Below are 72,089 nucleotides of genomic sequence, written 5' to 3' on the forward strand. Positions count from 1 at the left end.
TGCCATTGGCTGAGCTTGGCCAACATTAACCACATTCTTAAGAGGACACTCCGCTGATGAGGTCCATTACAATTAAAACAGTGTATGGGTCCCCTTCTCATAGTTGAGTTTATGTCTTTTTCTTTCCATTGTATTGTGGTTTGAAACACTAGTACTAGCGTGCTGTTCTATAAGACATAAAACTTTGGTGTGATCTCCGTGGGCTCCTCGTAGTAGTTGTTATTGACTTCTACCTTGCACATGATTTCTCCCTCATCCAAGGGCTCCTCGATCAACACTTGGTTGATTCTGGCATGTGGTGGTAAAACAAGTGGCAGCAAAGGTGACGTCCTGCGTTCGAAACATCCCTCTTGGTAGATAATTATTTTACTGCCATGTAGTCACATTGGTTTGCACGGGTGGTGCTGGTAAGGTTAGTGGCACTCTAGGTGCTGACAGTTGTGCTAAGGGCTAGACTCTCAGATATCTGCACATGGCAGTGTCATGGTTCCCCAATCTTTAATAGTGAGCACAATAGAGTAATTCTCTTGGTCTTAAGTGAGGGCAATCGGTGCTCGTGTGATTTTGCCTACAAATTGAGCACCAAATCAATTCTCTCCCAAGGTAGGGATGAGCATTCCTTGATGCTTCTATCCCATCCCTGACTTTTAATTTCTCCAACTTGCTTGCTCTTGGTTCCTGTATCCTAATGATTGGAGACTCGCGATGTTGCCACTAATGAAGCTGCCTTGGAATCTTCTGGTTGTGACAACTCAAGCATATTCTCCTCATATTCAATTGCTAGCTTATAGCAAGTATCTAGAGTAGCCAGTCGGGCTAACATCATGCATCTTATGATCTTGGGCTCCGGAAGCAAGGCAATAACTGATCATCGGTTAGCCTTTCCCTCAACTTGCATCTTGATTGAGTTGAAGAAACATAATCTCGCATGGACTCAAGTGCTTGAGTTGAGAAACATAATCTCGCATGGACTCATTTTCCTTTTTCTTGATATTGTGGAGCTGAGCCCCACAGGGCTCCATTTGTCACCACTTTGAGGAGCGAAGCTTGGTATGAACACATTTTTAAGCCGAGTAAAGTTAACTTTATTCTCCGGCTTTAAGGTTTGATGCCATTGGTGAGCCTTCCCTTCTAGGGTCAAAGAAAAAGCATGTATTATGGTTACATCGCTCACACTGGCCCACAAGTTTCACAGGTAGACTCAAAGAACTCTACATGTTGGATTGGGTCCCCATCTCTTGAGAATTTTTGCACAAGATTTGAACTGATATGTGGCTTCATCTAGGATGGTGTGGATTCCGAGGTAGTGCCTAGTTCCCTAACCATACCTTGGCCCATTTTCACGGCCGTATTCAGCAGATCTGCCCTTGTGACTGTGTTGGGATCTACAATTGGCCTCCGAGGAGGTACCCCCCTACCTAGACCATGTCCTCTTCCTAGATAGGTTCTCCTATTCAATTCACGTCTATGGCTGGGTCCGAGTAATTCCTCATTGCTTTTGGCTCATTGTTAGCAGCCTCAGCTTGCCTTTGTTGGATCAGGAGCTCCATGCTCTACAAGAACATGGCATCATTAATCATTTCTTGTATGTCCTCTCTTGTATAGAGTCGATCCTCACCTCCTATTTACAGGTGCCCTAGGTAGATTGTCCTCCTCTTCTTGTGTTTCAAGGCTTTCGTCAACCCTTGGTTTCTCTTTGTTGATGGGTTCTAGAGTTGGTATCCCTCCTTCCGTTATTCCCATCCACATGCTATCAGTGGCATTTCTAGATGTTTCTGGTTCTTTGCCATGTGGTCGAATTGGATTCAAATCCTCCATTTCCCTTTGTTCTGCCCTCGTTCTTCGTGTATCGAGCTCTTATTTCCTTAAGGTCAATAGCTGCAATTGTCGCTCTGCCTCTGCCCTCTTCAAGTCTGTTTCCATTTCCTCCAATGTGGGGAAAAAGACTTGACCTATCTTGGCGGTGCTTTTCTTATCCCTTCTAACCCTGGGGGTCATCCCACTAATCCTCACTATGTTAGCATTCCTATGGCCAGAAGGTTGGGTTGGTAAATACGGTCTTAGACTGTGTCCCACACTTGTTGATGGGCCTGTGCCCACAGATTGCGCTTCATCTTCCATCCTGTGTTGAAGACCGAAAAATCCCCTGGCCATATCAAAGATTCTACTGGATCTCACAAGAGAAGAGGGTTTTTCTTCCTCTCCAAGGCTAGAGAATCTTAGCCCTTCTTCCATGGATTCCTCACTACTTGTTTCTATAGTGGTCAGATTCCTCCAAGAAGCTGAAACACTCAGTTGAGTGCTCGTCGAGCGGCTTGAGCCAACTTTTTTGGTAGGAAGAACACTGGTGATTTACTGCATTGTCGTCGGGGGTAAGGTCGTCTCCAATGAGTTTCCCAGACCTCAATTGCATGAGAATGTGTTTCAATAGGAGAAATCATTACTCCAACCATTTCACCTGGTTTTCTGCCAAACTGTCTTTTCTGGTCATGAAATAGTAGATCTCGTGAAATAGAGTAGATAATGGTTCACGTCATGAAGTAGTAGACTAATGTTTACGTTGTAAGCTGTGTTTCACACTGCGGTAACTTGTGTTTCATGTTTTGAATTTTCAGCTCAGAATTACCTTAATCCGAGTCAAATAAACTCCAATGGTGCAATTAGGGTACTCTCTTACCGCCGCTGGTTTTACAACCCTTAATGCATGAACTAGCAGTCCGTGTGAAAGGTTATTTTATCAACTGCTAACATGTGAAGTGTTAGTATGTGAAGTGTTAAATTGTGAGATGTCAACCCGTGAAGTAGTTTTGTTGTGTTAGATGAATAAGGATAAGACACCCTAATTTTAGTAAGGTAATCTCGAGATTCTCGGCGCTGATTGTGGAAAGTGTTTCACGCCGTGAAGTGGTTCACATCGTGAACTGTTTCTTGCACTTGCACTTGCACGTGTTTGTTTATAGCCGTGTCAACAGAATGTTGGTTAGAGGGTGATTTTCCTATCCAAATGATCCAGAAAGGTTGTGCCAAGAATTAGGAATGCAATGCAAGTCCTAATCACAACCAATGGCTCCTTGTTTTTATAGTTTTCATAATTTTTAGAAAAAACAATAAAATGCATGTCACCAACTGCTAGCTCACGTTGTAGGAATTTGTGACAAAAAAATAACAAAATTGAAAGTAAGACTCAGTGTAGCTTTCCTCTAGGTACTACCGAGTACTCACCCACACTTCCAATACACGATTTTCCACAACTACTGTAATTCCTTTTTTACCACTCAAACCTTACCAAGCTCGCTTTTGGAACCTCCACTCCTCCAATCTCCACCTCCACGCTGTCACCGTAGAGTCGCTCTCACCACAATGCAAGGAAATCTACCTCTCACTCTCCCACACACATGTATAGAAGAGGAACATGCACTAGAGGACACTCTCTCTCTCTCTCTCTCTCTCTCTCTCTCTCTCTCTCTCTCTCTCTCTCTCTCTCAAAGACAAAGAAAGAGCTCTCATAACACAAAGGGGGATTGTGTTCTGTCATATGAGAAATTACCTTTTATACATCTGGCCCTTATTCACACTTAGGCACCTAAAACTTACTAACTAAGGCCTTGGGTGGCTAGTATCTCAAAATGTATAACTTTTATAGTGCCTTTACATAACACTTCTTAATGTCCTCAAAAGCCAAAAGCACAAACAAGATCTTATGTTCAATCCTGACCAAGGTGGTAGAGACTTTAAGAAGTGATTGGGAGCACTCTATGGGCCCACCAAACACCACACCTTTCTTATTTAACATTTGGGATTGATGCAATCATGATAACTGAACACTTGGTTTTAAGCTTCCGAATTGTAGCTAGAAATAAGCTTTAAGGAAATCCCCTCATAAAAGACTCATTGATTTAGTGCAATTGAATGAGCAAAGACTGCATACTACTTTCTTTGATGGTTCTGCTTTTTAGACACACTAGGCACCACATTAAGTGCTCTAGACGATGTTGAGTGGACTATTCCACTTTCTTGTAGTTCTATTTATGGATTGATGGTTGAAAATTTATGGTGTAAGTAGTGGTTTGACCACCACCTAAAGGATAAAAACATGAAAGGAGTCATAGTAAAAAATAGCAAACAAAACTTAAGTACATAGGCCTAATTCCATTTAGAGTCACAAAGATTACTTCTCACATCAAGGAGCAATTAGAATAGAGACCCTAGATTAGATTAGAGATGGAAGCATTTCAATGGTAGAGTAAACTCAAGTGCTACTATGGAGCTATCACCTAGGACATTATCTATCAAATCCACATGAAATAGAGAACACAAAGCTCACCTTGAGGCGATCACTCGACAAAGAGGTCCCAAAGAGGTTGAATAATTGATGTACATAAATTCGACCTTCAATAATGTGATGGTAGAAACATAACCAATGGTGAATCATGCTCTCATTCTTGAGCTAAAGCTTTCACAAAAAAAACTGTGACATCGGGGCTAATATCTTGGGAGACATGGACCTCCCATCCACCCTTGTTAGTAGGTTGTTTTGATATGGACCTCCCATCCACCCCTTGTTAGTAGGTTGTTTTGATATAGAGTTCATCCTTAGTAGCTACCATCACCATAGTTAACAATTATCAAACCTTGACAGTAGGTCATTTTGATATAGAGTTCATTGTTCGAAATAAGATACCTTTTAAAAGTTTTATGTAACCCCTACAGGCATCTAGAAAATTTGTTAAAAATTTTGTTAAAGCGTTATTCCATCAAAAGCAAAACTTCTTAATTGCAAGAATCTACCCTAGCACCCTTCCTAAGCATGAAGCATGGATTCTTGACTGGTTGGATATCACGGGAGTGAGATTTTTTAGATATTTTACTATCAAATTTTTGTAAAAGAAAGCTTGTAGAGCAAGAAAAGGATAAAATAGCCTTGTAACCTATTTTTGTAAGTGTAATAAAAACTATAAATACTCAAGTGGGGATGCTTTTAACACATGCTTGGGACCCAATCAGGTGTTTTTCTCTCACGCTTATATTTTATGTTCCGCACGCTTCTTGAGGATCCGTAAAATTGCTTTCATCATATTCTGATGGAGAGATATGAGTTGACCTCTTCCTGTATTGACTTTCCTTTTCCCTTTTGTTGCATCATTTTTTGGCACTTTTTCCCCTTCATCATCATCATCCTCTTCATCATCATCATCCTCTTTATCTTCATCATCCCCTTCATCTTTCATAAGACCTTACGGAGAAGAAGAAGAAAAAGAGGGATAAGAAGAAAGAAAAAGAGGGAGAAGAAAAAGAAGAAGAAGAGGAGAGAGAAGGAGGAGGAGGAGAAGAAGAGGCGCGAGAAGAAGAAGAAGAGGAGAGAGAAGGAGGAGGAGGAGGAGAAGAAGAAGAAGAAGAAGAAGAAGAAGAGGAGGAGGAGGAGGAGGAGGAGGAGGAGAGACAAGGAGAAGAAGTTCTTGAAGAAGAAGAGGAAAAGAGGGAGAAGAAGAAAGAACAAGAAGAACAAGAAGAGAGAGAGAGAGAGAGAGAGAGAGAGAGAGAGAGAGAGAGAGAGAGAGCAATTATTACTATATGAGATCAAAAGAGAATATTATTATACAGTCATGACAAAATTATTGGATTTAATGGTTTTAGATATATCCTCATCTTTATAGGAACTTGTGACTTAGGTAAATTTTTCAGTTATGCACCTCACTCGGGCTGACATTATTCTAGGCCTTATGGTTATTTCACTTAACTAGTTTATAGACTTGAGTTTGTTCATAAGGGTAGGCATGTTGTTATGTGTGGTGTAAGCATGATGTGCAGATTATTCTAATGATTTCTATCGTGGAGCCACGTCGAGCTTCCGACAATTATTAGCTCGACTTACGCATGCTAAGTCCTTATCTTTACCGAATGATTATATTTATAAATTATTTTAAATACTCTATTTTCCTTAACCTTTTTTCATTTTGTAGCCAACAATGCATCAAGGTAAGACTTTCTTAATTTTTCATTCTATTTTACATCATCAAGTTTTATTTAATATTTGTTATTTAAGATTATTTTTGTAGCAACTTTTAAATAGTTTCAAATGCACATGTTATCTATTTTTCATTACCTAGTTTTACATTAAGATAACAAATAATATATAGATTTATGCATGTTTTTCTACTCTTAAATTATTTTGCCAGAACCTTGGGAAAACAAAATTTATATTCCAAATTTGTAATTCATGATGGATTTGAACTAACTTCTTAACATCTTGATCTTAGTGTTGCAATTTATTTTGTAGAAACAAAGTGAATCTCGGATTTATTCAATTGGATTTGGGTGATTACTCATTGAACTCTGAGTCTATCTTAGGTATTCCATGTCTATGAGAACCTTTAAACCATGCCTAATCAGCCTTTGAGCCATGTTCGGACCTTTATGTTACGAATAATAAATTGACTATTTATCTTGGGTGACCCAAGTGTGATATAAGAATCAAGAGTGAGTCCGATTAATTCTTTAGAGGGTGACCCAAGTTGGTTGTGAGTGAATCCAAGTTGGTTGTGAGTGAATCCAACCAGCTGGCATGTATGAAACGTGCATATTAATTGATAAATTGATTGTGGGTGAATCCGATCAACTCTAAGACACGTGTGACGCATGTATAATTGAGTTTTTTTGTGAGTGAATCTGATCTACTCTAACACACATGTGACGTGTGTAAAGATTGTGTGAGTTTGATTGTGAGTGAATCCGATCAACTCTAACACACGTGTGACGCATGTAAAGATTGTGTGAGTTTGATTGTGAGTAAATCATATCAACTCCAAGGCACGTGTGATGCATGTAAAGACATTGTGAGTGAATCCAATGTGGGAGTGGATCTGATTAATTATGTATGATGCCATATGTAAAGTATGTAGATCATACAAGAGGGTATGTTAGTCATAACCTCTATGGTCAAATAGGGACGCCTATGCGATCATTGCTTACACATGGGAATGATGAATGTGTTTAATCGCCCATGTGTGCTCATATTTACAATTGAGAGGACGGTTGTCTTCTCAACTAGGAGGACTAAGGTGGGAGTCAAAATTTTCAAATATTTTATCATCCAATTTTTGTAAAAGAAATCTTGTAGAGAAATCAAGGGCTAAAATAGCCTTATAACCTATTTTTGTAAGTAATAAAAACTATAAATACTCAAGTGGGGATGCTTTTGGCACACACTTGAGGGGGCAATTGTACCCAATCTCGTGTTTTTCTCTTGTGCCTATAGTTTCTGTTCCATATGCTTCCCAAGGGTCCACAGTTTTTTCATTTCATTGGATGCTAGAGCTGGATTGCACTTTTGGACATCACCTTATTCATCAACAACTTCTGTAGACATATTCCAAGCGTGAGGCAAGTATAGTTCCACTATTTTCCAACCTCTTTTCATATGAGGTGCCTCTAGGTTTCAAACCATCTTAACTTATTAAAATGAGCACATGCAAGCTTGTGTTTGCCTACTTTTTTATTTATTTTCATACATTCCCTTGCACATATCTTTCCCTTCTACAAGTTATGAATGCTAACTTAAAGCTCCTCACATATATAATTGATTTGGCTTAACTCATGGTTTTAAAACTGGGTTTGGAAGTTGTTATAGGATCGTTTTTTTCTTTGCAAGTTTAGCCTCATAAAAACCTAATATTTTTTAAGTGAGAACCCCTCTCACACTATTTCAGAGCTTTCTTAACACGTCTTTATTCATCTCAAAGCTGTGCTAACCAGCATCTCTTTGTGTGTTTGATCCATCCTACATGTAAATGATTTTTTAAGCAGGCCTTCATAGGTTTTATTTGAACTCACAACTAATTTTTCTCTCAGTTTCACATTGTGCAACCCAGATTCACTGTGTTAAAGTCAATTTTCTTCTCATCTTTCTGCACAATTTTTCCACATAGTATTCTCTACATCGAGTTAGTCCTCCTTGTTTGAGTTTATGTATTGCTTGTGTAAGCCCTCTTCTCTACACATTGCACCACATAAAAAACACTTGTGCACCTACCAAAACTAAGGGATTAATCCTTATACAAGGAATTATATTTACCAACAAAGACATGAAAGAGTTAGGATTAAGACCTTGAGAAAGCGGGTTAGAGATCTCACGAAGAGGATAGTAAAGGAGGATGGTTGCCCCTTGGATAAAAGGCGCTTCACTAACTCCACGGAGCCATCATCTCAACATAAGGCAAGATGGATAATAACCATCTATATAAAGTTGTAAAGTCACTTATTCAACTCAAGATTTCCTTGATGTACTTAGCACCCAAACTTCCGTAGTTTTGAACCATTTGTGATCCTGTGGCTAGCATAAACACTAATAGAGCTCTCATGTACTCGTGTACACTTAAGGCTACCTCTTGTATTGAAATCCATTATTTGGCCACTATGAGAGGGTGTACATAATTAGACCAAGAAGATCCATTATCTTGTTGTTATCCACAAACTAGCACCACTCCTCACGTACTATGCCAAAGAATTGAGTGTCCCAAACAAGAAATCTAGAACCTTTAGGAGATTCTACGTGGGAATACACATTAGCGTTCCACACCACTAGAGCACCCCACATAAAGCCAACTTTAAGCCAAAGCATTGTGTGTCCCAAACAAGAAATCTATAAACTTTAGGAGATTCTTCATGGGAATACCCCTTAGTGTCCTATACCACTAGGGCACACCCCATATAAAACCAATTTTAAGCCATGATCAAAGGTGAAATGGCTAACTGAATTCCCCTCTAAACACCAAGCTCAAAACTGAGAGGGTAAGCCTAATTCTAGCAGAATCAAGGATGAAAGAAACCATCATTCTTACACCCAATTGCTATTTTGATCAAAACTAATCACAGAATGACTATATGGTGTTGGTTCCATCTAGAACCTTGACTTCCATGTAGTTAATCTCAACTAGCTATCTACAAACCATTTGGAAACCTTGGCATCCTTAATTATGACTATTACCACCACGAGACTACTTGATGTAGCAACTTGGGTTATATAAATCCTGACAAGATCACCTACCAACTAGTGGTGGCTATCCCTCTATAACACTATGGGTCCTTGATTAATCTCGGTATTCTCTCCCTGCCCCTTAGAAAGACCCTTTCATTCATGGAGAAAGGGTAATAGTATGTACAAAAGATTATATCACTATTGGCAATCACAAAGAGACCTTGAAAATAAAATTTCACTAATAGGGGGTTTTGGGCTTGTTTCATTCACTCTTTCTCCATGGGGTTAGGGTATTGTTTAAGTTTCTTTGGAAGGTTTTCATAGTTAATGGGTTTCTTCTCTCTAGGAAGAGCTAGTTTGAGGGGAGATCACTCGTTGTCTCTTCCCTAGTTTGAGAATGGGAGATCACTCATTGTCTGTGCGTGAGGGAGGTAGCTTCGGAGCTATCATGTTCACCACTTTCAATGGTCATCACAACATCGTTGTCCTTGGCAATTGATTGTTGATCATGTGTTGCATTTTTAGGTGCTCTTCAAGGTCTTTTTCTTCTGGGCCTCTAGTTCTAGTTCATTAGCCTTTTTAAGGGTTGTTTGTAACCTTTGGGGATTTTGGGCCTTGCTCCTTTTGCTTTGAGGACAAAGCTTGAGCTTTCTACTTCTTTGTTGCCTCAAATGTTTCCTTGCCCTCAAATGTTTCCTTGCCCTCAACTTGGTCTTAGAGCCTTGTGATGGCATTTAGGGGGATTGTATAAATAAGTCCTCCTTGTATACTAAGGCTCGACAAAGTTCTTGATGCTTCTGCCACAATGGGGTGATTGTCACTCTATTGGGATAATCCTTGAAGGCATGTTTGAATCCACACTTGTAACATGTGTCTCTATATGAAATGGCACTGAGGTTTAGCATTGGATTTCGAGGATAGAGTTGGGGCACTAGGTCCAATGGCGGCTCTATGAGGACACTCAACAACACCGTGTGGGCCAAAAAATTACTAATTTTTATATAAAAAGATAAAAAAATTATAATTTATAAACCTTTAAATATTGTATCTTGTAAAATTAAGCTCTAGGGTACTCTCTAAATAAAATAATTGGCCTCTCCCTCTTCAAAACCCCATGAATTTCTTCTGTAGTTCTCAAGGTTGTACAAACTCTAAATCTCCACCCCCTACACCTCAATTGACTACTTTACCCTTGATAATGTAGCCTAGGAGTAATCTAGCAAGTATTGCATTGAAATCTAAGCAAAATGTACTCTCTAGCTTGATGGAAAAAACTCATGGATTTTTCATTTTTTTTGGGGGGGGGTTGAGGGTCTTTTTATAATTGAAAATGATGGTTGCATGCCTTTGATGCACCATTAATCATCTCAAGTTGGTAGTAGCCCACCATATATTTAGATAACTCCACTTTAATCTTCATGCATCCATTAATTTTCTCATGCACTCAACCGCATCCACTCATACCTCTAGTTAACTAACACATCCATGCACGACTAGAGTCTTTTATTAGTTCAACTAGGCTTATCTCCACATTAATTACTATTTTCCTTCCAAAAAATAACCCTAAGGTATTTACATTCACCTTTAATCTTAGACTTTAATCTTTTACCCATTTACCCTTGAATTTAATTAAATGTGCACATTATTTATATCCTTTGCCAAGGCTAATGTACATTTATATTTTTATGGATAATTCTCTTAATTAATTTCTTTAAAAATATATATTTTTTATTTTTTATAATTGTTTTCTATATTACTTTTATCATTTTCTTCTTTCATTTTTAACCTCAATGTGTAGGGGGGTGCACATGTGCACATAGAAATCCCCAACTTAATTTTTGCACATGGTAGCTTGACAATGTGCACACGTGTATATAGAAATCCCCAAATTTTTTTAACACATGGTAGGTTGATTATTTTAATTAAATTTTTATTTCTATATTACTTTTATTATTTTCTTCTTTTATTTTTAACCTCTATGTAGGGGGGTGCACATGTGAACATAGAAATCCCCAACTTAATTTTTACACATAGAAGCTTGACTATGTGCACATGTATATATAGAAATCCCCAACTTAATTTTTACACATGGAAGCTTGACTATGTGCACATGTATATATAGAAATCCCCAAATTAATTTTCACACATGGTAGCTTGACTATTTTTATCAAATTTTTATTTTCTAATTTCTCAACACTTTTCATCTTAAAAGATGAAAAGTATAATACTAAGTATGATGCTTTTTATCTTTTAAGATTAAAATCATGATACCTCTAATCTTAAAAGATTAAAGGTATCATGAATGAAAAGTATGATGCTTTTAAATCGTGGATGAAAAGTATGATGCTTTTAAATCGTGGATGAAAAGTATGATACCTCTAATAGTTTAAGATTATTTCTCCCTTACATATATCCTATTGTGATAAATTGGCATTCATGTGTAAGTGCATAAATACCTCTAATCTTTTAAGATTATTTCTCCCTTACATATATATCCTATTGTGATAAATTGGCATTCCTTTGTAAGTGCATAAAATTAGAGAGATTTGGTTAATATATTCACCACCAAATTGATGTGCGTTGGACTTATTCCTGTGCAAGTGCAGAGAATTAGAGAGATTTGGTGTGGTTAATATATTCACCACCAAATTGATATGCGCTGGACTTATTCATTCATAAGCTTGCATTACAACCGTTTTAAATATCGAAAAAGTACTCATATGTCTCCATATGTATCCTTATGGTGGATTATTATAATATGAATGCTAATAGTGATATGTGGTTTTTGAGCTTTGGAATGCTCTTACAAGAACCCACTAAACATTAACTCTTAGTGGTATTAATGCAATTGCCAAAAGAAAAATGGGCCCACGTACTATGTGGACCACCTATATATACAATGAAAAAAGGCAAAACTCATGAGGTATCCTCCTCCTCGTGAGTGGGTATAGTGAGTGGGTATAAAGTCGTAATGGCCACCATATGTGGTTGTACCTCTCTATGGCTTTAGAGTATGTCTTGGATTGTTGAGGGTTTGGATCTTTGGGGGCGGCAATGTCTTGCTAACTAGAGAGACTTGCACACGGGGCCAAAGGGTCTTGGGCTCGGGCTTAGGTGTATTGTCCATGGCATATATGCTCCTTTTGATCCTATTGAGCTTTTGGATGGTAGGAGTCATGGTCATTTGGTGGGGCCTAAAAAGTCAATAACGAAGGTCAAGGTTGGTGTCATACTGATCGTGCGTGCCGCCTCCTTAGGGCCTCCTAAAGACAATGAAGCTTGAGCAAGTACAAGCCCATGCATCTCTGATATACATATCATATTGCATCACTTATGAAAGGAGACCAAAACCATCATGGAAGAGCCAATGGAATCCCTCGCGTATCTATAGTATAGTAAGTCCTAGTCATGCAGAACTTGCATACTAGTGCCTCTTGTGGAATGCCCTTAGCTCTCCAAGCCTCAATCCAAGGATAATGTGGTGACCTTCATGGCATGCAGCATGTGTGTGTGTGTGTGTGTGGAGGTATCATGGCATCTCAATGAAACCATGTTTTGAAACCCTTCAAGAAATGCTCTTTGTAGAACTAGAATTTGGTGGGTAGGGTCACACTGTACACATATGAAGCTAGAGAGAGAGAGAGAGAGATGTATTAACGTCGGCAACACGAGGGCATATACGACCAACGGGTGGGACTTGAACTCGGGTGGATCGAGAGAGAGAGAGAGAGAGAATGTAGGTGGTACTATGAGGTAGACGCCTACTTCTTTTTGAAAGGTTCTAAATAAATATTTCCAAGCATCGCAAGGAGACGTGCAACGCTTCTCTGCCCCGCACTGCCGTGCATTCCACTCATTGAGTTGCTACCATTTCCAGAGAAATAAGTAATGCTGGTAGCTGTTACAAAGAACACACACACACTCTCGCAGAGTTATGCAATCGATTCAACGCCCACTTTAGTGTACCACTCAAGACGATTAATTCCCATTTTTTGGCGTGCAGATCACAGAATACTGCATCAATTCGTCATACATTGAGGTAATTTGAGTGATTTATGGCTCTGCTTGCCCATTCAAGGCTTGAGACAGTTAAACCGTAGTTGAAGTGGGTTCAGTAGGCCGTTAAACGCCATTACTGAAGCAATGAAACCCTAATTGAAGTGGGTTAAAGAGGCCATCAAGCCACCTTAATCGTTTGAAGTGCAGATCAGAGCATAAGGCAAGATCATACATTCACTTGCAGAAGAAGAAAGTTGGGAGATATGGAGAGAATGGATGCAGTGAAACGGGCAGCATCGAGGGGCTCATCATCATCATCATTAAGATCATCGTCGTCAGTATCATCAATAGCAATGTCCAAGTCCAGCCCTACCCCATCCTGGCCCCTGCTTCGGAAGGTGTGGAGGGTGGGCTCCATGTTCTTCAAGTCTGAAAGCAAGCGCCGAGCTCGCCTCCTCCTTGCCTTCGTCTTCTTCCTCTGCGCACTCTGTGCAGGTACTGCCTCTACTCTTGTACATATAAGTCTTTATTTGGGTTTCATCTGGGATTTTCATTTCCATGATCCACAGCCAATTTGAGTACCTGAAAGATATATGTGATGGGTTAAAATGGCTTCTTGAGAAGGGTTTGAACACGGAGTATTCAGGCTGAGATAGTGTGGTGATGTTAATGTGGCTTCTCTGGTCTGCTTACCGAAAACCACTCTAGTGGTCATTGTCAGATGGTTTGCTGTTGATATCGCTCCTTGTCTGCTTATGAAAACCACTCAAGAAGTCCTTGTGATGTCGATGCTGCTCCTTTTGTCTGTTTACATAAATTATGGGAAAGCTTGGTGATGTTGATTTGCTCTTATGGTTTGCTTACCAAAACCAGTGTAGTCGTCCTTGTGAGATAGTTTGGTGATGGCTTTAGTTTGCCTATGAAAAGCCATTAGGGTACTCATTTTTCTGATACATTGGGGATGCCATTAAGTTTTTGAACCCAAAAATGGCTTTAAAACATTTCCCCATGACCAAAATAGCTGTTTTTTTCAATGTGGTTTTTCTTTTGCTTTTCTGCTTTTACTGCATTTGACTCCTCTAATCACACACCAACCTTTTGAATCACCTTCAATGATCTTCTTCTGAGACTCTTTGTAAGGTATTGCCATAACCCTGAAAAGAATCCTAAACGAGTCTTTAAGGGTGCTTAACAAAGGTCTCCCATTGTTATTACTTAGCTCCAAGGTGGCCATACAACACTCTTGGGTACTGGCAGCTTCGAGGGGCAGTAGTGGCTGTCTTCTTATAGGTGAAGTAACCTCAAATGGTGGTTGCTAGGTGGCTCCATTTCACAACCTGTGCTTGCGCCTTCTCAGGCGAGATCTCGGGGCGGTAAAGGTGCTTGTATGTGCCCTTCTCAGTGAGAAAGGTGAGGTGAAAGTAGATGAATAGATGAAGCCCCTTCCGTTTCGAGAGGAGACGCAGAAGCTCCATCCTAGCCATAGGCCAGGCTGCCTCCATGGTGTCGGTAACATGACACAGCATCTGAGAGTGGTATCTCGTTAGCTCACAGAGAGACTCCAGCTCAGATCCTCAAGATTTGAATGCTCACCCCATGACCGACACAGCTATGTATGTCATTGATAATGATATACTTTCCTTTCCTAGCCCTTTTCATTTCCTTCTTCAACACATACACTAGTGCATGCATTAGCACTCTCTTTTGCATTTTTTGTCTGAAGGTATTCATAAAGCATGTAAGAGGCCTTCATAAGGGCTGTGGCACAGGTACTTAGCTTATCTTCAAGAAAACAACTTCACACATAAAACCTTGAGAAAATCTAAAAATATACAAAAGAGAGGGAGTAGAGAGAGAAGACACCATACTAGGGGTCAAAATAGCCTTGGGCTGACCCCCACCCTCCCTCCCCTTTCAAGTTATATGAGATAAAACCCCTTGGAGAGGTCTTGAGTACAAGTTCTTAGAGCTAGAGAGCTCTCTTGCCTTTTTACATGTCTCAACAATGAGAGAATAGTGAAATTTATAGTTCTTGCCCAAAAGCACTTGAGGAAAGCGCTTTAAAACTCACTTATAGCCCAAAAAGCATCTTTTTTAACAATAAAAGCTCCTCTTTTTAGTATTTAAAAAAGCTTTTAATCTTTTGTTTTGCAAAAGCTAGGCACATCATTCCAAGCCTATAAGGTGGCCTTGTGTTGCTGTCTTGCCACGTGTTATTGCTAGATCACCATCGCCACGTTATTAGTACCATGTCACTTTTTTTTTTCCAAAAACTTGTGTTTTTTTGTTTTGGCTTGCACATTGCGTTTTTGCATATCAGCAACCTATATTTTGATGCTTCAATGACATTCCCCCAACTTATTAAACAGTCGTCGTCGACTAAGAGGTCTTGCTTTTCTCAACCTTTTTTTTGCTCCCTTCACATAAAGTGACCTTGGGTTTGACCTATTCGAAGATCTGGATGTATGGATGTCGGTGTGGATGTATGAATGAGAATGTGGAATTGGATGTGTGAATGTGAATGTGCAGATACTCCCATCCCTTGCACCTCAAGAGCTGCCCTCAGGCAAGAGTTTCCCAGCATGATTCTCTTCTTGTCAAGATCAACATGCACCCGTTATATATCAGAAGACACAAACATGTGCGCACATGCTCGTCCTTGGGTTTAACCGGGCGTCCTTGACCCTTGGTACACATACACAAATATGCTCACAAGCATAAATTAAATGAACAAATGAATGCACAAATAGTTCCTTGGTTTTGACACAAATTTCTTGGTTTTTACACCAATTCTGACTTAAACAGTACCTCCATGAGATGGCTGGTCCTATTACTCTTGTACAAAAGATTTAGTGTTGTTCAATCTCAGAGTTGCTCCTTTTGGATACAACTTGGACAAAAATGCTTGAGCTCTAGAATACTCAATTCCTTGTAGTGGAATATAAACCTTGATCATTCTCCTTTGTTCGACATTCCCCTTGGCTTCTAAGTACATATCCTTTTGAAGTGTGAATGGAATCCGTCTCATTAATGATACCTTCATATTTGCTGTACTAATTCTTTCTATTTGCTACTTCCCTTAGTGCTAGGCTTCATTATGGCTGAGTAGGTTTGACAGAAACTAAGTACGAAGGGCTTTGTGTGAATATACGCTCTTATGTGTGTGTGTGTGGAGTGTGTGTGTGAGAGCATATCTTGTTATAGAGTTCTACACCCACTATTGGGCACTGATGACGTTAGTGGGGATGTCATAGTATCTAGTCCATACTATGCATAATGGAGTTGATAGTTATATAGTCTTGTGGGTTGACTACCATGAGTATATTGTCAAAATACGCAGCGGAGATGATAACCAAATCTGAGACCACAAGAGCAAGTAGAGTGCAGAAAATAGACAGCACAAGAGAAGGAGAGAGATATGCGTGTACTCTGCTCTATATACACAAGATTCTGAAGTGATACAAGATGATATGACAAGGGGCTGTGGGGGTCCATTATATATGGACCCCAGGCAGCAGTCGGCCTGCTCTAGAGGCAGCCGACAGGTACAACATCTCCACGACCTGCCACATAGACCAGTCGGCCAGCAAACATGAGTCGGCCAGCTTTGTATTGCAGTCGGGTACAGTCAGCTAGAAGATGTATGCACCTGCGAGCTCAGGACTGCCCCCCCAAGCCACAGAAAAATGGGAAAAATGGGAAAAAATACGGGGAGTGAGGAAAAATGAGAAAACACCTACAAAGGGCGGGCACACCCACAACAGAGGCCCTGGTGTCTGGTGTGTCTGGTAAAGACAAGAGATGACTTCTAACACCCCCTCTCAGCTCCTAGCTGTGAAACCAACCCTAGGGAGCTGGAGTGCCGCCTGAGCATAGCCTGAAGTAGAGACTTCATGAAGAGGTCCGCCGCATTGTCCTCCGTCGAACAATAAAGTAGCAAGATGTCACCAGCCGAGATCTTCTCACGTACAAAGTGATATTGTATCTCTATGTGCTTGGTCCGGGCATGGAAGACCGGGTTCCGAGCAATAGGTATACAACTCTGGTTATCACACTGGATGACTATGGGCTCCTTTTGTGGAAACCCAATCTCGCCTAGCAGCCTCCGCAGCCACACAACCTCGCAAGCAGCACCACAAGCAGCCCGGTACTCTGCCTCTGTCGAAGATAGGGCAATAGTTGGCTGCCTCTTACTGCTCCAAGAAACTACTCCTAAGCCGAGGGTAAAACTGTAACCTGAAGTAGATCTCCTCGTGTCTGGATCTCCTCCCCAATCTGAGTCACTCCAACCTTGGAGTCTGACTCCATCCCCTCCTGTGTAGAAGAGTCCTAGATCCTTCGTACTCTGCAGATACCGCAAGATCCGCAATCTTGCGTCCCAATGAGACTTCAATGGCATCTGCATAAAAGAGCTAAACAGCCCCACGAAGAAGCTCAAGTCCAATCTGGTGTTCAGCAACTAGATCAATGAACCAACCAACTTCCGATACTGCAAGGCATCAATTGGCTCACAAGGATCATTAACAGTTAACTTTGTATTTGGGTCCATCGGCGAAGTAATAGGCTTGCAGTTCTCCATCCCAAAGGCCTCAAGCAACTCATGAACATATCGTTGCTGAGAGACGAAAAACCCCCTCTGGGTCTGCTAGATCTCCAATCCCAAAAAGAAGTGGAGTAAGCCTAGGTCGGTCATCTCAAACTCCTTTGACAAGGCAGCCTTCGTCACGCCAATGTGCTCCACATGACCGCCGGTGAGAATGAGATCATCCACATAAAGGATGATAATCGTAACCATGCCGCGTTCCCGAAAGAGATATAGGTTGGGATCTGCAACCGATCTCTGAAAACCAGTCCGAACAAAGAAGGAATCAATCTTGTGATTCCAAGCCCTGGGAGCTTGTTTAAGACCATACAAGGTCTTACGTAACCTGTAAACATCCCTTTTGATCCTGGAACAACAAAGCCTGGAGGCTGCTCAACATACACCTCCTCCTGCAGGTCACCATTAAGGAATGCAGATTTTACATCCATTTGATACACAGGCCACCTCTGAGAAGAGGCAAGGGCAAGAACGGTCCGAATCGTGGTCATCCTTGCTGTCGGTGCAAAGGTATCCTCATAGTTGATGCCTGGCTGCTGAGCATAACCTTTAGCCACGAGTCTCGCTTTGTGTTTGTCCACCGACCCATCTGATGCATATTTGGTCTTAAAGACCCATTTGACACCAATGACTGACCGTTTCGACGGCCTCGGTACCAACTCCCATGTGTTGTTCTTCTCGATGGCATCAAGTTCCACCTGCATGGCTTTCCTCCAAGTATCCTGTGAAAGGGCTTCCTTAACAGAAGTGGGCTCCTTGTCCTGCATGATACGAGACATCAAAGCATAGTTTACCTGAAGAAGCTCCGTTGTATTGCTTTTGTCGCGGACTCTGTGCAATCTTCGAGGGCCGTCCTCTATGGTCCACTCGGAGGGTAGCTCCGTGACACTTGACTCCACTCCCGAAGGGTGTCAATCAACCACCTGGGTACTCGAACAGATCGTGGAGCCTCTTGCTGCTGTGGGGGCTCTACTCCAGCTGTGGGCTCAAGCTCCTGTACTGATTGTGGTCGACCAACTGGAACAATGGACTGGGAATCATCATTAGACTCCTCTGGATCTCCAAGAAGTGGCGGCTCCTCGACAGTGGATACTAGAACATGCTCATCAAAGACCACATCCCGGCTGACAACAATCTCATTCCTCTCTGGATCATACAATCTGTATCCCTTGGAAAGAGAATTATACCCCACAAATATAAGCTTATGGGATTTGGAATCAAGCTTCCTCCTTTGCTTCTTCGGAATATGTACATACGCATCGCTCCCAAAAACACGGAAGTGGGAGACATCAGGTTTCCTGCCAAAGTATGCCTCAAACGGAGTCATATTAGGTACTGAAGTCGTTGGAGACCGGACAACGCCTCTCCCCAAAGTGAACGAGGAAGATCACGATGCTCCAGCATGGTCCTCGCCATCTCCACCACAGTCCTGTTTTTGCGTTCTACAACTCCATTCTCTGAAGGCGATCTTGTATTGGCCAGTTCCCTCTTGATGCCATGATCTGCACAAAATCTGACGAAAGCATTTGAAGAGAATTCACCCCCTTTGTCAGCCCTGAGAGTCTTTACCTGCAATCTAGACTCTTTGTCCACTATCAATCCTTGAACCGTGCAAAAGCTTGGTCCTTCTGTGAAAGAAAGTAGACCCACGTGAATCTGGTACAGTCATCAAGCAGCAGCATGAAATAGAGAGATCCTCCCAATGATGGTGTTTGCTGAGGTCCACACAAGTCAGTGTGAATCAACTCCAATGATTTTGAAGCCCGCCTGGAAGCCTGCTTCGGAAAGGATTCCCTGTGCTGCTTACCACGTATGCAAGATCTGCAACGTCCTTGCCTGCTGCCAACATATGGCAAGCCAACCACCATCTGGTCCCGGAAAGCTCGCCGCAGTGCATCCACATTTAAGTGGCCAAACCGAAAGTGCCACATATCTCCGACTTGAGAACCTATCAATGAGGAGAGTGAGAGAGCTTGTAGATACCATTCTCCACACCGCCTTCCCAAACAACCTGGCTAGTCTCACGGTCCCGTAGAGCAACTGAATGCTCCTCAAATTCCACCCGAAAGCCAGTCTTGCATACTTCATGCACTGACAGAAGATGAAAACCAAGAGCAGGGACATAAAGAACCTGGGAGGAATGCTTACCCCCCTTGCCGTCAGGAATAATCTCCATCCGGCCCTCACTGTGTATCGGAATGGTGGAGTTGTCGCCAATGAAGATGCGACCTGACTGCCGTTTCAGATCCAAAAAGAAGTCTCGATGTTGCCATATGCCTCTGGCCAGCGTCATATGCTTTACATGATTGATTACTTGCGGTGTGCAGTTGAGGAAGATAAATGAATGGACCCTGGCGTTGACACGATCCCACAACTGTGCCTGTGCCTCGCGGTTCTTTCTGGTTGACTGTAACTCCCCTTCCTTTGCTTCCGGCCGTGTAACCCCGACAACGATGAAATCAGCAAGGTCATATGACTCCAGCACAAACTCCATCATAACCTTCCATATGCTCCCGTCCAACTGACGGTCCACCCGGAACGTGGGGAGTGTTGGGATCTTCACATGCTTCTCAGCCATCTCTAACAAATCTGCCATTGCGGGGATGTAACTGGAAAGGGTGGGTGGCTGGGAAAAAAAAACTTACACCTGCAAGTGGCTGTCCAGCAATTCAGCCCGCCATCCTCTTGCTTCTTCTCTTCCCGAACAGTCCCGAACAATCCACCAATCAGCAACGCAACAGTCCCCCTCTTGCTCACAAAACTCCCAAGATCTATCAAGAGCCTAGTGCTCTGATACCATGTCAAAATACGCAGCAGAGATGATAACGAAATCTGAGACCACAAGAGCAAGTAGAGTGCAAAAAATAGACAGCACAAGAGAAGGAGAGAGATATGCGTGTAACTCTGCTCTATATACACAAGATCCCGAAGTCATACAAGATGATATGACAAGGGGCTGTGGGGGTCCATCATAGCATACTTGTGGGAACTTCAAAGGGCAGTGCAGCATACCGTATTTGTGAGGACTTCTCAAGACGTTGGCTCATTTACATTTCTTTGTGGTAGGCACCATGAATATGCGGTGTTTGCATTCCATCTTCACACTATGAATGAAAGCTTCCACGTCTTGAGTCTCCATAGAAGTACTTGTCTCTACTTGACTCAACAAAAGTCGAGTCATGTCGACTCGCTGCTAGAAGTACCTGTCTCTTCTCTTCAAGAAGATAGGACCTTGGCTATAGACATGGTTGCTTGTGGGCAATCAGGTTGGGAATGTCCCAACTCATGGCAAATAAAACATTACACGAAGATCGGACAAAATCACATGCTAACTTTTCAAGAGTAGTCGTTTGTGAAGAAGACACTTGTGGAGCCCTTCATTGCTGAGGAGAAGACACATGAATCGGTGGTGAAGAAGCCAAGTTACTCTTCATTTCCTTCTCTTCTGCTATCCTCACCGCATCATCAAAACTCATCGGATTTTGTCTGTCAAAGAACTGGATCTAATGAAAGGAGTTACCTCTTGAGGTTGAACTGGGTTGAGCCGCGGCTTGAGCCACTGCGCTCTCCCAATGAGCATACACCTTCCAAAACCTCTCCACAAAGTTGATCACTGACGCCGAATCCGATTTGTGGCAAGGTTCTGCAATTTATTCATACCGAAGCCGGTTTCTCATTGTTCACAAATCGTGTATAAAGAGCTGAGGAAGTAAACCCCAGGCTTGCCTCGTGCTGTTGGGCAAGGCACGATACCATACAAAGTGCATCGCTTGTCAAAAAGTACTCAATGTTTTGCAATTTGCCCACATCTTTCCGTCCTCTAAGAAAGTAAGTCCTCGAGTTCAATTGCACGCTAGGGCAGCAAGGGCGAGTTGTGGATTAGAAAAAGGGTGCTTCCAAAGGGGCCGGATTCAGCCGGGGAACTGCAGGAACAACCACCTTGTTCCTGCATGAAAGCATTAATGCTAGCATAATAGGAGACGGGATTTATGTTTAGATCCTAGATCACCATTGTACATATTCATGTTTTGCAATACAAACAGTAGATTAGGAGACGGGATTTAAGACTAAAGTTAAGATCCTAGATCAGCATTGTACATATTCATGTTTTGCAGTATAAACAGTAGATTAGGTCTATCTTGCCTTGTCTTTTGTGTATTGGCAGCATCAGTGGTTAGCGTTAATCAGCAAGTTAATCAGTGTTGATCAAGCACCCTCTCACACACATGTACATGGATTGTTGCCATGGACCAGGGATGTACGTGCTGTTGTCGTTTGTACAACGGGACTTTTCGACTGCTCTCTCCAACAAAGACTTGGCTGGCTTCCATCGAGCAACATGGAAGTTTGTTTTGATGGTGATTGTAGCCACTCCGTTGTTTGCTGTTTATGAGTATATGCAGGTAAGAATATCTGGCTCTTTTTGCATCATGATAATTTGTCATCCTACTAATCACGCTAGCTAAGTAAGCCCCTTAAGGCAGCATTCAGGATTCAAACTTTTGCTGCTGCAAAACTTGGTTGCATTGAGGCTTAGCATCCTTTTGAAGTGGTTTTATTGTTATTGCTATTGCATTCCATCTCTCTTCCTACCTTCACTGCGCACGGGCACATGTATGAATGCGAGTATGTGTAGAGTGTATGAATGTGAGGATGTGTATAGTGTACAGAACATGCTGGACATTACCAAAGAACCATGGACTTTTTTCCATACATCATAGAAATATCTGAGCTCATTTAAAGTTGGACACATTATCATTCAGTGAAACAAAAATTGACCAATTATACCGACATCGGATGATATAATTGTTACAGTGTGTGGGTCTCTGGTTTGGAACAAATGTTTTTTGTATACCAAACTTTTGACTATATGCCTTCATTTCAGGGTCTTCTTGGTTTGGAATGGAGGATTTGGTTAACAGACTTGCTGCTTGCCGATTACTTCAGTATGTTTTCCTTTTGCACCTTTGGTTAACCAGGATACATGGCTGTGCTATTTTACTTATTTCAATTGTGCCATTATTAAAAAGGCAATTTTGATGATTTGATTCACATTGTGCTCAGCGGACAGAGCATATTTTGACCTGAAGATGGACGGCAAACTAGACAATCCAGACCAACGAATATGTGAAGATATTGCAAGCTTTGTTGGGAATGCGGTTGGCATCATCACTTTGACAAGTGGAAAGGTTCTCAGAATCTTTGCATTCACAGGTGTATTATGGTAATCTTTTAGCCTCTTGTGAAAGCCTAATAATATGGGTTGTTAGTGGCCTCCATGGAAGCCTAATTTTATGGGTTGTTAGTGGCCTTCCACATGTTGAAGATCTAGTTGGGTTACTTTTTAATCATCTTTTCATTTTGATGCAGGTCCATTGCCCCTGAGCTAGTCTTGTTTCTTTTCCTTTATTCAAGCATAGGGACTTTTCTTACGATCCGTTTTTTTGGCAAGAAGATTATGCATCTTAAGTTTCAGGCAAGGTCTATTCATCCTATAAGCGCAACTTTAATACCCATTATGAAACATTATGCAAAGTCAGAGGAACACGTATCCCTTCCCACACAAACTTCTGAGCATAAAAAAGGAATGCTGTTCCTAGCATTATAAAACATATGCATTGCAAATATGGTGTAGGCAGTCCAGACATGATAATGAGTAACAAATGCTCCCCATACAGAAGGTTGTTCTCCATTGGGACTTCCAGCTGCTTGTGGTTCAACTGAATTCTCTCCACCACTACCGGCTAAGAGAACAGTTGATTTTTCAGAAGAAGAGCATAAGTAGATGTAAACAGCCATTGTGTCTGACACACAACAATTCTTGATTGGAGGATCTTTGGCTCCTATCCATCGCGTAACCAGATCAGGGTTTGGTTGTAATCTAGGTTTCTTCAGAAACAGCCTCACACTTCAAAGATGTTGGTATCTTGGGGAGAGGTTTTCTTGTAAGCTGACTTTGATACACCAGAGTCTACCACATAGGTGTTTTCTTGCAGCCCTTTGCATGTGGGAATGAAATTTCCCGACGACCTCCCCCCCCCCCCCCCCCCCCCCAACACACACACACACACTACTGTTATTAGCTTTTGAGTCACCTTCAGTTTTTAAAGTAATATTTTTCAGTCAGATTGATGCCCCATGTCCTGGATGCACCTCAATGAGCTGCCGAGGATGTAACAGTTGTTGACAGTGACAGGGTTCTGAGTGTCAGCTCAACTTTTTATGCAGTAGTTGGTTTCTTTGTTAGGTTTATTTTGTAGCAAGAGTTATTGACATTATAAAAGATTAAGTAGTGTTACACTGCCCATCATAACAAATTGTATGGTTTTATGATGAGAGGCAGGTTGTCTTTAACCTAAGCTGTTATTGGTTGGGTTCATTGTAATCCTGGTGAATAGCTGCTGGCTGATTTTTTGCTTGCAAGGATGCTAATTATATTGTGTCCCTGGTTCTCGTTGTAAAATAGGGCCTGCAAATGGAAGCAGATTTTCGTTATGCACTTGTAAGGATTCGTGATAATGCTGAGTCCATAGCCTTTTACCGAGGAGAGAAGCATGAAGTCAGCTCAATCAAGGCATGTATTTGCCAAGGCACATGGATTAAATATCTTGAAGGATGTGAGCGCCCAGCCTTATTTGAGGTACTTAACATGTGGCTTTGTTGTTGTCTAATCAGGGTTTTTTTTCGATCTTAGTTGCAAACACACGGGAGCTTTTAGTGTGGAGTCGGCATCTCTCATTTTTCAGCAATGCATATGAATTTGCGGTTATCATCATCCCAAGTCTGATCATAGCTCCTCGATATTTTGCAGGACAGGTAACTTGCTTGCTTCCTTTTCTTTTTTTTATATTAAAGGATTGCAGCTAATGACTTGAACATGGCAGGTGGAGTTTGGTGTCATCTCCCAAACAGGATTCGCATTCAAGAGCATCCTATCTGCTTTGTCCATGATTGTGCTGAAGTTTGATCATTTCAGGTGAGCTTTTTTTGCTATTTTGACCTGTGATGTATTTTACGTTTTTTTTTTCACTTTCTTAAGAGGCTTGAGATTTGAGTGTAAACATGTGGAGTCATCCCATTTGAATCCCACCTGAGAACCAACACCCCCCCCCCCCCCCCCCCCCCAACAGCTCTGACTCCTTTGCTCTCAGCCCAATCGTTCAAGTATGAGAGCCCAATCATTCAAGTATTCATTTATTTGTAGCTCCATTAGATCTTGGCCATCAAGTGCATCAAGTGCCCATGATAGTGTGATGGTTATGCTGGTCTATTGGATATCCTCCTCAGTGAAATAAGGGAAAATTTGTGCTGATTGTCCACAATTTGAGAAAGTCATGGTTAAAAGGTGCATTAAAGATCTTCTCTAAGATAGGTCCCAAAGGCTCTCAGCCATGAAAAAAAAGCTACAATCGAAGCTTTTTGTGGTCCTTTCTTTGGATTTTGAATGCATAACATCTTAACACAAATATTTGTTTTGTCTACGTAGTGGCCTTGCAGCACAAACAGAGCGTTTGGATGGTCTACTTGAAGCTCTATGTGAACACAACAGTACCCAGCTTGCATGCAGATATGACAAGAAGCAGTCTGCTGTTGTTGAGTTGGAGAGCTATGATGATGCTACTGCAGCACTACTACTCAACACTGAGGTCCCTGGTAAATATATGCATCCTTGCAAACGCCCAAACTGTACCCAACATCACTTAATTTGCTTGCTATATGCAATGTTATATTGGAGGGTTATGTTGTATTAGTCTCAGGTGATAGATATACGGTATTATTCTAGAAATGTGACCTTTTCTACAGGTTTCATAGAGAGAGGTGTCGGCACGGGACTGGTCATCAGGCACTTGACTGTGGTCACACCAAATTTGCAAACTGTACTTATAAAAAGTCTAGATCTGAACCTTGCTCCCGGCGAGTCTCTGCTGATAATGGGTCCATCAGGATGTGGGAAATCTTCCTTCCTGAGAGCTGTGGCTGGTCTCTGGAACCGTGGGGAGGGCTTGATTCAAGGGCCATCCCATAGGGAAACTTTCTTTCTTCCACAGAAGCCTTACATGCCACTGGGAAACTTACAAGAGCAGCTGCTCTTCCCATCTGCTGAGATAAAGGCTGGGATTCTGGACCAGGAAAGGTTGATGAACCAGCTTGAAGAGGTGGCCCTTGAAGATCTCCCAACAAGAGTTGGGGGTTTGAATGCTGTATGTGATTGGGGAGGGATACTGAGCTCAGGTGAGCAGCAGCGTCTGGCATTTGCAAGGTTGCTCCTGCATGACCCAGTTATGGCTTTTCTTGATGAGGCTACTAGTGCACTTGACATTGCCAATGAGGCGAGGCTTTATGGATTGCTAGAGAAAAGAATTCCTAGCTACATTTCTGTTGGACACCGGACCTCTTTGGTGAAGTTCCACACTTATGTTTTGATGTTGGATCACAATGATAAGTGGAAATTGTATTCTAGAAAAGAGTTTGAGAGCTTGATAACTCAATAGATTTTTTGAAGGACATCTCTCTCTCTCTCTCTCTCTCTCTCTCTCTCCCTCTCCAAAATGGCACTTTTAACAACAGATAGACAGTGGAAACACAGACATCCCCATTAGACACAATGCAACCAGACTTAACATTCATGAAAATCAGAGTGGATTTGCAGCTGCAAGTGTGCCTTCCGTACAAAAAGAGCTGACTGAAAAATAGTCTCAAAACCCTGAACCAAGGTCTGACACCCCTGGACCAGAATCAGGTTGGATGTCTTCTCTGCTTCTCTTTGGGATTTCTTTTACTCATAAGAGTGAGTCTATGCTCTTGAATAAAAGCTAAATACTATGTACCACAACATGGCACTTGCTGAAAATCTCTGGGATAGACAGAAGCTTATGTGAGAGAAGAATGTTGAAATGCTTGAATTGCAGAAATCAGATGAGGTAGACATGTGCTTGTGGGCTGTCAAAGTAGAGTAGGAGATCAAAGAAAGTATTGAAAAATCTAGAACAATGCACTAATGGGTGAACATGTTGAAGAGCATAGTCCATGGGTTGAAGTAGTTGAAGAAGCTCCCAAAGTGAGTGTGCTAGAGAAGTTTTAGCTTGGGATATGATAGCATGGGAAATGCACATGCTAAGGCAAGAGGATCAGAAAAAGCTATGTGGGGTCTCAAAAGTGGCACGGACATGAAGGCTACGCTTGTGGAACCCATACAAAAGGATCTTAAGGAAACCTTCTTGTTCATTAAGTCAACCATAGAGAATGCATGGGAGGTGGGTCTACCATCACTCTGGAGAGTTGCTAAGTGGGATGAGAGAATGGGTGAAAGACATATATTTTCCTTTAGGAAGACTTCACCTTGCAAAAAGCCCAATGAAGGAGTATACCCAAGGACAAACCATCCAACCGCCTACCCTTGTATAGGGGGACGTGCCCTATGAGACCACAAAAAAGCACAATGCATATGATTTTGGAACTTTAATGGATACCCTTGGAAAAATAGAGCGGTTCTTGAGAAGCTAGTATATTTGATATAGGTGGTATGTGATTAATACATGTGGAAAATTGAAGTGCATGGCAATGCCAAATTGTATAAGATTGTTGAATGTAATTGGGTAGTAAAGGTGAAGGTAGATGTGTCATTAGAAGGCACATGGTTTGAGTGGGCTCCCATGCTTTGTACTTGTCACATAAGGTGTGCAATGGTGTGTCAAAAGTGTGTCACTAATGCTTACTTTAAGCTATTTGAGCTTATACTTGCAGCTTCATTATCAATGGAGTTAAAACTTTGTTTTATGCTTATTATTGCATCTCTAATTGTAATTAGTACATTGTTATCATCTTAATCAATTATGGACTTAATTTTATGCATTGATTCTCCTCAGATTCATGATTTTATCTTGATATCAGAGCCTCCTAGGAAGAACTAGTAATGTTCATTAGTGGATTTAGTTGGACTAAGCAAGTGTGTAGGTGGATTAGCACTTCGATAGCACTCTTAACCCTTTCTTGTGGAATTCTTAGTTTTCTTCTATCCTTTTAGTACAAATTAGGATCTGTTTTTCCTTTAAGTGGTGAGTAGTAAATTGAGCTTAGGAAAATATACGCAACAAGGCATCAAAGAGCTTTCTTAGTTGCTCGGCTTAGGATTAGGACTAGTATGATCCTGGTTTTAAGGTTATTTCAATATTAATGCTTGATCCTTATATTTGTAACATCTAGGCACTGTGGCTAGCTCATGCTTGTATAGTCTCCAGTATAAGGAGTAACCATGGTAGAGTAGCTTGGATTGTCAACATCTGTGTATTCACATGGGATGGTGGCCTAGAAGCTTTCTCAGTTGCTCGGCTTAGGATTAGGACTAGTATGATCCTAATTTTAAGGTTATTGATATTAATGCTTGGTCCTTATATTGTAACATCTAGGCACTGTGGCTACCTCATGCTTGTATATTCTCCAGTATAAGGAGTAACCATGGCAGAGTAGCTTGGATTGTCAACATCTGTGTATTCACATGGGATGGTGGCCTAGGAGGCTAGATGGTGTAGGGATGCCTTAAATAAGATGTGGCACACTGCTACAAATAGACTGCATGCTAGTGTGTGAACGGCTCACACATGGGGTATGTAGACTTAAACCTTAGACACCATGTGAAAAGTTTTTGAGGCTTAAATGGGCTTAAGATGAGTTGAGATGCGATTGAAAAATGCAAAACCTATATAGCAATTTCTAGTAGTTCTTTATGGACAAGTTCAACATCACAAATGATGGCATTGGCTATGGCCACATAGAAATACGGTCTAATCATAGCGTGCACATCTTGCATATCTATTTATTTATAGAGACACTACTAGCTCCTTTGAATTAATTTACAATGTCAGTTTACTCCCTAGCTTCTAAAAGTATATATTTCATAAATTAGCCTACAAAGCTTCCTACGTAATAGGAGCACATGGGTGTGGTTCTTTACTATCTATTACCTCACTTTAGAAAAACAATATTCTTTCTGTTACTGTGCAATTTGAGTTAAAAGTTTATGTTGTGAAAGATCCTACTTGTGAGTGTTGTCTGCATACACCTGCACATTGTGTATCCTCTTACTTGGTATTAGAGCTTTAGCTTTGTATAAAACTTCTTTGCTAGTTGCTATCTAAGAATATTAAATAAGAAATGGCATCTTTTGCAAGACTTCACCCACCATTATTTGGTGTTGATGGAAGTCATGTCAAGTGTGCAAGCATGGCATTCAAGTAGATAGCAATACACATGAATAATTATACATCGCATTTGAGCTTTTCTTGTGAATCAATTTTTGTATCACCACCCTATTACAATTTACAAAACCAAGTGTCTCAAGACCTACCTTGTGACCTTCCTAGCACATGACCTCAGTCTTAGCACCAACATATGGCTCGCATGGTCATCATTGCTTAGAAGATGTTATCTTTCTCTTCAATATGAAGAGAGAGCTTCTCATTAACATTGTTTGCAACATTAGCAACTTCTTCATCCCACATTTTTAATCTAACAATTGAATACTTTGTGGTCATAATTCCACAATAATGACATTTTGCTTTTTGTTTTAGACATGGTCATTTTACTTTCACTCCCATTGGAATATTATAACTTTTAGGTATTTTTATTCTTTAATGATTGAATCTACTACACCATCCAAAGTTGGTTTTGGAAGATTCTTCATTCAAAGAGGTTATGTGAGGATTTTAGAAATCCACTTGAATTGAGGAGAGGAAGTAATTGGATAGAGAGATTAAATCACACCTAGAACAACACAAATTTCACTCAAAGATGTACTCAAGAAGAGGTAATTTGATAGAGTGATTAAATAACATTTAGAACAACACAAATTTCACTCAAAGATGTACGTAAGAAGAGGAGGTAATTTGATAGAGCGATTAAATCATATCTTGAACAACACAAATTTCACTCAAAGATGTAATCAAGATGATGTACTTGCTTCAATAACTATGAAACAAAAATAAGAGAAAAGTGATGATTGGAATCTTTTATTGTATTAATGAAATTGTTCAACTTAGAGTAGAGCTAGATACAATGAGACTAATAAACTCAAATGCTAAAATCCTCCTCAATTAGACAAAAAACCACCAATAAGTTAATGAGAGTGTGATGGGAGTGCATATTGATTGTTGTGAAGCTGCAGAGAGTAGTTTTTATATAGAACTTGCCAATCATACAAAGTATGATTGGCAAGTTTGTCTGGCTACCTACTTGATTGATTGTTAGAGTGAAGAGTAGATCTTCTATAATCTATGATAGGTTATGAATTATCAAGATGTAAGATTAACGTCCATGTAACCACATAATACGAGAGAATTATATGGATGCCATAGTACCTTGCTTCTTGCTTTATCAAGATGTAAGATTAACATCCATGTAACCACATAATACGAGAGAATTATGGACTACTGAATAAACCCTTTTATTTGCATTTCAATACACTTGCCTTGTTGCTTGCATGTGTTGACTTAACACACTAATTGCATCATAACACAAATTAGGTCTTGTCACAAGTGAAGTGAATTAGGCTACCAACAATTTGCCTATACACAAAGTAGCATCCACATGTGGAATTTCATCATGGTTTGAAAGTTTGCTATATTTGATTCTAGTGATGTGCCAATAGCTTTAGTATTTTTCATGCACAGTGAACCTTTTAAATCCGTCATGTCAAATTTTGATGTTAAATCAACCTTTACCTGTGAAATATTCATGTTATGATTAATTGTGGATCATCAACATAAAGAACACTGAGTTCTACACATGACTATTTGAATGCTTAACAATAAAGACAAGGATTTGCATATGATTGCATAAAAAAGCAAAGCTTCTAAATGTGATTGTGCATCCTTGCATTTCATGCACTAGGAGCTTGCTTGAGTCCATACAAAGGCTTCAACTTTAATTCATGTCTTTGCAATATATACCCGAGTAGCTACTACATAGACTTCCTCTTTCAAATATTGACCATTTTAAAATGCATTCTTTAAATCTATTTGAAAAAAAAATAGGACAATTTTGAGAGTTTCCAATGCAAGTGTAACTCTAATAATGGGCATTTTTACAACTAGCCTTGCCTTGCTTTTTGTACCTATCAAAGTACCATCATTGAATATATATACCCATTTATACCTAATTTCCTTTTTGTCACCGCATGGAGGGTCAACTAAATCCATGTATCATTATTTATCAATGCATCATATTCCTCTTTCATGGTTTTTTGCCAACAAACATATTCATTGCCTCTTTAAGTGTTTTTGAGACTCATGTTCCTACAAAATATTACTACCTAAATTTCAACAGATGGAAAAGTGCCAGAATTTAAGGTTGCTTTGTAACAAACCTCTTGGACACTTATTTAATTGATCACGCCATTGGATCAAAACAGAGTCTTTTACAAGATGTAAACTACTTGCAAAAAACAATCCATTGGAATTTGGCAAGAAAAAACAATCCATTGGAGGAGTTACAAGGAGCTAATTTTGAGGCTGTCAATCTTACTTTGTATACAAGTTCTATATAAGAACTACTTTCTATCCTCACTATACCAAGGAGGTGCCACATGCATTTGCAAATGTTTTTTCATAAGAGAGATGATGTGCAAATAAAGAGAAGCCACCAATAAGGCTAGGTTTATTGTGGATTGGATGAATTTTACAATACGTGTCACGGCGAATGTTAAAATCCATGGAATATGGAATCAAAGAAGAAAAGATGGCAGTGACAACACGACTAGCAACAAATGTTCTCCAAATATGTCTCACCTTTAAAATTAATGATGTCAAGATTACTCATGCAATTGGGGCTAGGACTACAAGGGTGTTAATAAGTGTGATGGTCATGAGGACTAGCTAGCTCATCCAAACAAGCGTGGTAGTCATGAGAACCTTCTAGAAATGTTTAAGTAAGTTGAATGATGGTGTAGAAAGCATTCCCCTTTGAACATCCAAGTCAATAATTACATAGGGTGTAGGGATTTTCCCAAGTATTATTATTTTGAATGATAAGTGTAGAAAGCATTTGTCTTTTCCCCTTTGAACATGCAAGTCAATAATTACATAGGGCGGAGGGATTTTCTATGTCATTCCAACAACTATTATTACCTTTGAAGAAAAAAAGTCTTCTTTACAAAACGATTTGGGTCACAACAAAAACTAGCCAAATTTAGAGGAATCAAAACTGATAAGGCAGCCTACGAGTGCACTTCTTCTTCTTCACCTCAAGGGGTACTAAGAGCTCTCTACTCCACAACCAAAAGAGACACCTCCAAGATTGGACCCCTAACTCTTTTAATAGCATAGTGCCCTTCACACGTGCCCTGCCACTCTCAATAGTGTTCAGCCACTGTTGGGTCCGCACTTGGTCTTTTTGGCTCCCCTAAACCCCACCCGTGCCTTGCCCGGACGGTCGAGCTCTCTAGGCTCCCACTAATTCCGTTGTCATGACATTACTCCCCCCTTAAGAAGAGTTTTCATCCTCGAAAACGAAATTTGAAAACCTCTTTCTGAGTGTGCTTACCTTTAGAACCTTCTTCTGGTCTATACTTCCACTTGGTTAAACACTCCTATCATACAGAGTGTCAAGTTCTTTTCTCTTGGAAATCCAAGACTTTTTTTGGTTTTGTGGTAAGGATGAGGGTTCGATAAGTTCTACTAGGATCTCTTAACTGACGAGATTATCGTCATCACCCAACTTCTTTTTCAGTCTACTCACATGAAAAACTAGATGAACTTTAGAGCTTTCTGGTGTAAAGTTAACTTGTAACAAACACTACCTACTTTTTTAAGTATTGTAAATGGACCACAATACCTTAGAGATAGCTTCGGACCTGAGTCCCCATTTTCAAATATTCAGAATGTGTGGGAACCTTTAAAAACACTTTATCACTTTCCTCAAAGATGATTTGCCTATTACTACGATCTATGTGGGCATAATGTTTAGCACGCTCTTGTGCTCTCTTAACATTGTCTTTTGCGATTTTCGTCATCTCTTGGAGATCTTGAAGAAAATCTTTAACTTTTTGTATCTTTTCTTTCTCGAGTCCAACGGCCATTGGAGCTCGGGGTTGAAAACCATACTTCAACATAAATGGACTAAATCCCGTGGTTGAATGTTTGGCACTATTATAAGTAAACTCCAATATGGGCAAATACTCTTCTCCCAATTGGTCTGCTTTTTACTTACATATGCTTGTAGCGTGTCTTCCAAGACTTGGTTGACTCTCTCGGTTTGACCATCACTTTGAGGATGATCAGCTGTACTCATACTTAGCATGGTGTCCAATGTCTTGAACACAACATGCCAAAAGTGACTATTAAACTTTGTATCTCTATCACTAACTATATCGGCAGGGTAAGCCATATAGCCGACAGATATTTTCAATGAATAACCTTGCTAACTCAAGAGTAGTCACACTATCGTTTTTGTCAGAATAAACCAACACATTTTAGTCAACCTATCTATGACCACCCAAATCGAATCATGGCCTCTGTTCGTATTAGGTAATCCAACAATAAAGTCCATTGAGATACTCTCCCACTTGCCATTTGGGATCTCTAGTGGACTTATTAAACCACCTACTTTTAGGCGTTTTGCTTTATTGACCTGGCACTTTTGGCAATTTAAGACATAGTCTTGGACGTCCTTACTTAAGCCAGCAGACCAATAAAATTGTCTCTTAACTAGTGCATATGTCTTCCGTATTCCAGGATGACCAGCACTCGGACTATCATGACATTCATATAAAATTTTGTGCCTAATGTCTGAGTCCGAAGGTATACATACTCTACCTTTGTAAAGTAGGTAACCATTATCTTTAGAAAGATTCTTCCAACGATTTCTTTCATCACTCGTAAGTGGCATGTCTCCTTGAGACATCTCTCGTCGAGACTCACCACACTGGTGGACGTGTTTGTCTCGTGAACGGGGATATCTTTATTTGTAATCAAGGAGTCCCTCTTCTCTATGACACTCCACACGTGGGCATCATGTGGATCATCAATGCACTTTCCCTTAAGTGATTCCAAAAAATCACTCTTAATTTGAGTAAAACTCAACTCAGTAACAATGGGCATGTGACTCAATGAATTGGCTACCACATTGTAACGTCCTTTTCTATATCTTAATTGAAAGTCAAACTCTTGGAGAAACTCTGCCCATCGAGCTTTGTGTCCTTTCAACTCTTTTTGACTAGATAGCCATTTGATACTCTCATGATCAAAGACTATCTCGAATTTGGCACCATATAAATAATGCCTCCACTTCTTTAAGGCATGAATAATAGCATATAACTCCCTTTCATAGGCTGAATAATTTTATTGAGCTCTGTCCAACTTTTTACTTTCGAATGCAATAGGTTTCCCTCCTTGTAAGAGGACTTCTCCTACTGCATTGTTACTCGCATCCGTCTCTACCACAAAGGGTTGATTCGGATCGACAACTTGGAGAATGTAGCTATAGCTACCTTAAGTTTTTCAAAACTTCTTTGCTGGGAATCTCCCCAAACGAAGGGTCTTTCCCTTTCCTTTAAGCTGATCTGTCATGGGAACAACTATCTTAGCATAATCTCGAAAAAACTTTCTATAAAATCTAGACAAAACAAGAAAAAATTGTAATTCTTCTAGGTTTGTGGGATGTGGCCATTTCAATATGGCCACATCTTTCGTTGGATCCATACGGATACCATCTTCCGATATTATGTGGCCTAAGTATTGAGTTTCTTTTACGATGAATTCACATTTACTTTCTTTGGCATAAAGTGAATGCTTCCTAAGTAACTCAAATACTTGCCGTAAGTGTTCGAGATGCTCTTTCTTTGTATGACTGTAGATCAAGATATCGTCTAGGAAAACCACAATAAATTTTCCTAAATAGGGTTTCAAGACACTATCCATGAGTGTCATGAATGTGGCCGGAGCATTAGTCAAACCAAAGGGCATGACTAAAAACTCATAGTGACCAAACTTAGTTCAAAAAGCTATCTTTTGGACATCCGCTTCTCGAATTCTCACTTGATGATATCCGAATCATAAATCGATTTCCGTAAAGTACTTTTCCCCTTGGAGTTGATCAAAAAACTCATCTATTCGTGGCAAAGGGTACTTATTCTTAATCGTGATTTGATTCAAACCACAATAGTCTACACATAACCGCATAGACCTATCTTTTTTCTTCACCCAAGACGAAGCGCTTGGTCTAATGAATCCACTTTTAAGGTAGTCTTTTAATTGTCGTTCGACTTCTTCACCTCCAAGATTGGACCCCTAACTCTTTTAATAGCATCGTGCCCTTCACACGTGCCCGGTCACTCTCAATAGTATCCGGCCACTCTTGGGTCTGCACCTGGTCTTTTTGGCTCCCCTAAACCCCGCCCGTGCCTTCCCCGAACGGTCGAGCTCTCTAGGCTCCCACTAATTCTGTTGTCATTACAAAAACACTTCCAAATCGAAGTTTAAGTGAATCCCAAAACTATAGCCTTACAATGGATATTGCAAACCTACAACCCAATTTTCTCCAAGCTCTGGGTTGCTAGTTTTCTTAACGATGAAATGTTCAAAGATGTGTATAACTTTTCTTAAATTATTATTGTCTTTGAATTAAATATATAGTAGTCTTAGTATTAGCATGCATTTTATGATTGGCTTATTGAAATAAGCATGGTGGTGAAAAAGAAGCACAATAATCAAGTTGAACAAGCATGGTTATCATGAGGACTAGCTAACTGGTCAAAAATCCATCCAATCTAAAGTGTTTTTAAAGACTTCTAAAATAGATGTCATGGTTGTTATAAATTATTGTAATGCAAAGTTTACAAAGATGAAATATTAAAGTGTTTGATGTGTGAAAATCCTTGCGATATACCGGTGTCTCTTGATCAAATGACACATTACCATCAAAGCAGTGTAAAGAATCATAATAGTCTGAAGCCTATATTCTAACTGTCATTATATAGAAGATTCATGCTTGCTACAGGACTGATGTATGTAGCAATTATTATAGTCTGAAGCTTGCATTATTAATTAATCATCATTATTCTAATGTAGTAAGAGTAACTTAGTCTCATGTCTATTATGATGTTACATAACTACTATGGTATCCCATGTATATGTCCTTGTTGGAAAAGGTAGTGAGCCATGGACTATTTTTAAGTCTTGGCAAAGACATCTACATAAGAGGTGAGCAATTCCTACACTTCCTATCTAAAATGGGTCATCCAGTGGTGAGCTAACTCGGACCATCTTTGGTTCAGCTTTAGACCCCATATTTATGTTATTCAGATCATCCTCCTTCACTCTCCAACACTGAAGAATGCTAAAGTTCCCTCCCTCCCTGTGATTGGAGATCTGGAATATGTCCCAATCCTGTTTAATCTTGAGCTTGTCATAGCCATGGTCGGCCAAGTAGCATCGATGCTACTTCAGCCTCCGACTACTACAACAGACTGTCATCGCCTCCTAAGGTTTTCCCTCCCATCATCATCATTTTGTGAGAACAAGTTGCTCTCGAAAATTAGGCACCAGTGTTAGCAGTTGTTGAATCTGTTACTTCTTCTTCAGATCCTCCCATAAATCATATGGCAGAATGCTCACCATTCTCTGCTCATCATCTTGAGCGCCCGTCCTTTCATTAAACAGGAGAAGATCCTGGGCTATGCTGCTTGAGTGCACTTACAACTTATAAAAGATGGAATTACAACATGGAAAATGAATAATTAAAGTATGGGCATAGTTGGTGAAGCTCCACGATAATCAAATGGCATGGAGAAGGTTATTGGACAATATATGTAAAGAGGTCTATGCATGTCATTTATGCATATGATGTGGTGAGCCATGGAGAAGGTTATTGGACGATACATATAGAATTCCATGCTTTTAGGCTTCATAGAATTATGTAATGTTATTGTCATGGAGCTTGCAAATGACTTGCATGTGTGCAAACCCTCCAGCTTTTGAGAGATCTCGAAGCTCCTCTTCGGTGCGCTCTTGGCCACCTTGAATATTAGTAAACATGATAAGGTCCATGTGATACCCAACATGGTCCTTTTGCCCTGTTTCCACTCTAGGTGGTAGGACAATATCCACCACTATAACTTTCCCTTTGCTCGGAAGGGCTTTGAAGCAATTCTTTAGTGCAAAACTCCCTGCATTTAAATCATGATAAATCTATGAGGAAGGAGCAACATAAAAAAGCAGTAAAAGAAAATCTCTTATGAGCAAAAACCTTTATAAAAATAGCTTCGGCTTCAGGGACACTCTTGAACATGTCCCCACCAACATGCTCTACTCCTGTTTAGATAAAAAAGGTTATGTTAATAATGTATTAGTAGGCAAATGCCCTACATGAGAGATTGTTTAAGAACATGTCCCCACCAGCATGCTCTACTCCTATCTTATGTATGATAAAGTAGTGGAGAGTGGGTAGTTTATTTCCTTAAAAAATTCAAAGACAAATCTCTCTAGTTAACACATTTCAATCTAGGCCGTTTATTATCTATGTTCTTATTTCTTCATCAATGGACTCATAATTTTTTATATTCCTTTAAAAACAATATCTCTTGAATTTTATTTATTGTGTGACAAATGGAATGACGAGAGGCATTGTCTTTTTCATACACTTATAATAATAATGCCCAATGATGACAAATAAGTCTCCTGAATACTAACAAAAAAATGAAAGAATGGTCATGATGTAATAGCCCTTATATAATATAATGGTCATGATGTAATAGCCCTTATATAATATAATATATATTTCCCCAAAAAAAGAATAATGAGACGTTTGCCAAGTGACACACTTAATACATGTTATTGTCACCCCACTAAAATATTACACTATCTAAACACTGACCACACCATGTAATGCACTCACAAGAATAATTTTACTTTTGCACAAAAGTATAATTATTCCTCACTAAAGTACCACACCATCTTGACACTCACTTGTCACCTTACTAAAGTACTACACTATTTAGATGCTCACCACATTGTGTAGCACACTCACAAGGAGTCATTTTACTTTTACACAAAAGCACGTGTGTTTCTACCCAACACATAGTTTTACTTTTATAGAAAGCATATGGGTTTCTACCCACCAACACATAACAACTTGTAAATTGTTACAAATGACTTTTTGCAAATCATGTCTTGCCTTTGTGTGATTTGGCAAACCTCTTAAGTAACTCTCATTATCCTTTTTAAAATTTCCAATTTTAGGGGTAAAAATGATCCAAGTGAAGACGCATGCATATAAATGAAATGATGAACTATTTTAGTCCCTAAGCCTAACCAAAATTATCATTTTTTTCATAGATAAAGACTCAAACATTACTAAATCTAACCTCCCTCAAAGATAGCGGCAAGAGCACCTTGGTGTTGAGGTGCCAACCTTAGTCCTCAAGAGCAACATAGATATGCAAAGGCATACATATTCTCCCTTATATGTGTGTGTGTGTGTGTGTGTGTGTGTGTGTGTGTGTGTGTGTGTATAGTGAACTTTGAAATAATATATATATTTGAGATACAAGAGAGAAAATGTTTCTTGATAAGGCTTGATCACAGCTATTATAGAAGCTAAATCTTAATAACATCTAGTAAATCTGGTTACTAAGGGGGTGAGTGAGAATATCCAGTTTGATGGTGAAGCACATCAGGTCCCATGTATCATGGGGGAGTATTTAAAGCCAAGACTCCGCGAATGATCATATCAATGAATTCTATTGTCCTTGCAGCTAATTTTGTGACTTTTACAGAGCAAGGTAGTGGGAACTTTGATAGCACTGAAAGACTAGATGGTTTTGGGCCATAATGTTATAGTGGATCCATGGCTCGAGAGATGCTTCTTAATGTCACCAAATAGAGCATTCTTGCAAGTGAATTGATGCTGAGTCTCTTTGACACAGAGCCATTAGCATAGTCCTCTCCAATGGACTCAGCATAGGGGCAGGCCCAAAAGAGGTGGAAGACATATTCTTGTATGACTAGCAATAAATAAAAATGTTTGGCCTATATGGGAGCCAGTGTGAGGAAGGGAGTTTATGATGAAGAATAGTCTAGAGGAATACATTGACCTTGACCTCATTAAATCTCTTGTAATGCCCTAGTGATATAAAAGGTTTCCCATTTCTTTGTGATTAGTGTAAGGGCTTGTGTGAGCCTGAGTCTATGTGACCTCATCTATGTGGATAACTTAGTGGTGGTTCTACTTTGTGAGTACCATGGTGGCTCTAGGCACTCCATGTGTGAGATGGAAGTGGTCTTGTTATCATCATGTGAACTCTTTTAACAACATTTTGTAATGTCCTCATGTTATAAAGGACTTGGATCAATCTTTGTGATAATATGTGTGATATTCCTTATGTGTGAGATGGAGGTCACTTGCATAACTTGAGTTCTACTTGGTGGTTATCTGTGTGTGCTACCTTTGTGGACATTCTCTATGTGAGCACATGTGTTGTGCACATTGCCTTGGTTGTGATCCTTGGTGATAATCCCTTATGGTCTCTATGTGAGATCATGGTCCTTTGTGATGGTGAACTTCATCGACTTCTTGATGGAGATCAAATCTTGGTGGTGGCTCCATTCCTATGTGCTAGATGGGACTTATTTCATGATGACTACATTAATAGTACAATATTGACTTGGTGAAGATGGCATGGCTAGCAACATGCTCATATTCACAACCTTTGTGGACTTCTTCTCATCAAATAAGCATGTGTGGCAACCTGCTACATTTGTAGGTGACATTACATTTGTATGACATTTTATAGCCCATGGGGCACATTGTCTTTACCTTAGTGATGTCTTAGTGGTTTTGTCTTAGTGATAGGCTCGATCCAAGCACACCCTATGTGGTATGGATGCTTGATCAAGGGAGGGTGTTTGAATATATGTGATCTGGCATTCATCCTTAGTGCAAATCTTAGTAAAAAAGACTTTGTGGTACCTTTTTAGGACAATTAGTCTAAGGTTGTAAGTCTTCATTTACTAGAGTTACTAGGAGTAATGTCTAGGTGGAATCTCCTTGATCCAAGGCACTCACCCTAACGTAGGGGAGGTGGAGGATTTCTAGGATCTAGGTGCCTCTTCCTTGGAGGCCTATAAATCAAGGTTATCACACTCACGTAAGTGTAGAGAGCCTGCTGTATTAATAAATTTGTGAAAATACTCTCTTCATTAGCATTTGTTTATGGTCTTGTTATGGGCTGATTCTTAAGCACAATCCATTGCTCTTGAGTCTCATATGTTTAATGCTTGTGTAGCTTGTTAATGTGTGGTGATAACTTGTGGATTGGGACATCTGTAACCTCCATTCTCTTGGCCGTAGGTTTGCCATGGGCCTTGATGAAGGGGTTTCCACCATCAACGACTGTTTCAGCCCAGTAGTGAAAAGGTTCCATGGACTGCTTTGTCCATGTCCAAGAGCCCTATGGTGAGCCCCTTGCGTCATCTTCAACAAAGTACCTGCTATAACAGGGTTGAGCCCATACTTTCTCACAGCATCAACACATTCATGAGGCTCATGAATGTGTGAGGGTATAGACGGGCCCTCAGTGGATGAAATCCCTAATAGGTCGCTGAAGCATGAAGACAAGCTCCTCCGGGGTGAACTGCCTGGAGGGTATAGACGGGCCCTCGGTGGATGAAATCCCTCATAGGTTGCTGAAGCATGAAGACAAGCTCCTCTGGGGTGAACTGCCTGGAGGGTATCTGCCGGTGATTTGTGATGATCTCTCTAATCCTCCCATGCCATCTAGATCTGCTACTACGGATACCCTAAGGTCTAGGGCATCTATCCCGAAATAGCCGGTAGGCATGCTCAAGAGTGACCCCTCTGGATGTGGATTGCGGTTGTGTCCTGACCCTGCCTTTGCTGCTGTGCTGAAGTGGTGCTCCCAAAGAAATCAGTAAGTTGTCTCTGCACAAGACCTCTATGTGCTACTCCCCCACGTATGAGAGTCTCTCTATGCCGGTGTATCTCTAGTAGAAAAAGTCCTAGGAATCTCTGGTTACTCTAGTCCATCACTCTGGCAAGAGGGCCGAAGCCCTCTTTGAAAAGGCATTGAAACCTCCCTCTAATCTCATAGTACACGGGGCATCAGTAGATGTAGTGCAACTCTATCTCTGGCTCTAGCTGACATAGTTGACATATACACTACTCTCCCAGTATCTGTGGTCCATATCTACTTGTCTCAATCCTCAGCTGATGAGGGAAGTGCAGATCTAACTAGTAGTGCATCTGATACCATGTGACAAATGTGTGTCCATGTATCTCGGACGAGTGATGAAACCATCCTCTGTTAGGCAAAGCAGGTGATCTGTGTATATGAGAGAGAGAGAGAGAGAGAGAGAGAGAGAGAGAGAGATCAATGTTATGGAAGCTCATTGCATTTCAGAGAAAACTTTTAGAAAATTTTAGTATTTTGTGATTTTCAAGTAAAGGCAAAAAATCTATATTTATAACATTAGTGAAGTGAATAAATACTTAAGCTTGGAGTGTAGGAAAAACAGATCTCATTAAAAACTCAACACATGCCTATGATTATAGTGTTGTTAAATTTAGAAGTGATAGCTCTCATTAAATAGATCAATAAATGTCTCCATTTGGAGTATTTATTAAATAGATAAATAAATGTTTACATTTGGAGTCTTTAGAAGAGATGACTCTCATTAAGTAACTCAACCCTTGTAGGTAGACACGATTTTTAAATGCATTTTGAAACTTATTGTACCTTTTTTTAAAGGGTGAAATTTTTTTAACACTTATTTTGAATAAACCCAAACTCTAGCCTATACATTGTATCTTTAATTCACATCTAAAACGTTTAATTCACATAACTATACGATCATATGGTTTTTTAAAAGCTATTTCTAAACATCTACATTTAGCACATCCCCACTGAAAATTTTGGACCTATCTTATGTATGATAAAGTGGAGAGTGGGTAGTTTATTTCCTTAAAAAACTCAAAGACACAGCTCTCTAGTTAACACATTTCAATCTAGGTTTTTTATCTTTAATGTTCTTCTTTCTTCATCAATGGACTCGTAATTTGTTAAATTCCTTTAAAAACAATCTCTCTTGAATTTTATTTATTGTGTTACAAATGGAATGACGAGAGGCATTGTCTTTTTCATACACTTGTAATAATAATGCCCAATGACATGACAAATAAGTCTCCTAAAAAGTAACAAATTTAAAAAAGATGAAGGGATTGTCACAAGATGTAATAGCCCTTATATAATATAATATATATTTCCCACAAAAAAAAGAATAATGAGAGGTTTGACAAATGACACAACTAATACATGCTATTGTCACCTCACTAAAATACCACACTATCTAAACACTAACCACACCATGTAGCACACTCACGAGAATTTTACTTTTGCACAAAAGTAAGATTATTCTGCACTAAAGCACATGGGTTTCCACGTAACACATAGTTTTACTTTTATGGGTTTCTACCTACCTTTATGTGTGATTTGGCAAACCTCTTAACTCTCATTATCCCTTTTTTAAAATTAATTTTAGGGGGGAAAATGATCCAAGTGGAGATTATGAAATTTGAAGATTTCACTAATAATCATTCAACAAAAATGGTCTCGAGCTAAAGCTTGGTTTGAACCCCAAAAGCGACGAACACATCCTTCTCAATGAACTTTTTCACTTGGCTAAGGTTCATTTCGGGACAGTGTGACTCTAGCCATAGCTATGAACACTAGGAACTTGCTTGTAGTAAGGGTGGATGTAGGTCACGATGTGATGATGTATATAATCTTTCTACCATACACATGCTTTTAGCTTGATATCATATGTATATGATCTTTCTACCATGTGCTTATCTCGCACAAGAAAAAATAACTATCACATGTTGCTTTAATGAATACTAGTTGGGAACCCATGCTTCGCATGTCTTTTGAGGCTTCCAAAATCAAATTCTACCCAAACCTCCTCCTCCCCTTCCTGAACCTCCAAATTCTTACCACGTTAGCTTTGTGAAACTCTTCCTTACGATAATATAGAGATGGGTTGCTTCACACGATTATTTAAATAGTAAGGTAAGTCTTAGACGAACCTGGACGAGACCGTTCTCCTTGTCCTTTATAGCTCTAGACCCCCAAAATGGTAGCAACAACAACCAGTCCTCTCCGTATGAAAACAAACACTGTCCCAACTCTTCAAGGTATCACATTTAACCCTTGCATGTTGTCCTATTAATTCATCCTACTCAACAAAAGGCTTGACACTTATTTGCCTTTTATATTTGAAATTCGATCCCCAATAATTTAAGCAAACTCTTAAAGCACAGCCACGGCTCACACGTACAAGGGACAACATTAGCCATAAATAATCATTCTTGATGCTTACCCCTTAGGTGTGAATCCCGTCATCTTTTTTAAATGAAATAGAGGGAGATTGAGTGTTTGATTTATTTTGTTTGTATAACACAATGATCATTCTTTTACTAATACACATAATGCTATGTTTGGTTTAAAGTCTGGGATTTCAACATTAGATTCACACACAATGTAATCGAAATCAACTTATATTACAAAACCAACCCCCTCCGCCCCTCTCTACGCACAACCCCCTCCTCTCTACCCACAACCCCCAACGCCCAAAATCCCATCACCACATCATATGCACACTAATTCATCTCCAATAAAAATCCATATCTCTTAGAACCTTTGCTATGCATAGAAATGAAATGGTGAATTATTTTAGTCCCTAACATTACCAAACTTAATCATTTTTTCACAGATAAGATTCAAACATTAATGAATCTAACCTCCCTCAAAGATAGCAAGACCACCTTTTTGTTCCTCACCCCTCCTGCTATGGGCTTGGTTGCTTGCACAAGAGTTCCCTTTGTGTGAGATGCATGCGGTTGAGCCCTAGTGTTTGAGTTAGCTATTATCTCTTCTCTTGTGTACTCCTTGTTAGTTTGGGAGGGAGGACCTTTAAGCTTATGAGTGAGCTTATCCCTTGTGCTGAGTGGAGTGTGGACGAGAGGACCGTTGAGTTGCTTAAGCCATCGGAAATTCCAGACACGGAATCACCTGCCTCTATAGCTGTCCATCCAACAGCCTTGGAAAACACCACGAACTTGGGGCACCACCAGCACACTGGCTGGAACACTTCTCACACAATTCACCACACCACCCAAACCAGAAAAACAGCACAAAATAGGGGCACCATAGACAAAATAATTACCCAGCAAAAACATACACAGCACCATCCACAAACAGTGCTGAAACCAAGGTTGTTTTCCACAACAAACTCTATGCTATTTTCACAGTCTCAAAGAGCCCTCGCTGAATTGCATAGGCTGTCACAAACTGTAAGTACATGAACACCGCGTTCTGACCACGTCCCTTGATTCTCAAGACAAGGAGTACCAAACAGCCTCGAGTTCATAAACCCACACAAGCCTGTCTCCTATCTTTTCCTGAGATACATCCCTGAGTCCCTGTACACGCAGCCAAGTGTCCATGCATACAGCTGTAAACGCAGCCATTAAAAACATCCCACAAGCTCGTCCTCCAAAACAGCCCCGAAGCTTTCCCAACTCTTGCTCTCCAAGCTGCCAGCCTTCTCACTACTTCACTGCAGTCAACGTGCTTTCCTTGGCGATCTCTTTCTCTGCTTCGCTGTAGCTGTTGCCTCCCAAAGCTCTCCGTTACCAGAGGTGGCTCCTTTTCTCTCTCTCTCTCTCTCTCTCTCTCTCTCTCTCTCTCTCTCTCTCTCTCTCTCTCTCTCTCTCTCTCTCTCTCTCTCTCTCTCTGCGCTTCCAGCTTCTCCCGGCGACTACCAATAGAGAAACATCTCCCCCCCTACTGTGGCGACTTATCACATGAGCTACGATCGCCACGACCCTTCTCCATAGCAGAGCCGCCATTGGTTCTGCTTTAGCTGCACCTCAACAGTCTGCTGCGCTACCAGCCATACTTCCTCTTCCCGTCACTACCAGCCTTTGCTGGCGACCAAAGCCAAACAACACCACACCTCCTGTACTCTCTGGTGTCACCCGCTCAGAGAACTGGCGGCCACCACACTACCCAGCAAAACCTTGCAACCCCTCTATCATTTGTCACCAGCAGCTGTGCCAACCCAACCTGCTCGCTCGACTCTACTCCTTCTTTTCGTCGCTCTAGCCCCACCGCCGCGACCAAGCAAAACCAAGGCAATCCTACCCCAAACTCAACTCCGCTCTCTCTCTCTCTCTTGGCCAAACTACTGTCCCACTAGTCAGCCGCTCCTCTCCATTTTTTTCGGCCATGTTGGCGTCTCTCTCTATCCTGGAGGATGGTCACGATCCTTCTTCTCTGCCGAGCTGCCCAACGTACTCGTTTCGCTACATAACTTACCAAACATGGCTATTGTCCATGCGTTGCCATCCCCCTTCACGTGGTTACTAAAAAATGGCCAACATCTACACACATTAGGTGCCCAAGAACTATATCCAAAATCATCCCACAATCGACCAACCATCCTCGAGGCCACACGCACTGCTGCAATGAGAAAAGCTTCAAATCTCAAGCACCTGCTCCCAAAAAAAACATGCATGTACTAGCCCACTACCAGGCCATCCACTCTGTACACCTGCCGGGGCATTCAGGGCAAAGCTTTTTTTGCATGCCATGCATGCATCCCATAGGTACACAAGCCCAAAACACCTTTCAAAATTTTGCCTGACACTTGGCATGAGTGGATGTGAGAGAATGGAGAGTTTGTGGTGTATGTTGAGTTTCCTTTTAGTTTTTGTTACCCTTATCCCCTTAGATTAGGTTCTCCTTCCTTCTTGTTACCCTTACCCCTCCCATTCTTTTATTCTTTCATTCTTTGTCCAGCACGTTTTGGGTGATAGACAAGCTCTTGGGAAGCCTCCCATGGGTATTCCATCGATCCCGCGAATGCCCGGAGTAGCTAGCCCTTCACCAGTGGCTTAACAATGGTTCCGTTGCCAGGACCAGTTCGCAAGGAGGCAAAAATATCAAAGGAGAAATCAACATCAGGTGTAAGAGCTTCAACAACTACTTGATGGGTAAAAGTTACTTCATTGACACAACCAATCATAAAGACTCTTGGATTCTTGGGCTTTCAAGATTTAATTTCATGCCAAGACTCATTGTTTTGATAAAGAGAATTTAATTGTGACAAGAGAAAAAAGCTTGTATGCTCTTGGAATACAAGGGAGGGTAGAGCTTTTTTGAGTGCTCTAGTGCAAGATTTCAGCTTTCAGTCTTCTTTCTCTCTAGTAGTAGAGCTATTAAGCTCTAAGACTATACCCAACAGCAAAAGATGCACTGAGAACAGACAAACACTCCATGAAGCACTGCATGCCGCAGAGGGAAATATAGTAAGCAAGAGGGTTTTGAACCCCTCATCCCCCATGCCCCATGCTGTAACCAAAGAGCTTTGCTGTAAAAAAAAAAGGAAGCAGAGATTTTTTTTTCTTTAACAAATATCTTTGCTTTTAAAATAAAGCAACAGAGACTTTTGTGCTTTATCTACGAAGAAGTGCTGCTTGTAGCTATGTGACAGGAGGAGATGCTTCCCAACTGTCATAGAACAGGACGTGTAGAGCAAAGAACAAGGGCTTGTGCAAAGAAGAGAGAAGCTGGACAACAACTGCTACCTAATTGAAGCTGCCATCAACGAACAGCCAGATGCAAGCATAGTATTTTCAGACGGTAGCACACTTTCTGTAAAGGCATCAAAGGACGGCCTCCTCTCTGTCTTTGAGATTCGTCTTTGGCTTGCAGATTTAGTAGGCACATTAGGGTTTCTTGATTTTGTAGGCACATTAGGGTTTCCTCTCTATAGATTTAGGTTCTGAAGGCCACCTACAGAACAGAAATAGAAGGCCGATCCTTGCAAAGCTTCGTCGATATATCCTCGCCATCGACGCCATCTCGGACCCTACATCAACATAGCCTCGCCACCTTACGCATCATCGACCACATCCTTGGCATTTGCTCAAGCTCCATGCTTGGGCCATTATACGTGGGATCTTGGCATACCTACTTGGGGACCCTTCAGGTCCCATTCTCATATGGTATCCTGGTGGACACGAATCCATCTAGAGGTGGGGCCATACCCCGGTGGGGCCGCACTTCATGATCATCTTCATTGACACCCATGGCTTGCTCCATTGTTGGGGAAAGGCGCCCTCCTCACCACACTCGGCATTAACCATGGATCTTCCTCATGGATCCACCCCACCACCTTTTTAGCTTTTTGTCATTTCATTTTAGTCATTTTATTTTCACCATATATCCCTCCACATAGCCCAGGCCATGTATTATACCTCAATGCGCTATCTTTGTGTACACATCCCCTTCATGCCTTTTGGTTCCCGACATCCGTGGGACCGGATGTCATTTAGAGGTGGGGTGATGTTAACCTCCTTTTACACATTGGCCTTGCTCCATTCCCACATAGCTTTGGCATGCACATATCCTTTTTGACACTGTATACATTTGTAGTAGTGTGCACACATTGTGCTACTTTGTTGGACTCACCTATGCTCGCCATGTGGCACATGGGTTGGGACTTCTTTGCATGTGGGATATCCCATTTGTTATATATATGGAGCATGGGTGAGGGAGAGCTCATTCCCCTCTAGCCCAAGTTGTGGAGTCCATCTTATGTTCTCTTTAGGATTGAGTAGTGTGTCTTGTTCTCCCCTCTCTCCTTAGAGGTTGAGCTTATGCTCCTTTTAGGGTTGAGTGTAGGCATCTATTCTCTTGAGATGAACCATGACTTGTTGTTTTGGGCATGGCTTGCTTGCACAAGAGTTTCCTTTGTGTGAGAGGCATGCGGTTGAGCCCTAGTGTTTGAGTTAGACATTATCTCTTCTCTTGTGTGCTCCTTGTTAATTTGGGAGAGGGAGGACCTCTAAGCTTATGAGTGAGCTTGTCCCTTGTGTTGAGTGGAGTGTGTGGATGGGAGGACCGTCGAGTTGCTTGGCATGAGTGGATGTGAGAGAATGGAGAGTTTGTGGTATATGTTGAGTTTCCTTTTACTTCTTGTTACCCTTATCCCCTTAGATTAGGTTTTCCTTCCTTCTTGTTACCCTTACCTCTCCCATTCTTTTATTCTTTCATTCATTCATTCTTTGTCCCAGTAGGGTTTGGGTGAGAGACAAGCTCTTGGGAAGCCTCCCATGGATATTCCATCGACCCGCGAAAACCCGGAGTAGCTTTGCTGTTAAAACCTTAAGATCTCTCTAGATAATTGTTATGCATAAACATGCATAAATAAGGTATAAACTTTATAGAGTGGTTACATGCTGTTAAAACCTTAAGATCTGTAAGATTCCTCCCCAGCCTCTTAAGATGTCCAGCATCTTTTCCCTGTAATCAATTCCCTCTTCAGAATTATAAGAGATCTCGTCTCTGCTTGTTTTGACATAGCGAGAGAAAATATTCTAGAGAGAGAATATTCAGATTTTGAATATTTTTAGATAGAATTTTTTTTCATATTATTAAAATGAATTCCCCTGAAACAGAAATTCAAAAAGAACTTTACAATGTGCAATTGGAATTTATTGGAAATGGGTATAAAGGACCTTAGCCTAAGGGTCTAGATTTTCAGAAATTTTTGGATTATGGTCCAATTAAGGTTCCTATGGGCCAATAGCATCAATCCATGTGTAGGGAGGAGATAAATCCAATTTGTAAAAGAAGATATCCAAAAATGAGTAAATGCTCACATAAGATGAAGAGTTGAAAATGTACAAGGTTTATTAGTAAAAAACTATGAGCAATATTCAAAATATGAGATATTTTGGGTAATATCCAAAAATGAGTAAATTCTCACATAAGATGAAGAGTTGAAAATGTACAAGGTTTATTAGTAAAAAACTATGAGCAGTATATTTTGGGTATCCAAAAAGGAGTAAATGCTCACATAAGATGAAGAGTTAAAAATGTACAAGGTTTATTAGTAAAAAACTATGAGCAATATTAAAAATATGAGATATTTTGGGTATCCAAAAATGAGTAAATGCTCACACAAGATGAAGAGTTGAAAATGTACAAGGTTTATTAGTAAAAAACTATGAGCAATATTAAAAATATGAGATATTTTGGGTATAATGATTCTATTTTGACACATATGTAAGGAAGGGGAGTTCTTTAAAGGAGGTGCATATTTCACATGCTTGAATGAGTTTTAAACTAAAAAATAATGTGATATTTTTATCTCTCCTCTCTCTTGAACCAAACTAAATCAAAATGGAACCAAACCGAATCAAAAAGTAATCAAACTAGGTCCAAATCTAGTCCAAATTCAACCAAACTGAATTTGAAAAATTCTAGAATTTAGTTAGCTTTGGTTAGAGCTTCCCTCTCCTATAAATAGAACACGAGTCCTTTGAAAAAAAGGAGAAGAATTTTACTATACTAGAGTTATGCTGAAATAATGCTAATTTCTACTATTCTCTAAAATTCTCTCCAAATTGAAGAAATTGGAGCTTCCCTCTTTCTTCAATCCCCATTGGTGGCTCCATCAACATACTTAACCAATTGATTGGTTGGGGGCCTCTACCGTGAACAAAGAATCAAGCAATTTGTAAGGTAAATGGTGAATTTTGATCTTTTCTATAATTTCTCAAGGTTTCTCTCTTCTCAACTCCTCTCAAGCTTGAGAAGCTTAAATGGGAATGGTTTTTGAATGCTATAAAAGTTAATTGATGAATGGTAGTAAAGAGTTACATAATTTGATGAATGCTATTGAAGTTAATTGATTAATGATAGTTAAGAGTTACATAAATTTCCATTTATGTTTAATTCAAATGGTTTTTATGTAATTTCTCTCTCTCACTCAAGAAATGGTCATACTCATGACCCATTCTCAATCCAAATGAAGCTTTTCATAAAGCTTTTCCTTAATCTAAGATTAATCTATGCTTGAGGCCAAATTAATGGCTTTTTTCTATGCTTTTAGTTTATGTATTTCATGAATATTGATGATTCAATCCATTATGGATTAATGATCCAATTAGGGGTCATTCTAATTATTTCCTTAATGATAAGCTTTATCCCTTAGAAGAATTGAGATTTATCAGTCATAGCAGCGGAGCTATGGCAAAAGTTTTATAAAAATTACGCATAAAATAATTTCATTCAAAGCATGAAAAGAGGACTTCCTATCATATTCTAGGAATTATCATCCTAGATTAATTGAAAGATATTCATTGTAATCCTAGATTAATTGAAAGATATTCATTGTAATCCTAGAGAAATTGATTTTTATATTATGCATAACTGATTTTCATGCATAGAGGTATGCATAAAAGATTATTATTTTAACATAAAAGTGTTACTTTTATCATAATTAGATTTCATGCATAGAGGTATGCATAAGAGATGATTATTTTATTATAAAAGTGTTACTTTTATCATATTTGAATTTCATGCATAGAGGTATGCATAAAAGATGATTATTTTATTATAAAAGTATGACTTTTATCATAATTGAATTTCATTTCATAATTAGATTTCATGCATAGAGGTATGCATAAAAGATGATTATTTTATTATAAAAGGTGTTACTTTTATCATATTTGAATTTCATGCATAGAGGTATGCATAAAAGATGATTATTTTATTATAAAAGAGTGACTTTTATCATAATTGAATTTCATGCATAGAGGTATGCATAAAAGATGATTATTTTATTATAAAAGTGTGACTTTTATCATAATTGAATTTCATGCATAGAGGTATGCATAAAAGTTGATTATTTTATTGTAAAAGTGTTACTTTTATCATATTGGATTTCATGCATAGAGGTATGCATAAAAGATATTCTTTTTATACTAAAAGTGTGATTTTTCATCATAAATGGATTTTATGCATAACTTAGATGCATAAGAGAAATTCTTTTATTCTAAAAGTGTAATTCCTACCAAATTGAATTTATGCATAAGAAGATGCATAAAAGATTGATTTTTAATTCAAAAGTGTCATTCTCATCTAAATTGAATTTATGCATATGAAAATACATAAAAGATTGAATTTAATTCAAAGTGTCATTTTCATTTAAAATAAATTTATGCATAGGAAGATGCATAAAAGATTGATTTTTACTTCGAAAGTATTAATCTCCTTAAATAGAATTGATGCATAAATAAATGTGTAAAGAAATCATATATCAAATATAAGAATTCTCTTGTATTCTATAAATAGATATGAGATGAGATAGGATATGATAAGAGGTATATAAGATGTGATAAGAGGTGATAAGATGCTTATGAAATAAGTTAGGAGGTGATAAGATGAATTAAGATGTGATAAGATGTGTATGGGATGAGGTAAGAAGTGTATGTGATAGGATAAGATGTATATGGGTTGTGATAGGGCGAGAATGGATGTGATGTAAAAGATTAGATGTAAAGGCATATGGGATTATATGAATGGGAATGTGGAAATGGATGTATGTATGTGGATGTGTGGATGTGGAGATGGGAGTGTGGATGTATGAATGTGAAAATGGATGTATGCATGAAGATGTATATGCATAGATGTGAATGTGGATGTAGATGTGGATGTATAGATGTGAATGGGAATGTGGATGTGGATGTACGTGAATGTGGATGTATAGATGTGAATGTGGAATGTGGATGTGGATGTAGATGTGGATGTATAGATGTGAATGGGAATGTGGATGTGGATGTATGTGAATGCGGATGTAGATGTAGATGTATAGATGTGGATGTGAATGTGGAGGTAGATGTATGCATGTAGATGTAGATGTATAGATGTGGATGTGAATGTGGAGGTGGATGTATGCATGTAGATGTAGATGTATGGATGTGAATGTGAATGTGGATGTGGATGTATGCATGGAGATGTGGATGTATGCATGTAGATGTAGATGTATGAATGTGGATGTGGATGTATGCATGTAGATGTGAATGTACGCATATAGATGTGGATGTATGGATGTGAATGTGCATGTAGATGTGGATGTGAAATAGATGCATGGATGTAGATATGGATGTATGGATGTGAATGTGGGTATGGATGTGGATATATGTATGGATGTGAATATATGATATGTGATGTGAAGGAATCTGAAGTGATGAGATGGAAAATGATGTGATGGGATGAGTACACATATAAATGGAATATGGAATAAGTAATGTGGATTGATGAGGGATAATGTGAAAAAATGAGAGTTAATATAGAAACTGTATTTGTAAACTGTTTGTAAATGCTGTTTGTAAATGGCTGTTTTATGTCAAGAATGCTAGGGAAGCATTTTGATCGTCTTGTGATTAAGGTCGTGGAGACCTAACTAATAAAGTTGCAACTGCTGACGGAGAGTCAATGGAGGACGTCTCGCGTAGCAAAGTCGGCCGAGGTCTTGACCAGCATCGGTTCGATTAAAATGGTGAGCTTCCGGTACGGTGGATGAGGGACCAAGGAAGCGGCCTATGAGTGAAGCGCTAGGTCACCTGCGAAGGATCCTAGAGGGTGCTGACCATACGGTGCTCGGGCTCTGGGTCGCCTAGGATACCCACGCGTGCGTCGAGGAAGATATTGGAACAAGGAGTAAGAGTTGTTTTGTGAAACCGGGCATGGATCTGGTTGATTGACCTTGCTGGTCTTCAATGGATGAGTCCATGGCTCTTTTTATGGATCTGTTGGTTGATCTTGCTGATCTTCAAAACGAGAGTCCATCTTGATTTTTATAAGTGATTATATTGCCGAGTATTATGGGCTAGGAACTATTGAAAAGGCCCCTGAGTGGACAGGTGGTGAGCGTTCTAGTTGCCAATGATGCCATAGATACTCTGATGAAGGAATGATGGAAAATTATGAATCAACCGGATAAATTGGAAGATTGTGATCAGTGGTACTATGGTTTCATTAAAGGATTGTTTTAAAGTTAGCTGACGCTAAGAAAAGGTAATTTCATATTGGGTGTGTAAGTGGTGTGGCTAGTTTTATATTTGCATGAACTTCCGGCTAGGGGGCCTTGGAACTCTTTTCCTTGGTACCCGGGACAAAACCTAACCAAATTCCAAATTGGATCCCATCACTACAGTGGTTGGGCGGTTGGCTAACCCATGGGATCGGATGGGGTTAGGCTGGACTGATGGATCCGTAAATCGAGACTCAATTTTTGTTATTACGATAGATAAAGTAAATCCCGGATAGTAATTGTTCTATGGATAGGAATCAACGGCTGTGCCTCTTGATGGGGAAAAAAGCGTTGATCCTAATGATCCAAGTGCAAGTTTCTTCCTTGATCCGACCGAGTATTTTTATGGGTGTAGTCGGATCAGCGTGATCAGTAATGATCTTGACTACGTTAGAGTAAAAAAGTTATCCTGGTGGAATCGCCCGTGCTTTCCGGGTAAGGGAAGTTTTTTCGGGTTCGGTTTTGGAAAAATCGACAGATTAGTCTCTTGTCCAGATATCCGTGGACGAGGCCCCGAATGTGGAACCCCTGCCCCGCGCGAGAAGTGCTACTTCCGCTGCTAGTACCCCGAATTTGTGCTCGGTGGGAACAGGGATCTCACAAGATCTCTCTAGATAATTGTTATGCATAAACATGCATAAATAAGGCATAAACTCATCCACCCGACCACCCCTGAGCCCAAGGGATGCACACATGAATTATAATGAAGTACATCATACCTTTACCTTGATGTCCCATACCATCAAGAGGTATAACTCTAATCCAGCAACATGTAACTATAGTGTGAAATGGTAGGTGAGTAGTTATGATCCTCTACACAAGAGAACATAACATAACCTAGCCTCAAGATAACATCAAGAGACCATAGCCTAAGCCCCCCTTGAGTGTGCCCCATGTCCCTATTATATAGGAGGGCCCTCAAGTGACTCTTGACTCTCCATCTCCCATGTGTGACCCTTGGATGCCTGACCCTAACCTTAGCCCTTAAGGTTAGTCCTAACCCATGCTCCACTAGACCTTGTTCCCATGCTCCTATGCTCACAAGCCTAATGTGGGTTAGCCTCCTAGTATATGCACACATAATGTGCATATAACATACTTCCCCTCTCTCAAAACATTGCACTCTTGCAATGAAAAGAAGGAGAACTGCGTTGAACATTCTCAACCGACTCCCAAGTCGAATCCTCTATTTCCCTATCTTTCCACCTAACTTTAACCTCAGGGATTAGTCAACTACAAAGTTTTCTTTCCCTGAATTCAAGTACCTTATCAGGTTCATGTGGAACATAGGATAATTCTTTGACTTTAATGAGTTCTTGAGGAGTAGCTATGTTATCCTCACCTCCCAGTTTCCCTTTCAATCTATTGATATGAAAGACTGGATGAACTCTAACATGTGGAGGTAGTTTAAGTTCATATGCAACTGTGCCAATCCGATGTATAAATCGGAATGGACCATAATATCTAGGAGATAAATTCGAGCATTTTACTTTTGATGACAAAGTCTAAGAATCTTTAGGAACTTTTAAATAAACCAATGCTCCTGGTTCAAAAGACCAGATTTAGCGTCCTCTATCAGCATAGAACCATGCCCTATCCTGAGCACTCCTGATAGAATCTTGAGCTTCGGTCAACATTTCCTACATATCATGCAAGAAATCCCTCGATGCATCAAGCTCGATGTTCTTAAGACGACCGACATCAATAGGTGCCCTGGGTTGATACCCATACATAAGCATGAACGGACTAATACCAATAGCCATATGTTTAAAACTGTTATAGGTAAATTACATCATTGGAAGATATTTTTCCCAATTTGATGCTGTTCCAGAGATATATGCACGAAGCATATCCTCTACAATCTAATTCATACGGTTTGTTTTCCCATCAGACTACGGATGATCATAGGAATTCATACTCAAAGTAGTTTCCTCGTTGTAAACCATTTGGAATAAAGTAGAAAAACATAGCATTATAACAACAGGAACCAGGGATCCATCGGCGGAACGATGTACCCACATCTGCACATGGAATTATTGGCGTCTTGAGTTACCCATATCAACATAGATAGTCATCAACGTCTCGATGAGTCACATATGTTCATCTGTAAACTATCAGGTGGACTGTATAAATCACCTAAAGTACGGAAGTAGAGAAAGAAATGCCAACAAAGGAAGAATCCAAATTTCCTTAATCCGAATACAACAAGATAAACTTGTTGAACTCTAAAGAAAGAGATTTCAACAAATGAATATGCCGACGAGATTACACTCATCAATACATGCAGGCTATAGATAAAGGAAGCTTATCTAGAGAATGCCCACACAATAACTTTAAATGAATTCAAAAAATGAGATTGTCTTTGAATGTTGAGGTCAACATGCTAAGTGATGTTAGCAAAGCAACAATCTTGAGCCCAAATTATCCCATAAGATAATATATGTGAGGGATCGCTAGCGTCCCATACCACCATGATACCACCCATACATACCTTACCAATTTGAAACTCCCTAGTATGCCGTCTAGGAAATATGAATAAAATCTTGTATAAAAGGAATAAGATGGCCTTATCCTAGACTTTCATATACTAAAACTTGTCTCTGTATACCTGAGACTACATTAAGGAATAACTCTTTTTCGAGTACATCATTAGAAAAGAATTTGAATTATTGGTGTCTTTCTAATGATCATTAGGAAGTGAATGGGGTCTTCTTGGGCCCTTTAATTTGCCCAAGCCTAATCAAGGTGATTAAGGAATAGCCAAATGGGGGGTTGCCATGTGGACTGAAATGTTGGGTTTGTAAGAGAGGTGTAAGAGTGGTCAAAGGGTGCACCTTTTCCCCCAAAAAGGGGGGAGGCAATTTTACAATTTTCGGACCTCCATAACTTCTACATACAAGCTCCGATTTGAGCGGAGATTATAGATCCGTGATCTACGCATCAAGAGCTTTCCATAGATATGTTACATGATATGGTTTTATCCGCTAGATTTTAAATTCCATTTTTCCTCCAAAATTCAAATTCGAATAAAGTAGCCGTTTTGAAGCTTCTAATTTGAAAACGTTTCTTCTTAAGAGAAAAGGTTTGACTCCTTAAACTGCCAAATAAAAGGGCCCAAGAATCAATGAATTATTAAGGAATAACTCTTTTTCCAGTACATCATTAGAAAAGAATTTGAATTATTGGTGCCTTTCTAATGATAACTACCTAATAACACAATAAAGCTAGGGTAGAAAAATAACTCACCTAGATACATAAACAACTAGGTATCCAAAAATTAAGTGCAAAAAACGAAGGCAAATGCTACCTTTAAAGCACATGATATTATCCAAAAGATCAAAAGATCCTTATAAAACCATGGATAAAAGCATAGAAGCTCCTCGAATCCATAAAAACCTTAGTTAATCAAAAAAATTAATGCATGCCATCTAATGGTCATTAATCATACCAAAAGAAGCATTAAAATTGGTGGCCAACTCATCAATCCGGAATATATGAACGTGTTGTTGTTCAAGAAAAACTCCAAAGTAAGCATGTGAAACACATGTGTGTAACACTCAATAAAAAACCCCTGGACACAAGTGATCTAGGCAAAACCTGATGAGTCCATATAAAACTTGGAAAACATCCAATAAAATCCACCAAAACAAACAGATCAACTAATCCATGATAGAATTTGTCTCTTAGGCTTAGGAAATTAAGCATAGACCATACTTAAACAAGTGCCAAATAAATTATCATGAACAAGTGTCAAAGGCGAGACATACTTTGAACACAGATTATAGCCATCATTGAAGAAATTAAGGAACATGTCCAAAAAAATGGCTAAACAATGGTAAAAAAATCATGAAAACATAGTTTAGAATTAATCCAAACAGAAATAACTACTAATACGAGGTACAATCGTATTGATAATATGCAAATAACCCGCATCTATCTAATGTCAGCAACGTACTTCAACATTAAATAACCCTTGAAAATATTAAATTCTCGAGAAAAAAATTATCATGATTTTTTCTAAAATTTTCCTAATTTTATAGGGCCTCAAAATACGATAATTTTGAATTTCACCAAAACTATCTTATGGCATTCCAAACCTATATTTTTCCAGAAAATTTTTAGCAATTAGATTTGCCAAAATACCATTGATATTTTTAAAATACCAATTTTTAGGATTTCTAAAAATAATTTCTAGAATATTCCTAATTTTTCCTGAGAATCCCATCGTTCACGAAATTTCTAATTCCACCCGACAATTCTCAAATCTAATGAAAATTTATAATTTTAATGGATATCCTAATTTTTTGGGTTAAAAAATATATATTTTAAAGGAATTCAAATGGTCACGAGCGCCCGAATGGACACACCACATGCCAAACACCAACCCCACATTTTCCAAAAATTTAAAATAACCTTTGTCTAATTTTTCACTAAATTTCTAGAATTTTTTAAAAATTTTAATTTACCCCGAACGCATAAGAATACGAACGGTCAAAAAAATTTCAGAATTCCAATGGTTTTCCCAGAATATGGAATATCAACAGTTTTGGGAAAATGAAAAGACAAAAAAAAAAGAATGTGAAAGGTCAAAAGTTTTCGAAATTCGAAAGGTCAAAAGATTTTCCAGAATTCGGAAAGCCAAAAGATTTCCCGGGAATGCGGAAAGCCAAGAGTTTTCACGAAAATAAATTGAGAAATTTTTATCGAGAATTTCATATATTTTTTTCTAACTTTTTTCCAAGCTTTTTAAAAAAGCTTTCAAAAGCTTTTGAATAAAAAAACCTTTTTTAAAAAAAATCCAAAATTTTAAATAAAGCTTTTATTAAGCTTTAGTTTTAAAGCTATGGAAATAAAATAATTGGGGGGGGGGGCAATTTTTTTCACACCCCCCTCCCCCGCCGGTGTGCGCCAAATAGAGAGGAAGTCCTCTCCCCTCTCCCCTCTCTTTCTTCTCCATTCCATTCTCTCTCCACCCCCTCCTTCTCTGTAATCAGAGAGAAGGATTGAGCAAAAATTAAATTTTGCTTAATCATAATTAAATATTAATTATGATTAATGTTTAATTTTGCTTAATTATAATTAAATATTAATTATAATTAATGTTTAATTAAAAAAATCCCTATCAAGAGGAGTTCACGGGTGGGAGGAAAATAGAAGAGAAATTTAGAATTGAGAGGCGAAGAGGGTCCCACGTACACGGGAGAGTATTATATGCATCAACATGCTGCCCCCTACTGCATTTCAGCAGAAAATCGACAGAAATTTGATAGCATACTTGCGAAAAAACCCGCAAAAATGTATAAAAATACATTTTTAACCATAAAAATGCTCAAAAAATTAGAAAAAAATTCCTAAAAATTTGTAGAAAATTAGGGAACTCATTCTACTAAAATATTCAAAATAAAATATGTGGTATTTTGGTAAAATTTTTCATGAATGCTTATTTTAAACCATAAAAAAATAGCATTAAACTCACGAAATTTCCCCGTAATGTCGATTCTTCCATTGAATAGTAGTAACACACGTTCCAACCGCCATATCGACAATCCACGTGCAAATCATCAACATAAATCAATAAAATAATATTTTTTATTTAGTAAATATTAAAATTTACTTCTAAAAATGCCAAAAATTATAATAAGAAAGAAAAAAATAACAATTAACTAAAGAGTGCTCTAATACCACTGTTAAGACCCTAAGATCTCTCTAGATAATTGTTATGCATAAACATGCATAAATCAGGCATAAACTCATCCACCCGACCACCCCCAAGCCCAAGGGATGCACACATGAATTATAATGAAGTACATCATACCTTTACCTTGATGTCTCATACCATCAAGAGGTATAACTCCATTCTAATAGCATGTAGCTATAGTGTGAAATGGTAGGTGAGTAGTTATGATCATCTACATAAGAGAACATAACATAACCTAGCCTCAAGATAACATCAAGAGACCATAGCCTAAGCCTCCCTTGAGTGTGCCCCATGCCCCTATTATATAAGAGGGCCCTCAAGTGACTCTTGACTGTCAATCTCCCATGTGTGACCCTAACCTTAACCCTTAAGGTTAGTCCTAACCCATGCTCCACTAGAGCTTGTTCCCATGCTCCCATGCTCACAAGCCTAATGTGGGTTAGCCTCGTAGTATATGTACACATAATGTGTATATAACACATGCACTTTTTTTCAAAAGTGCACATGCTTTTTTGAACTGAATACACTAATTTTGGTATGTGAAAATTCTTTTTGGCCTTAAATATTTACCTTTTCTACCTCAAAATTAATCAAGACCTCATCAACCAAGTACGTATATGTGCATGCAATCAACCAAAATCACATAGGCATCTCATCAACTTGTATATTTCAAGGTTTACGTCAGCTTTTTTGTGTCGAGAGCTAGAGCTTGTAGTAGATGTTTTAAAAACCGTCCTTTAGTGTAATTTTCACGGCTCAAATTGAGAAAAATTGGTTGTAATTTGACCAATCTTGCTTTTAAAGGTTCATAATAAATTTTAGTTATAAAATCAAATTTTCTATGCATTTTTGTATAATTAAAACTAGTTGAGCTTGAAGGTTATCCTTTTTTTTAAAAGTGCTTGTAGCCATCACCACTTCACTCTAAAAATAGCCCTATTACATTCATTTCTCACATAGTCACTTAACATTTTGCTCCACAATGAAGTTCGATCATTAGTAATGATTTTGAGTTTGTTAAGCCGTCTCATAATAGCTCAACATCTATCCATCCCATGCTCCCTAATAGGAGGGAGATCTTAAAAGCATCTATTAGGACATCAAGAGGCCAAATGCTAGTGATGTTTACTTTGAGGTCTTGACATCTTCACATTCAACTAGAACAAGTAAACATTTTTGCATAAACGTGATCCTTCTTTGTCACATCTATTCAATGGAAAACAAATGGATCCATTGGTGCCTTGATAGGGTAGACTTTTCAATTAGTTTGTCAAATGATAAAAAATAATTATTATTTCAACATCTCCAAAGTAATAAATTTTATGTGAATATTTGGTGATTTGTTTTGCATAAGCTTATTTCCAAGGACACATTGGTATTCAAGGATCATTTTTTGGTACTCAATAAGTATTTATTGAATACACATTGGTCAAGAATTATTTATTGTGAAACCCCCTTATTTTTGCATAAATGATCATGGTCATGTTAATTTTCCCACTTTATTATGTGTTTGAAATATTAGCAAATTTCTTTGCTCTTTTTTTAAGTGCCTGCTCACCTATGCTTTTTTCCTTTATTGAAAAGCATATTGTGAGCGTGTGTGCCTAATTATTGAGCTAAAACCTATGCTTTTTTCCTTTGTTGAAAAGCATATTGTGAGGATGATTGTGAGGGTGTGCCTAACTATTGAGATAAACCTATGAGCTTGAAAGTCCGAGCTAGTTTTTTTTCCTTACTTTTAATGGCATATAAAACAAATAAATAATCATGGCTCAAGAGCACCTCTCACATTGGCATCATCCACAACACCATTTAGCTACTAGCCACATTGAGCTCCACTCACATTGAGTAAAACTCATATCACAACACTAGATCTCATTGGGATATCATCGAAATTTATGAAAAAACAATTTATTTTTTTCTAACATTGGGATATCATTGACATACATGACAAAACAATGAAAGTTTTTCTAACGTTAAGGTATAGGTTATAGAGACATGAAAATGCACAAATACAAGATACCTTTCCAATTCAGCTATAGCACATTATATAAGGCGGAAGGCAAAATGATTAATATTAATTGCATATAATGTCATTCTTACATGATGAGTCAAGTGTCGCAAGTAAATACTGAGACCAAAATGTAACATGCAATAATCATGTTTGATAAATAGTGAAGTCAATAAGCACAAGTCACTATGACTCCTCTATCTACGTCTTCCCTTCTCCTTTGGGCTATTAAAGCATGCACGATGCCTCTCCATGAATGAAGCCATCTCCTCTGCACAACAAGGCAACACACTATAACATCAATGAGTAGCTTACATATCTCTTAAGGAAATTAGCTTCTTACATATCTCCTATGAAAATTAGTTGAGGTATTGTAACACTTAATAATCCAATAGCAGTGTAGTGTTAACTGGAACACATCATCGTCATCATCTAGATCAATAAGTGCATGTTTTGTTAATGTACCGTCACCTGGGTAGCCACTATCCCAACACACCTTTCAAGTAGGTATTACAAATATCCCTTTTCACTTCCACTACTAAGAGCAAAACTACTTTCAATCCTGGTCTTGCCACTACATCTAGGTCAAGAACTAAACCATGGGGTGGGCAAAACATCTCCGTGAATAACAACACAAATGATGGAATCTTCTAGAGAGGAGTCCCACACCAAACCCATCCTTACCCCCATGCTTGGAGTGTGAAGACACAATAGAGCAAGTCGCGAGTCAACATGTAATTATCAAGCTGGATCTTCAATGGTGAGGCCACTAGCATGTAATAATGCACCAATTGAAGGGTCTTCCTCATATCTAGCACATGGAACACACCATCCTATAACATAAACACAAGTCATCATGTGCATAACAAACTTCATTGTGTCATAGATAATCACAAGGAGGAGCTAGAAATAACTCACCTTCACAAGTACATTGCATTGAGCCATCTACCTAGAGTTCACATGAAAGTAGGAATATAAGTAACACTTCTTAGACTATAATGTAAGAAATAAACACACTTGAATTGTATGACATAAGGTATCAATGGGATTCCTTTAACTCACCTACATGCCACCTCCATCTTCATTCTTGCACCATTGTGCTCCACTACAGTTGCACCATGGATGTGGAACACATAGCCAAAGCCCAACCAACCATGGTCATTTATAACATCTGTAGCTATGGCCAAAGAGCATGTATATGGTCATCATTGAAAGTATTCCATGGAGGGATCTCACTATGGTTTCCCACACTAGAACCCATGGGAAGGTTAATAATACAAGTGTCAGCACTCCATGTTGTAGCTTGGTCACAATGTCTTCTACTATTCTACTTGAGGTTGGAAAATAATCACCTCAACTCCTTAAACCAATCACCGAGCTGGATTTGCAACCCAACGAAATATAGGCATACTCCTAGACTCTCACATGGTCTCGAGGAAGTGGACCTTGCTTACATATCAACATGCAATACAAGGGTACCCAAACAAATGTGATGATATGTCTCCAAATGTGAAGCACCTTGATTTGCATATATAAGAAAAATGATACTCCAAAGAAGTAAATAATTTTAGGAATGAAAAGACAATAGAGGATAACAAACCTCTGTATTCTCAATGTTCTGGTTCTTTGGTCTTCCAACACGTGAGGGATTTTGTTACCCAATTGCTATTGCCTTATTATTCAGTAAAGGCACTTTTGTTCCTCTTCCAACTTCTTTCTTGCTCCTCCTTCATGTTGCCATAGGACCCAAAATAAAATTTGCACTCACCCCTTAGATGCCTTTCATATACATATTATTTCTCCTCCAAGCAAGTGCCCACTTTCATGTCAGTCCACCATGGGCATTGCTTCCTCTCTCTATCACAACAGGTCCTTGGTCTTCCAACACGTGAAGGATTTTGTTACCCAATTGCTACTACCTTATTGTTCAGTAAAGGCACTTTTGTTCCTCTTCCAATTTCTTTCGTTGCTCCTCCTTCATGTTGCCATAGGACCCAAAATAAAATTTGCACTCACCCCTTAGATGCCTTTCATATATATATTATTTCTCCTCCAAGCAAGTGCCCACTTTCATGCCAGTCCACCATGGGCTCTCTAGCACAACGGTTCCTTGTGCACTCTTCCCCTTACTGTAGGGAATATGGAGGAAGTGTACATGCAATACTGTGGATCTTTAACCATGGTCCAAGCTTTGCAAATTTGAGGTATGGAATCCATCTTTTGGGTCTCCACTAAATGATGAAGAAACTTGATTCATAGAAAGAGTGTAGGCTCCCTTTATAAACTACTAATTATCTCAAATGAAGTCCCAACACATATATTTGATAACGAGAGGTTCAATATGCATATAAACCAAATGATGACTTGCATTGAGCAAATCAACTTGCCTAGATGGTGGGGTAGACACTAACAAAAAAGCCACAAGTGGGTCATACAAATTTTCCCTATGCTTGACCACCATGTCCTCAAAATAAAGTGTGGGATGCTTGGGAAGTTATAGACCGCTTAAAAATATGTTCCAAGAGTCTTGAGGTATCACCCAAGACTTGGTCCATGAAGAACTCCAAGGGATGGAATGAATGCCTTAATGTATCACCCAAGACTTGGTCCATGAAGACCACCTCTTTCACAAGTCATGGAATGAATGCATGGACACTAGAAGGCATCCCATAGGTGCTTCTTAGATTTGCGTTAACTCCAAGGAGAGAGATAATAGCCAATTAGTTTGCCTTACTACAAGTAGCAATTGATATCTAAGATATCTCATCTAAGGGAATCTTTGAAGATAGGATCCTTGAATGGCAAAGTCTTGAGTATGTCAAACCACTCTTTTCCATTTGATGAATTCACAAGTTGTAGATAGGAAAGTTAGGGGATGAAATTAACCAAATTCACATTATTATCTAAAGTAAATAGGAACAAAGTACTCACTTGATGCACCTTCCCCCTCGATAAGTACTAGTGACACTTTTCTTGATTGCATTCACTTTGACATCCCTATCAGTCTTCTCCAGACCCACTAGCAATTTCTTATAAGCAACATCAAAATTTGCCTTCCACCTATCCTACAAAAATGCACAAGTATATTTATCATGAATTCACAAATGGTAAAACAAAAAAATATTACCACAATCTCCCTTACTGAGAAAACCATTCAACTAAGTATTTCTTGTAAAAGAGGATACCAAACCCTCTTATACGGCATTTGAAGCACATTGGAGTTATATGGAGCTAAGACAACATCAAAGGAAATCTTATCATCATATCAAAAAGCTCACCATAGGCATCTTACAAAGCTCCAAATCTCTGTAGCTTAGTTGATGGGCAAAAATAGCCAATGCTACCATCAGCTTTATGCTTAATCTCATAAACCACTTCATACCAATGGTATTTTTACCATAAGGCAAATATATCAAGTGTCAATTTTTAGGATTAAGTCATATTCATTCTACATGGCCTATATCCAATGATCATTTTCTTGTGCTCCCTCAAGGTGAACAAGTTCCTCTTCATTGCATATACTAGCAATGAGAGCATGATTCACAAAAGAATAAGATGCACGATAAGAACATGCACATGTCCTGCTAGGCAAAGGAGTAGCTAATTTGCTATCCTGCATTATTTGCACCAACCATTTTGATATCTCTTCGATGCATGTATGATTGCCCTTTCCGTATCCACTACATCATCCAGCATTGTACAAAGGTAGGAGCGTATCAAAGATGTCCTGTGAGTATACATATTGTTGCTTTTTTGCATAAAAGCATGGGTTGAAATGAGTTCTCAACGAAAACAACATCTCTACTCACCAAAATCTGCATTGTGGCTAGTTGGTAGACTCTATACTCTTTGCTTTCTAAGTTATATCCCATAAAAACATCTCTACTCACCAAAATCTGCCTTGTGGCTAGATGGTAGATTCTATATGCTTTGGTTTCCAAGCTGCTAGCCAGATGGTAGAGTCTATACACTTTGCTTTCTAAGCTGTATCCCACAAAAATACATTTTATCACCTTATCATTCAGCTTATTGCATTGTAGCTCAAGTACAAGTGCTGGAAAATCAAGCATGGTTGAGCTCATGTTGGATCAAAGCAAATGAGAGACATGATTAAGAATAGTGATTAACACATTAGTCTTGAGATTAAACTAAGAGAAGGATAATGATAATATTTAACTAGAAACCCACATAAATATCTTGCATTAGAATGATCCAAGTACATCATTATATAGCTCTTCATGGAGCCCCAATTCGTACTTTATGCGCACTATTGTGCCTTTCATGTGTCAATAAATGCTAAAATTACATGTGCCTTCCTTGCACTTTTCATGTGCTACCTTTTTTACCTTAGACTTCACCTTCTACAAATGACCATACAAATCAACCTTTGACATTGGACCCTTAGTCTATTCCTTTTTTAATTTGCATGCTCCCCCCCTTGCTCTACACATCTTGCACCCTCACACATTGCATTTCTCAACACATCCCCTTAATGTGATAAGGGTCTAACACCTAACATGAATTGACTTGACCTACACTCTATACTCATATGGTTGGAGCGGTCCGTCTAGGTTGCTTTATGAGCTATAAAGTTGGCCTTGTCTTGACACTTTACACAGTGGGAGAGTGGGGTTACAACCAGGGGTTAGGAGCCATGCTTCTCATATCATCTAGAAAAGATACTTGGTGTTGCCTCCATCTTGGGAGGCCTCATTGATGTTTCCTTATTTGTCATTACATTGGCTTCTTTGGCTCTCTTCTTATGCCAGCAATCCTTTTCCATGTGACCAATTTTGCCACAGTAATGACATGTCATCTTTATCTTTGGTCCTTCTCTAGTTCTCGATCCCGATCCTCTTGAGAAGAGTGCTTTCTCCTCACTTGATGTACCTTGGGTTATCTTTCCTCAAATTTGCTTCTCTTCTTCAATGAGCGCTACTTCCACTCCTGCAATGGTTGAATCTAGGAGGTTCTTCAAGCGACCAACAAGGGGTCATACTCCTTAAGTCTCATGCTTCTCAACGGTATGGATATGGCATTCTCTTCTACTAGTGCCCCAATGCTAACCAATTATTGTGTTATACTCTTCATTTTGTTAAGGTTTGCTGAAAGCAAGTCACTATCTTTAATGTCCAAACCAAAGAATTGTATTTTAAAGCTTATTTTTAATTCTTTTTCTTTTCCCCAAACAATTTCTCTAGCTCATGCCAAGCATCCTTAGATGTATCTTATGATGCAATATGAAGAATAAATCCATCTCCCAACCCTAATACAAGGATGGCTAATCCTTTTTTATTCAGGCTTAACCACTTCTTCTTTTCACCCCCTTCATCCTCCGGACACTTTTTCCTTCCATTTACAATGCCCTATAGTTCATCCTTCATTGACGTAAATTTGATCTTAATTTGCTAGTGGGATAGTCTTGCCAGATCAAGCGAGAAAGTGAAAATTTGTTGCCTCTAGCTCCCCTAAGAATAAGAACCTACCTGTGTGAAGTCAAGCAGAGTCTAGAAACACCTCGAACCCACTCCTTAGGAAATCCCATCCTGCACATCATCCTCTCCAAAAATCCCCAATCCACTCTATCTCTTTCATATGTATAGCACGAGTTTTTCTCTCTCTTTTCTTTTTATTGTTTTTTCTCTCTCTATCCCTAAAATAGGTTCATGTACATCCTTAGGTACCAAAAACACTTGATGATATCCACTCTTGAGATCAATTCGGCTAAAGCATGTCAATCCATCTAACTTGTCCTCACGGATATCATCTATACGTGTCAGAAACTGTTTCTTGATGGTGAGCTTATTCAAAGCTCTATAATGCACACATATATGAAAAGATCTATCCTTCTTTTAAACCAAATTGCCATCTCTTGATTTCTCTTTGAATCTATATCATTTTTAGTTCAATAGTGCTTTCTTTTCTTTTCTTACTACGGCGACTCAAAGGGTTGATCCTAACTCAAAGAAAAGGCACCATATCAACTTGGTGCTCAACAAACACTTCTGCACATGGTGAAGTAGTCATCATAAAGCTTTACATGATGAGACTGAAGCTCAAAGACTACGTATCAACTATTTTTGTAACTATTTTTGTACAATTCGACACGGTGGTGGGAAAATAAAAACAAATGCATTACGAGAGCTCTTCAACACATTTTATTGGATGCAAATGCAACGATACAATGTAAAGACTAGGTTAGTTGAAACCTAACAAAAATATTATCACTATTATCAACATCAATTTATTATAATCAGTATCATGCTAAATAAAGTGTATCTTTTTGCAGGATGGGGAGTAAAGATGGAGCAATAGTCACGATGCTGCAAATCTTATAAAATTTTTTAAATTAGGCTTGCAGGGCCAAATGATAGCCCACACTATGTAATCAAGCAAATTTTTTTAAATACAAGTAGTACAAGTTTTGCTAATATAAGTTCTCATGTTCCTTTAAAAAAGTCTTCTTCTTTTCCTCTTCTTCTCTTGTTTTCCTTTCTTCTCCTGTTTTCCCTTCTTCTCCTATTTTTGTTCGTCGTATAGCTGTTTTCCCTCATCTTCAGGATTGTCTTCCTTGGGTGGCACACTCTCCTCTTCAGGGTTGTCTTCCTTTGGTAGCTTGCCTCTATGTCGAAGAAACTTTTAGAGTTGGTAGTCTCTAAGAGCACAGATATTTAAATCAAGAATTGCCTTAGCATAAGCCACATTACATAAAAAATACCTTGCCCTTGATCCCTAGAAAATTTTGTATCAAGGACTGAAAATTCATCAATCTCATCTAGATCAATGAAATTTAAACTAGCATCCTCATCAATAGCATGTGCATGGAGATAGAAAAGAAATGCTACATGGTGTTGAAGAACCCTACATTTCCTATTGTGGAACCTGCAATGTTCAACATTTACTTTCACCTTCTCAGGCAAGGCATCATATTTCTTTTGTAACCTGGCCTTCTCTAATGGTGTCTTTGCCAAACTAATTATCAATTCCCTCAATATCAATTCCATATCAAACCTTGAACCCTCAATATCAATTCCATCATCATTTATAAGAGTAAAAAATCTCTCATTTCTTCCTCATAGTACTCCTTAAAATACATTAAAAGTGAGTCCAAGTCAAAATGCACATTGAATGAAGTCATGTATGAAACAAATCTAGTTTTTTCTAAGATAGAAACTCTTCATCTAAATCCATTGTGTATACACCTGTACAAATAAATAGACATTGAAATGGGAAGGAATTTGAAGAGTTTATGCAAATATACCACATGGAAAGATGACTTAATATGTGCAATTTGTTATTAATGGATTCTTCATATCGCATCGTCTTTCCATGGTAAGCCAATTATTGAAAGTTTGCAATTAAAATTGTAAAAAGGTTTACCTTGTTCTTGGGTTAGGTGTAAAAATCTTAGTCTTGGATTGGTTAAGTATCAAAACACAATTGATAGGGTGAATTGTGAGGTTGGACTTGATTGGGATCAAAAATGGGTTTTGTTGTGTAATTGAGCTTAGTTTCACATGGTAAGGAACTTTGAAAAATGTTGGGTCACCTCTTTTTATACTACTCTTAGCAAATGTACGAGTGAAACATGATAGTATGACAGCACATGTTAGTATGACTAGCCGTTGACACTAGGACACGTGGTAGTACGTCGACATGTGTATGTTAGAATGTAGGCACATGGTAGTATAATTGATCATTGCAATGACACATAGTAGTACAACATCACGTGAACTGTATACATGTGGTAGTACGACATCACGTGAACCGTATATAGGTAGCAGTATATTTGTAGACTAATTGTATATATGTTGAATTGGGCTCATACATTAATTAATGCCCAGGCCCTAGGTTAGGCCAAAGGAATTAAAAAAAGACAATCTATGTAATCTAATGCAATGCACCTTTCTTTTTGCATATTGTGATGCTACACAACGTGAACTAGTCATGAAATGCCAAAAGTCTCAGCTCAAATGATCCTTTCTCAAAATCTTGTTGAATTTGATTAAGCAACAAAATCCCCAATTAGCAAATAAACACATGTGAGGCACTGTAAGCTTTAGGAAGGTGCAATCAAAAGTTTGGCTTCATTCGAGTTGACAAGCTTGCAGTTTGCATTAATACCTAAGGATCTCATCTCTATTTGTGTTGTGCACCACCCCAAGAATTGCCTTCTTGCTCTTCCCCACTTGAGTAGGCTTGTCATCAATTTGGATTACTGGACTAAAGAATCCTTGGCTAATCTCAATGCTTTCACCACTATGCTTGATAAACTCACAAGAGGCACACCCACTCTCCTAAATGTTGCGCTTGAAGCTATGAGTACTGCCTGCATGAAAGGCTTAAGTGATTTAGTTCTAGATAGTATCCTAGGCTAGGAAGAGATTACTGGTAGCATCTCCAACTGGACCGGCAGAACTTTCAGTCTTATAGTCCACAACTGCAGCAAACTCACCAAGCGCAGCGTTGGGGGATTTTTTTTTGCGAGCTTTTTTTGCCGAGCTTTTTGGAGCAATGAACAAGTAGTCCAAGCTTTGCAAAGGACCATGAACTTACTATGAGCTTTGTAAAGGACCAAGAACTTACTTGCATATAAATAACACGCTTTGAAAGATCAACAATATAAATTTCAGTCTTTTAAAGATCTAGTCCATAAAAATATTAATTACAAAGTCTTTTGATCCACATCATACTTATTGATATAATTACATATATACATATACCTATCTAAATTCATGCACCTCATACATATACACATACAAAATATACATATACATAAAAGAGCTACCTACATACTAACATATATACATACATACATACATACATACATACTTTCTTACTTACTTAAATATAAAAAACAATCCTTTAAAGATAAAAAATGTATATACCAATCTTTAAAGTTCCAAACCATGAAAATCTCGATTAAAAAGTCTTTTGATCCACATCACACTTATTGATATAATTATATATATACATATATCTACCTAAATTCATACACCTCATACATATACATATACACATACATACATACATACAAGAGCTACCTATGCACTAACATATATACATACATTACATACATACTTTCTTACTTACTTAAATATAAAACACAATCTTTTAAAGATCAAAAATGTATATATCGATCTTTAAACTTCCAAACCATGACAATCTTGATTACAAAGTCTTTTGATCCACAAATTATAGCATTCTTCTACGTGTCATCCTGACCTAATGAGAAATCTCCTAGACATGCTTTGGCTACCTCCATGTCATTCTCTATCCCCATATAGTGCCTTTTTAACCCTTGGCATGCACGTCCCAAGCCTCCACATCCCGCAAAAATGTCCAAGACACCATCTCCTTCACTTGAGAAGGTCTCCACTAGCCACCTACAATGAAATGCAATCATCGTGAACGTGCAGAATCGAAAATTGATTCTTGATGGTGGTGAGCTTATTCAAATCTTTATAATCCACACACATACAAAAAGATCCATCCAACCGCCATCTCTTTCTCTCTCTTTGAATCTATATCATTTTTAATTTAATAGTGCTTTCTTTTCTTTTCTTGCTATGGTGACTCACAAAGGGTTGATCCTAACTCAAAGAAAAGGCACCATATCAACTTGGTGCTCGACACAGACTACTGCACCATATCAACTTGGTGCTCAACACAGACTATTGCACATGGAGAAGTAGTCATCTCAAAGCTCTACATGATGAGACTGAAGCTCAAAGTTAATGTATCAACTATTTTTGTAATGCACCATATCAACTTGGTGCTCAACACAGACTATTGCACATGGAGAAGTAGTCATCTCAAAGCTCTACATGATGAGACTGAAGCTCAAAGTTAATGTATCAACTATTTTTGTACAATTTGACACGGTAGAGGGAAAATAAAAAACAAATGTGTTACGAGAGCTCTTCAACACATTCTATTGGAGGCCAATGCAACGATATAATGTAATTCTTAAAGTCCAAGTTAGTTTAAACTTAACAAAAATATTATCACTATTATCACTATTATCACTATTATCAACATCAATTTATTATAACAGTCATCATGCTAAATAAAGTGTATCGTTTTGTAGGATGGGGAGTAAAGATGGAGCAATAGTCATGGTGCTGTAAATTTTATAAAATTTTTAAATGAGGCTTGTGGGGCCAAATGATAACCCACACTATCTAATCAAGCAATAATTTATAAATACCAGTAGTACAAGTTTTGCTAATATAAGTTCTCATGTTTCTTTAAAAAGTCTTCTTATTTTCCTCTTCTTCTCTTGTTTTCCCTTCTTCTCCTGTTTTTGTTCCTTGTGTAGCTGTTTTTGTTCCTTCTGTAGCTATTTTCCCTCATCTTTGGATTGTCTTCCTCATGCGGCACACTCTCCTCTTTGGGGTTGTCTTTTGTTATGAGATTGACATGAAACACTGAAAGGTAAGCCTAGGAAAGAGTATTTATATGTGAAAGGTTCCATATAAATAAGATTCATGGGATTTCAAATAGGAAATACCTAAGAAATGGTTAATAGGCATTAAAGATAAGCAAAAAAAGGAATAGATGGTGCACACTGGAAGCCCAAGGGACACATAAGTAGACACCCCTTCTAGGGGTAGTTGAAGAGGCATTGGACAAGGAAAAGGCAATGTCTAGCCAATGAAAGGTCAACTTAGGGACTAAAGTTGGAAGGTCATGCACCACTTAGGTCTATATAAACATGAGTTTAGGGACTATTTGGGATATGGTTGGATGGAGAATTAAAGTACTAGTCTTACAAGTCATCAAGCTTATAATCCAAGGAGCATCACATTGGAGAATAAAAGTACTAGTCTTACAAGTCCTTAAGCTTATAATGCAAGGATCATTACATTCGAGAATAAAAGTACTAGTCTTACAAGTACTTAAGCTTATAATGCAAGGATCATTACATTGGTATCAGATTCAAGTTATTTCTCTACCATGTTTCCATTGAGCTACTCAGTGTTGCTAACTCTAATCTCTACTCAATCTCTTTTCTATTCATTTTCATAAGCTAATCTCTATATTTCTTAAATCTTCTCCATACAAAACACCTCTTGCCTAATACATTGGGCATACATCTTGCCTAATAAATTGGGCATACCTCTTGCCTAATAAATAGGGCATACTTTGGAGTTCCACATGGAGCAAGTGGAGTACAAGAAAACCTTAGAGGATCTTTGAAGCAAATATCAACAACAAGGAGGAATCAATGGAATTGTTCTTCACATCATTGGGAAAAATTCATAATTACCCAACCAAGTAAGGTCATTGTGTTGTATTTTTCTTGCTTTGTAAGAAATTTTCCATTTTGCTTAGTGCGATAGTAAATGGCTTCTCAAGGTGGGACGAATGAAATTGGTGATGAGAAGGGGGGAAACCCAATGTCCTCTTTCCACATGGAAGAGGATATGACAAAACCAAATGAAATAGATATGCAAGATTTAGACCTTAATGATTATGATGATATAGAAATGAACGAAATGAAAGAAAAAAATCTTTAATATAGAAAATAAACTTGAGAAAATGATGGGTCTTCTTAGCTCCTTGATGGGAGGGGAAGGAGTGGGAGTAAAATAAATATCTACAAAATTAGTGAGGCAAGGGAAAAAACTCTAGAAAAAGCGTTGAATGAAACCATAATTGAAGAGGGTCCCAAAACTAGAGACTAGGGTACGATATTCAAAGATTTAAAGGCACCCACTTTTAGTGAAGAAGAGAAGGAGAGAAATAAAGATGTGGACCATATTTTTCTACAAAAATAAAGAGAAATAAAGGCGCGGTCCATATTTTTCTACAAAAATGACAAGATTTGCATCTTTGCATTTTTTAAAACA

General features: G+C 39.0%; 1 protein-coding gene and 1 long non-coding RNA gene across 2 annotated transcripts; both read left to right on the plus strand.

Annotated features, from left to right (window-relative positions):
• The first annotated feature begins 12,756 nt into the window (after positions 1 to 12,756).
• On the plus strand, positions 12,757 to 26,075 carry LOC147626873 (uncharacterized). The gene is made up of 12 exons (XM_086815398.1): positions 12,757 to 12,859; positions 12,978 to 13,013; positions 13,218 to 13,468; positions 21,828 to 21,976; positions 22,459 to 22,519; positions 22,638 to 22,797; positions 22,944 to 23,049; positions 24,040 to 24,147; positions 24,249 to 24,389; positions 24,458 to 24,549; positions 25,060 to 25,226; positions 25,377 to 26,075. The coding sequence occupies exons 3-12, from the start codon at positions 13,237 to 13,239 to the stop codon at positions 26,063 to 26,065; spliced, it is 1,905 nt and encodes a 634-aa protein (XP_086671524.1). The 5' UTR covers positions 12,757 to 12,859; positions 12,978 to 13,013; positions 13,218 to 13,236; the 3' UTR covers positions 26,066 to 26,075.
• A 21,720-nt stretch (positions 26,076 to 47,795) lies between these two features.
• On the plus strand, positions 47,796 to 54,019 carry LOC147626874 (uncharacterized). The gene is made up of 2 exons (XR_015268504.1): positions 47,796 to 47,855; positions 53,172 to 54,019. It is a non-coding gene; the product is annotated as an uncharacterized LOC147626874 (long non-coding RNA).
• The last annotated feature ends 18,070 nt before the right edge of the window (positions 54,020 to 72,089 follow it).

Source organism: Cibotium barometz, chromosome 21 (assembly GCF_041138505.1).
Source record: "Cibotium barometz isolate CiBa-2024 chromosome 21, ASM4113850v1, whole genome shotgun sequence".
NCBI classification, from domain to species: domain Eukaryota; kingdom Viridiplantae; phylum Streptophyta; class Polypodiopsida; order Cyatheales; family Cibotiaceae; genus Cibotium; species Cibotium barometz.

Bases quoted from the DNA above. Each gene is read 5' to 3' on its own strand.
- LOC147626873 (XM_086815398.1), top strand. From the start codon at position 13,237: ATGGAGAGAATGGATGCAGTGAAACGGGCAGCATCGAGGGGCTCATCA. The intron at 22,798-22,943 runs GTAATCTTTTAG...ATTTTGATGCAG, and splicing joins GCATTCACAGGTGTATTATG to GTCCATTGCCCCTGAGCTAG. The intron at 23,050-24,039 runs GCAAGGTCTATT...GTTGTAAAATAG, and splicing joins TTATGCATCTTAAGTTTCAG to GGCCTGCAAATGGAAGCAGA.